Source organism: Rosa chinensis, chromosome 2, assembly GCF_002994745.2.
Source record: "Rosa chinensis cultivar Old Blush chromosome 2, RchiOBHm-V2, whole genome shotgun sequence".
NCBI lineage: Eukaryota > Viridiplantae > Streptophyta > Magnoliopsida > Rosales > Rosaceae > Rosa > Rosa chinensis.
Genome location: NC_037089.1, coordinates 4,962,011 through 5,031,741, shown reverse-complemented (window position 1 = coordinate 5,031,741; position 69,731 = coordinate 4,962,011). Strand labels below are relative to the sequence as shown.

At 37.8% G+C, this 69,731-nt stretch overlaps 10 protein-coding genes across 14 annotated transcripts; 5 read left to right on the top strand and 5 right to left on the bottom strand.

The window, feature by feature from the left end:
• The first annotated feature begins 2,646 nt into the window (after positions 1 to 2,646).
• LOC112183529 lies at positions 2,647 to 3,918 on the top strand. The gene has a single exon (XM_024321913.1). The coding sequence runs from the start codon at positions 2,647 to 2,649 to the stop codon at positions 3,916 to 3,918; it is 1,272 nt and encodes a 423-aa protein (XP_024177681.1).
• Positions 3,919 to 3,990: 72 nt separating this feature from the next.
• On the top strand, positions 3,991 to 4,665 carry LOC112183528. Its single transcript, XM_024321912.1, has one exon. It carries the CDS (start codon positions 3,991 to 3,993, stop codon positions 4,663 to 4,665), a length of 675 nt encoding a protein of 224 aa, XP_024177680.1.
• A 2,432-nt stretch (positions 4,666 to 7,097) lies between these two features.
• Positions 7,098 to 10,232, top strand: LOC112183527. Its single transcript, XM_024321911.2, has 3 exons — positions 7,098 to 7,178; positions 8,668 to 9,123; positions 9,216 to 10,232. The coding sequence occupies exons 2-3, from the start codon at positions 8,753 to 8,755 to the stop codon at positions 9,223 to 9,225; spliced, it is 381 nt and encodes a 126-aa protein (XP_024177679.2). The 5' UTR covers positions 7,098 to 7,178; positions 8,668 to 8,752; the 3' UTR covers positions 9,226 to 10,232.
• Positions 10,233 to 22,118: 11,886 nt separating this feature from the next.
• LOC112188396 (probable RNA methyltransferase At5g51130) lies at positions 22,119 to 25,965 on the top strand. Its single transcript, XM_024327503.2, has 8 exons — positions 22,119 to 22,326; positions 22,813 to 22,927; positions 23,211 to 23,258; positions 23,957 to 24,227; positions 24,829 to 24,916; positions 25,088 to 25,153; positions 25,316 to 25,384; positions 25,489 to 25,965. The coding sequence occupies exons 1-8, from the start codon at positions 22,192 to 22,194 to the stop codon at positions 25,576 to 25,578; spliced, it is 882 nt and encodes a 293-aa protein (XP_024183271.1). The 5' UTR covers positions 22,119 to 22,191; the 3' UTR covers positions 25,579 to 25,965.
• Positions 25,966 to 27,277: 1,312 nt separating this feature from the next.
• On the bottom strand, positions 27,278 to 31,008 carry LOC112189003 (casein kinase 1-like protein 3). 2 transcript variants are annotated; one of them, XM_024328256.2, is made up of 15 exons: positions 30,723 to 31,008; positions 30,583 to 30,623; positions 30,367 to 30,436; positions 30,096 to 30,244; positions 29,848 to 29,943; positions 29,680 to 29,750; positions 29,455 to 29,516; positions 29,318 to 29,381; positions 29,031 to 29,115; positions 28,825 to 28,951; positions 28,654 to 28,736; positions 28,477 to 28,534; positions 28,109 to 28,245; positions 27,762 to 27,946; positions 27,278 to 27,672 (listed from the first exon to the last, which is right to left on the bottom strand). In XM_024328256.2, exons 1-14 carry the CDS (start codon positions 30,796 to 30,798, stop codon positions 27,770 to 27,772), a joined length of 1,296 nt encoding a protein of 431 aa, XP_024184024.1. In that variant the 5' UTR covers positions 30,799 to 31,008; the 3' UTR covers positions 27,278 to 27,672; positions 27,762 to 27,769. The 2 variants fall into 2 exon arrangements, with proteins under 2 accessions (XP_024184024.1, XP_024184023.1); XM_024328255.2 differs by having other exon boundaries at positions 27,278 to 27,666; positions 30,723 to 31,007.
• Positions 31,009 to 32,465: 1,457 nt separating this feature from the next.
• Positions 32,466 to 34,019, bottom strand: LOC112183525 (zinc finger CCCH domain-containing protein 19). Its single transcript, XM_024321909.1, has one exon. It carries the CDS (start codon positions 34,017 to 34,019, stop codon positions 32,466 to 32,468), a length of 1,554 nt encoding a protein of 517 aa, XP_024177677.1.
• A 262-nt stretch (positions 34,020 to 34,281) lies between these two features.
• LOC112188967 (transmembrane protein 234 homolog) lies at positions 34,282 to 34,792 on the top strand. The gene has a single exon (XM_024328207.2). It carries the CDS (start codon positions 34,347 to 34,349, stop codon positions 34,728 to 34,730), a length of 384 nt encoding a protein of 127 aa, XP_024183975.1. The 5' UTR covers positions 34,282 to 34,346; the 3' UTR covers positions 34,731 to 34,792.
• A 91-nt stretch (positions 34,793 to 34,883) lies between these two features.
• On the bottom strand, positions 34,884 to 36,567 carry LOC112188966 (probable xyloglucan endotransglucosylase/hydrolase protein 26). The gene is made up of 4 exons (XM_024328206.2): positions 36,402 to 36,567; positions 36,024 to 36,124; positions 35,641 to 35,834; positions 34,884 to 35,422 (listed from the first exon to the last, which is right to left on the bottom strand). Exons 1-4 carry the CDS (start codon positions 36,565 to 36,567, stop codon positions 35,014 to 35,016), a joined length of 870 nt encoding a protein of 289 aa, XP_024183974.1. The 3' UTR covers positions 34,884 to 35,013.
• A 1,751-nt stretch (positions 36,568 to 38,318) lies between these two features.
• Positions 38,319 to 40,815, bottom strand: LOC112183523 (aldehyde oxidase GLOX1). The gene is made up of 3 exons (XM_024321908.2): positions 40,164 to 40,815; positions 39,826 to 39,992; positions 38,319 to 39,740 (listed from the first exon to the last, which is right to left on the bottom strand). The coding sequence occupies exons 1-3, from the start codon at positions 40,749 to 40,751 to the stop codon at positions 38,561 to 38,563; spliced, it is 1,935 nt and encodes a 644-aa protein (XP_024177676.1). The 5' UTR covers positions 40,752 to 40,815; the 3' UTR covers positions 38,319 to 38,560.
• Positions 40,816 to 56,590: 15,775 nt separating this feature from the next.
• LOC112189606 (protein SPEAR1) lies at positions 56,591 to 58,645 on the bottom strand. Of its 4 annotated transcripts, none has more exons than XM_024328945.2 (5): positions 58,141 to 58,645; positions 57,931 to 58,041; positions 57,391 to 57,467; positions 57,140 to 57,242; positions 56,591 to 56,949 (listed from the first exon to the last, which is right to left on the bottom strand). In XM_024328945.2, exons 1-5 carry the CDS (start codon positions 58,348 to 58,350, stop codon positions 56,833 to 56,835), a joined length of 618 nt encoding a protein of 205 aa, XP_024184713.1. In that variant the 5' UTR covers positions 58,351 to 58,645; the 3' UTR covers positions 56,591 to 56,832. The 4 variants fall into 4 exon arrangements, with proteins under 4 accessions (XP_024184713.1, XP_024184714.1, XP_024184716.1 ...); XM_024328946.2 differs by having other exon boundaries at positions 57,140 to 57,239; XM_024328948.2 differs by having other exon boundaries at positions 57,931 to 58,038.
• Between the last annotated feature and the right edge of the window lie 11,086 nt (positions 58,646 to 69,731).

The following is a 69,731-nucleotide window of genomic DNA, read 5'->3' as shown; positions in this document are numbered from 1 at the left end:
CGAGCCTTCCATCTTTGACAGGCTGGGGGGCAAAGATAATCGGTTCGCAATTGGGAAGAAAGTTCAAAGCTTGGTGGTCGCTCTCCCAGAGGAAGTGCTAGCGGCAAAACAAATTTTTGAATCACTGAACCAGGTTTCCATGGTACAGGAGCACGAACAAGCCAAGGTGGTGATCCCCGCAGAGGAATCATTGGTTGCTTTCATGGTTAAATGGTTCAACGCCGATATCCCAGCAGATGAACCCAAGCTTAATCTTGATGATGACATGGACGAAACAGAAATGGTGGATACCTCTTGCAATATGGTTTATGTGCTCCCTGCTAAGTATGCCTTACCAGTCGCTGGGCAGGAATGTGTCGAAACTGACGCGATTGGAGAACAGCAGTTGCAGATCACTTCAGCCGCAACAACGCAGGTGAAAGAAGCAGTGTTCCTTGAGACTAAATATGCTAACAATAAGGGTTTCTTCATGAGCTTCACAAGACCCACACCCGCCATGGTGCAACACATGCGACCTTTGTATATCACAGCAGAAATGAATGGGACTAAGGTCAGCAAGATAATGGTTGATACCGGCGCGGCTGTGAATGTCATTACTACCAGAACCATGCATCTACTAGGGATCAAGAAAGAGAAGATCCAATCCACTTCCCTTACGCTAAAGAACTTCGCGGGGACTGTGACCAAAACATTGGGTTTGATTTTCCTACGAGTCAAGGTGGGTCCAGCAGAAGGGGTTTACGCTTTCTTTGTTACAGATTGCTATGCGGCATATAGCGCAATTATGGGCCGCGACTGGATCCACAGGAGTTATTGTGTCCCATCCACCCTTCATCAGGAGCTGATCATATGGGACAGAGTCGCGGATAAGGCAGAAATTGTTAAAGCAGACCCGCGACCTTTTTCGGTGTCCGCCAACTACTTGGACGCAAGGTATTACCTAGAACCAATCTCTCCTTTACAAGTCGTTGGTATTGATGATAAGGGCCACCCCACAGGGGTGACGACCTCTGAATTGGCACAATGGGGGCTCACGGTCGCAAAAAACGACCTCGAAAGGCCTGGATATGCGGTGCCATCTCCAAGTGCTAATTAATGGATCACGAACTCATGGAGGAAGAGGTAGAGGCCTTCCATTCTTTGTATGAGAGGCTATCCTCATACTTGGTGGAAACAGAGGCCTATGATCGAGTCGCGACCTTAGACATTGTTAATGAAGAGTTCACGGATCAAGAAGAGGAGGAAGAAGAGATTCAGCTTGCTCCAGCGGCATTGGATGACACACCTCTGAAGGTTAGGGACCCTACTGAAAAGGTCAATCTGGGAACAACTGATGAGCCTATAGAAGTGGCTATCAGCACTTACTTAGAGCCTAGCGAGAAACAGAGGCTCGTTGAATTATTGCTGGAATTCAAGGACTGCTTCGCGGAAAAATACGAGGACATGCCAGGCCTATCACCAGACTTGGTATGCCACCAACTACCAACGCTGCCTGATAAGAGGCCTGTGAAGCAAGAGTTGCGAAGAATGAACTCGGAGACCCAAGTTCTGGTCAAAGAGGAAGTCGAAAAGATGTACAAGTCGGGCATTATTAGGGTAGCCAAGTACAATAAGTGGCTGTCTAATATAGTGCCTGTTCGCAAGAAGAATGGCAAAATGAGGATCTGCGTAGATTACAGAGACCTTAATTTGGCTACACCTAAAGATGTCTACCCCATGCCTGTTGCGGACATGTTGGTAGATGCAGTTGCAGGGCACGAACTGTTGTCTTTCATGGATGGTACAGCGGGATATCACCAGATTCCTGTCACGAAAGAAGATAGACACAAGACTGCATTCCGCTGCCCTGGGTTTGCAGGAGTTTTTGAATATGTGGTCATGCCTTTTGGACTGAAGAATGCGGGAGCAACATATCAGAGAGCCATGAACCTGATCTTCCACGACATACTTGGGAAGATCTTAGAGGTTTACATTGATGACGTAGTCGTGAAGTCTAAGAAGAGTGGAGATCACTTCACGGATCTCAGAAAAGTTTTCGAGCGCATGCAGCTACATAAGCTCAAGATGAATCCCGCCAAGTGCGTTTTTGGAGTTCAGGCAGGAGATTTCCTGGGATTCATTGTCCATCAAAGAGGCATTGAGGTCCCTGAAGATAAAGCAAACGCGGTCATCAATGCATCTTCCCCGCGAACGAAGAAAGAGTTACAGCGACTACTGGGTAGGATCAACTTTTTGCGACGATTCATTTCTAACTCTTCAGGCAAAATCCATCCGTTTTCCCCACTGTTGAAGTTGCAAGGACAGAATGAGTTTGTTTGGGAACCTAAACATCAAGAGGCTTTTGACAAAATCAAGGCCTATCTGGCGAGCCCGCCAGTTCTTGTTCCTCCTTAAGCGGGATTTCCATTAAAGTTGTATGTTTCAGTAGCTGAGGCTTCCATTGGCAGCCTCCTCGCTCAGGATGATGCAAATGGTGTTGAACATGCCATCTTTTACCTCAGTAGGACACTCACAGATTGTGAAACAAGGTACACTCCAATGGAAAAGCTGTGTCTTACATTATACTTCTCAGCATGCAAGTTGCGGCATTACATGTTATCCTTTACTACTTGCATCATTGCTCAAACCGATCTAGTCAAATATATGATGTCGCGACCTATCTTGAGAGGCCGTATTGGCAAATGGGTGCTCGCATTATCAGAATTCTCGCTACAGTATGTGCCACAGAAAGCAGTAAAGGGGCAAGCCATAGCAGGATTTCTGGCACATCACCCTATGCTGGATGTCCCCGCGGTTAGAGATTTAGAGGTCGCTGCCACAACTTTAGATCGCCCGGATTTAGCATGCTTGCCAGAGTACGCCACGCTTTATCAAGCCACAGTCTCACTCCAGCCTTGGGTGTTATATTTTGACGGGTCAAGAACAGATACGCTAGCAGGAGCAGGGATTGTCTTGGAAAACCCGGCCGGCGATCGATTTTCCTACTCTTTCCAGTTGGAGTTCCAGTGTACCAATAACCAAGCAGAGTATGAGGCCCTCATTATAGGCCTAGAAGTATTACTGGAAATGGGAATCGGAGATGTACAAATACTTGGCGATTCTCTTTTGGTTATCAATCAGTTGTCCAACGAGTTCAGATGCAATAGCTTCATGTTAGTTCCTTATTGGAACAGGGCATTAGACCTGTTGGACCAGTTTGATAACATACATCTAGAGTACATTCCTCGCGAGCAAAATTTTGCAGCGAACGAGTTGGCCCAACTGGCAACAGGGGTAACATTGAGATATGGCGTGCGGGAGAGAATCCTTAAAGTCGAGCGTCGCACGCTTCCTTCATGGATGGCGAGAAGAGATCCTCCAGATAATACCTCAGTCGCGACCCTGGAACCTATTGACGTGGATTGGCGCATCCCTTTGATCGCTTATCTCAAGCAGCCAGATCCCACTGCCGACAGGAAGATTCGTTTTCTTGCACTAAATTACTTTCTTAGAGCTGACGAGCTGCGACGACGCGGCGAAGATGGCGTAGACTTCAGATGTGTTTATGGCTGCGAAGCGAAACAACTCATGCGTGAAGTTCATTCCGGCATTTGTGGTGCTCACCAAGCAGGTCCAAAGATGCGATGGTTGCTCAGACGACATGGATATTTTTGGCCCAGTATCTTGAAGGATTGCATCGCATTCGCTAAAGGTTGTTTGGACTGCCAAGCTCATGGGCCGGTCCAGCATGTCCCTAATGTTCCAATGCAACCCATTATTAAGCCTTGGCCCGCAAGAGGATGGGCGCTAGATTTAATTGGGATGATTCACCCACATTCATCACTTCAGCACAAGTTCATTATCGTCGCAACCGATTTCTTTACAAAATGGGTCGAAGCAGAACCTTTGAAAGAAGCATCTGGTGGTACGTTGCAATAATTCCTATTTAGGAACATCATATGCAGATTTGGTATCCCAGAAGTTTTTGTTTCGGACCGGGGGGCAGCTGTCATGGGTGGTGAAGTTGATAAACTGGCAAAGGAATGGGGAATACAGTTCGTCCATTCTAGTCCTTATTATGCTCAGTCTAACGGTCAAGCGGAGGCCAGCAACAAAATCATCATCACTTTGCTGAAGAAAATGTTGGAAGCTAATCCGCGACAATGGCATGAGACCCTTTATGAGACTCTTTGGGCCTACCGCACATCGAAGCGAAATCCCACCGCGACTACACCTTATGCTTTGATGTTTGGCCATGACGCAGTCCTACCTTTGGAAGTCAACGTCCAATCATTACGAGTCCAAGAGCAACATCATCTCATTGGAGAAGACTACGTTCAAGCTATGTGGCAGGAACATGAAGACCTTAGCGAAAAGCGCTTGGAAGCTTTAGATAGTTTGGTCATGGAAAAGCAACGAGTTGCTCGAGCCTATGACAAGCGAACAAGGGGAAGGAGTTACAGCGAAGGAGAGTTGGTTTGGAAAGCAGTTCTCCCGCTTGGCGAAAAAATAGATGGTCGCGGCAAATGGACTCCAAGATGGGAAGGCCCGTACATCATTTATAAAATCTTAGGGAAAGGAGCTTTTCATCTCAAGGACCTGGATGGAGATGTCCATCATAACCCTATCAATGGGAGATACTTGAAGAAATACTTTCTCAATGTTTGGGACTCAGAGGAGTCGTAGACAGTTTATTCGCATAAGACATGGGGGACAATTCTAGTGTTCCTACTCTTGCAAAGCTCATTCATGAAGGCCTGTTTTTGAGGCCCATAATCATTTCTTCGCTATGCCTAGCAACACTAGGGGGGCAACACTATACAATACTAAGCCCATTTAGCCTAAAAAAAAAAAAAAAAGTAGGAACACTTTTATATTCATATTTCGGTTTTTGGTTTATCTTTGTTCTTTATTTCGTTGGTTGTTTGTTTATTATTAGAATGCAAATTTCTTCATGTCAAAAAAAAAAAAAAAAAAAAAAAAAAAAAGGACTGGTAGCATGTGAGGAGCGGTTTTTGAGGAGTTAGCTATTAAAAGAAGGGATTATTGGCATTTGAGGAGACCGACCGGTTTATGAGGGGGCCTACAAAGATTGGCCTGCAAAGCTCAATTTCAAACAAAGTTCCTCCACGTGGCGTTTCGCCTCAATAGCACCAGCTTCGGCCTGAGTGGCCCGATCTCTGATATGGGCCAGGTTGCGGCCCATTTCTTCAGAAGCAGCCAAAGGTTCATCGAGTTGGGTTTCTTCTGCAACAATCGCATTCTGAACAGACAGTCAGCGAACAAGGCAGATACTGGTTGCTATACACATGGCGAAACTACCACCAAGGAAGAGAAGGATCCTCATTCGCAATCAAAAGCAGTCTCCTTCGCATGGGGGGCACGCTAAAGTTCTGATCCTCATTCATGGCAAAGGCAATTCAGATTGTGGCTTTATGGCCTATTTAGAGGCCTATATGGAATCAGTCAAGCCAAAACAAGTGGCTTTTGAGAAACAATATTATAAGAGTAGTGCTGATTCAAGACCTCTTCAGTCAAGATGAAGACCTTTGACTTCGAGGTCTGGGGGGCAATGTTAGGACCCAAAATGAATATTTTGGTCTGACAAGGCACGTGTTGGAGAAATTGAACCAATGCCAGTGGCTCAAGCTATATATTGTCGACAAGTTCGAAATATATTATTTAGAGGCTAAATAAAGCCTACTATGGAGAATTATTCGAGCTGTAAGAAAAGGAAATGATGGAAGCATGGAAATGGAAGTCAACTTTAGCACATTTTCTTACTTCGGCTAGGAGAAACCGAGCTAAACAAGGAAAGAGGGGCGGCAGACTAACCAAATGAAATCAAAATGAGCTGAAACTTTCCAGAATAATACTAGACATCCCAAGGATCATTTCTTATGAAGAGTGCCAGAGTTAGTTTTAAGTGGAAAGCCTTCAAACAATCAGCCCAATTTTCTACAGAAGCAAAACTGGAAAACTGGACCTGTAAGAGGTCCAGCAGCATTTCCGGCCCAACCACGTGGAAATAAATTCTGAAATTTTACCACAGTAATCTACACTCATGGTGGATAATTTCATATGAAGAAGTCGAAGGCTTATACTGAAGTCTTGTTGGAGAAATAATTGAAGGAATAAAGGGGCAGAAACTGACCTAAAACCAGCTCAATATTCACATGTTCATGTTTCCTACCCACATGAAGAAAGCTAGATGCTTTTCTCTTTTTCCTTGGATATATTTTCTTCTACAATCTCTTTAATAGATCATCATCACTTCCATGTTTCTCCACCTTCATGCTTTGCTTTCATTTCATCATTTCTCTATCTTTTCCATATTTTACAAATCACTTTCATACTCCACTTTCATTATTTTTCTTCCACTCATCATTTCACTCTTCTTTTTCTTCCCTATATAAACACCTTCTCCTCTCATTCTAAGACACACATTCACAACATCAAAACATCTCTAAGATGATCTAAGTTCTCTCTAGAGCAACCTCTCTAAGAGCAACTCCTCTCATTCTCTTTCTCTTAGCGGTGATCACACTCCTAGTCCTAGTCTTCTCAGAAGCCGACTTTCAGTGCCACCAAACCCTCTGTCAACGTACTTCGGTCCTAGTCTCCTCGGGAGCCGACGGTAGTGCCGCGACCACAACGGTTACGGAACCAGCCAAGCAAGGGTAACGCCCTAGCAACCCAGCCAAGCTAAAGTCACGCTTTAGCAAGTTCTCCTCACTTCCCGGTGGTTCTCGCTCTGCTCGATCTACAACATCGAGTATCGATTTGGTGATTTTCAAGAAGCTCAGCAAAAGTCCTCGCCACGAGGCACAAAGAATCCCACGACGAGGTTGGTGCTCTCCTCGTCCACAATCGCTTGATAGAAGTCAGGTCAAGGGACATCCCCGACAACCGCACCCGAACAGTGCTGGCACGCCCGCGCAGAAAAGAGACTGTTGACCAGCTGCAGCAAAATTGGAGCCAAACAGGCATGATTTGCCAATTGGATCCTTAGACCTTGCCCATTTAAGGGTTGAAGATAATGCCCTGGTTATTCCTGCGGTTGGCTCTAGTCCCGGTCCCGAGGATTTGGATTACGCTGGCAGAACTAGAAGCTTTGTTGTTCGAGTCTTTGGGGGAACGGGGTCCTGGAAGGATTTGGATGACTTCCTGTCCAGATTAACCATCCCAGGGCTCAGAAGGTGAGGATTATTTTCTTGGTCAATAACTGACCAGGTGAACATTTTCGTTCACAGTGGTGTTCACCTGGTCAGCTGCTGACCAAAAAATTTAAACTCAACAACCTTTAGATTTACATCCAAGGGTGGAAAATAAAACACCTTAACTTAATAATAATTCTATCTGCCCTTGGATTTACATCCAAGGGTGGTTGAGCATTATTTTCTTGGTCAATAACTGACCAGGTGAACATTTTCGTTCACAGTGGTGTTCACCTGGTCAGCTGCTGACCAAAAAATTTAAACTCAACAATCTTTAGATTTACATCCAAGGGTGGAAAATAAAACACCTTAACTTAATAATAATTCTATTTGCCCTTGGATTTACATCCAAGGGTGGTTGAGCATTATTCTATCTACCCATTTCGATTTGCCGGGATTTCAGCAATGACGAATGGCAAGTGGAAGCTCAGCAAAGCTACCGGTCCCGTGGCGGTGGCAAAGCGTCAAAGGTTGCCGAATCGTTCGACGGTGGATGCGTACCTCCGATACCGTGGAGGGGTCGTCAAATGTAGTGTCTTCAGCTTCTTCGATAAGAAGAAAGTCTTGGACTGGATTCCTGAGGAAATCTTTCAACATCTAGTTTAACGTACATATGAAGCGTCCTGTTTTGCAAGTATTAGTTTAGAAAAGGAAATATAAATCTAATTTGAATGTTAAATCTTGTTGGTGGAATAGAAAAGTTACTTTCCGTGTTCCCTCCATGTCTTCATTTCTTTTACTCCTTGTTCTTCATTGCTACATTTGAGACGACCCATAATTTGAAAAAGTAGGCAGAAGATGGTGGTAAAGTGTGATATGGCAAAAGCCTATGATAAAGTTGAATGAGATTTTGTAAGGTGTATGATGGAGGTAATGGGTTTTCCCTGTAGTTTTGTGGAGTGGACAGTGAGATGTAGACAATGAGATTTTGCTTCAGGGTTAGGGATTAAGAAGAGCCTTGTAGTTTAACATGTTTTTTTTTCTCAGGAGTGATAATCATATGCATGTCCTACATGTGGAATTTTAGTTCTTACCATTGAATGCATTTGCATTAGAATTTTGGTGGTTTAAGAGTTTACATTGTATTCCGGAATTTATTGTTATTATTATTTATTTTATTTTTTTCTTGAGATGCAGAGATTTGATAAACAGGGTAGATTATCGTTGGGGGCATGATTTGCCAATTGGATCCTTAGACCCTGCCCATTTAAGGGTTGAAGATAATGCCCTGGTTCTTCCTGCGGTTGGCTCTGGTCCCGGTCCCGAGGATAGGGATTACGCTGGCAGAACTAGAAGCTTTGTTGTTCGAGTCTTTGGGGGAACGGGGTCCTGGAAGGATTTGGATGACTTCTTGTCCAGATTAACCATCCCCGGGCTCAGAAGGTGAGGATCAATAACAAAAGACCAATTTCAATGATTTATCCAGATTTGTGTTTTAAAATAACTTTCATCTGTTCTGGGTATTGAGCAGGGAACAGTTCACTGCTTTGTACTTCCACAGGCTGTTGCAGAACAAAGATCAGCGGGCAGTGGTGCCTGTTGAATTTGTAGATAAGATGCGCAACCGTTTAGTGACTTATAATGGAACTGTACAGCGCTGGGAAGCAGCTCACAATGATTGGGAGAAAACAGTCTATCCGGAGAAAATAGATTTAGAACAGGCTTGCAGTAAAGATCCCTGGGCTTTAAAAGTTTTCAAACATACGACAACATATAATAATACTCCAGCTAGCCGAGTGAAGCTTGCCCGCAACATAATCATACATTTGAACGACCATCGGATTGGCAAGAAGCAATCTATTTACACTTCATACGAGCTTGGCGCTCTGGTGGATGAGCTATTCCCCAACCTCAGCTCTAGATTGTTCGAGTTTCTATGGAAGCAACGCATCAACCTGGACTTCAAGAGGTCCAGGAACACTTTCAAGTAAGTCTTCCATCGCTTTTCCCTTCTCCTCCTCACTTATATATTTCCCTGTTACTTTTTTTGACATGTCTAACCTTAACCTTTTTTTACAGATCCATATGACTTAATTAATTATTGTGATCACTGAACTGTGTTCAGTGGTCACTATTTAAAAACACAAAACAAAAAGAAGCTGAATTGGAGACATGGAACTGATGGAAGGGTATGCAGCAGTAGTGTGATTAAACTTACTTCATCTGGGTTTGCAGAAGATCAACTAGATTGGGTCAAGCTACCTGCAAAGTAAGCTAAACTCTCCCTCCCTCCCTCGAGTGTACTGCACTGCAAAGGCATACTTGTTGTTGGCTTTCTAAGAATCTTTCCTATCTGTTGCCTTGGATAAGTGTAGGCTACTTTCTTAATGTTGAGTCTGATTTTCCAAATCTAATTTCGCAGAGACTAGTTGGTTTTGTATGTTTGTTCACTTATTCATCTGCTGTTCTATAATTTAGAAATTCTGTTATTCAGCTTCTTCTCTGTTTGTTTCTCTATTAGGGTCTGAAAGATTGTAAAGCTCTGCTATTTATTGATTAATATTTTTTTTGTTTCCGATAATAATTGATTAACATGTTAGCTGAACGTGAATCCCCAAATACTTACTCTATAATGAAATCTTACTTGATGCGTGCTACAGAAGGATCAGCTGTCTATGTATATAGTGTCTGGCAAGTGTAGTATCTAAAAGACTAAGATGGTAATATAGTTGCCTAGCGATTTGGATGATCGAAGTCCATGTGTCATTTGTGAGCTACAGTGTCATTAATGTTATATTTAGTCTGCACAACAACTACCTCTACTATGGTATGTGGTTTAATTATCTGTAGTTCATAGCTGAACTTGAGTAATTGACCATCCGCTTGCCACTATCTGCCCAATTTCTTGTGTATGTATGTGGAGTTTTGGTCACAAATTTTTGAAGTGCATGGATTGTTTGGTCACTCCCGATCTTGTTTATTCTGGGCATTTAATATGTATTGTTTGTTCTGATTTGTATTGATTGTTTGTTCTGATTTGTATTTCCTTTAGATTGTATGGATTGTTTGCTCAGGTTTCGAAATTATACTGATGGAGTTTAGGTGTATGGGTTTCGGCTATGAAATCATGGATTGTTGGGTTGTATGGATGGTTGTTTCGGCATTGAAGAACAAGGAGTAAAAGAAATGAAGACATGGAGGGAACACGGAAAGTAACTTTTCTATTCCACCAACAAGATTTAACATTCAAATTAGATTTATATTTCCTTTTCTAAACTAATACTTGCAAAACAGGACGCTTCACATGTACGTTAAACTAGATGTTAAACTAGATGTTGAAAGATTTCCTCAGGAATCCAGTCCAAGACTTTCTTCTTATCGAAGAAGCTGAAGACACTACGTTTGACGACCCCTCCACGGTATCGGAGGTACGCATCCACCGTCGAACGATTCGGCAACCTCTGACGCTTTGCCACCGCCACGGGACCGGTAGCTTTGCTGGGCTTCCACTTGCCATTCGTCATTGCTGAAATCCCGGCAAATCGAAATATGCTAGGGTTTGGGAATTGGGGGTTTCTCTGGTTCTAGAACAAGAGAGACCGCACCGTTGAGCCTTTTGAAAACGCCGACCTCCAGAATTGCCAAGTATAAGTAGTGCCTTATTGGGCTTGTTATTATTGCGCTGGCCTGTATCCTCCTAGTCCTATTCAACTTTCACTATTTTAAAAAGAAAATTTAATACTTAGTCACTCCAACTTTTGTTAGTTCACTTGGAATCGGAAAAATAAGACGACATGATGTTTATCGAACAAATTCTATGATCATTTTATGGAAGAGAAATATGTCAGTATATTATTATTATTATTATTTTTTGTTGCAATTTGCAAATGCGTCACTATATTATGTTACTAAAATTGCCCTCAGAAGTTTACAAAAACACTCGAATGAATTACATGGTTTTACGGTGCGTAAAAATGTCTTATCTGTACTACATTTAATTATCTTTTCAAAAATTTAACCATTTTAAGAGGAATTGGCTTAATATAATAGAATAGCCTCTTGGCACGCACTACATGCGTGTTATTTGATTTTATATAATTTTTATTTTTTTAGAAAATTATGAAAAAATAAATAAAAACTGAAAAATAAAAATTGATGGTAATGATTTCAAGTTTTATTGCTAATATCAGTTTTACCCTTCTCTCAATTTTTTTTTTTACATATTAAAAAATCATGGGTTAATAGGTAGTTCAAAAATTTAACTATATTTCTAGATGGGTATAATAGGTAGTTCATCAATAAACTGTCGTTACAAATTAATAAGTTGTGATAAATAAAGGACAAATCATAACTGAAAAAAATATAAGAACTCATAAACCTTAGATATTGCTCCAACTGGACCCACTGAACATAAGCATCTATACTGGCTCAAACTCCAATACTTGCTGTGTGCTTTTGGAATGCTGCAATTGATAAAGCTTTGGTGAAAGGATCTGCAAGCTATGAATCCGTGTCAATGCTCAAAACAGTTATCTCACCATCGTTTACTCTTTCTTTCTCTGACACTGTAATACTTTAAGTCGATATGCTTGGAATTATTTGATTTTTTATTGTTCTTGCTGAAAAAAATAGCAGCTTTATTATCACAATAAATTTCAAGTGTGTCAATCACAATGTGGCTTAATATCTTGGTCTGCATTAGAAAATTTCTGATATAATGCCCTTCACACACTTTCAAACACTGTAATAAATTTAGCTTGCATAGTGGAGGTTAAAACCAGAGTTGCTTCATGGTTTTCCAAGCAGCTGCACCTCCTACAAGCATGAGTACATAACTACAAGTTCATTTCTTGGAGTCTGGATAATTGCCTGCAAAATCAGAATTTGAAAAACCAACAAGTTTCAAATCTTTCACTTGTCTATACACAAGCATGTGATTTTTAACTCTCTGCAGGTACCTCAATACTTTCTTTCTAGGACCTGGATTGGATTAGAATCTTGATAAAATTCCAACTGCAAAAGACAAGTCTAGCCTAGTGCAGACTTCTATATACATAAGACTTCCAACAAGTCTTGCATAAGGCTTTCACTCCATATTTTCTTTCTCAACATTATTCTTAAGGCTATGCTTCTTGGTTAGCTTATCACCCTTAGACATGGGAACTTCTCCAGTTGCACACTTTTCCATACCAAATCTCTTCAAAATTTTGGAAACACAATTCTGCTAAGACAAGCCAGGCAGTCTCTGTGCCCCATCTCTTTTAATTTCAATACCTAGTACACAGGATGCTTCTCCTAAATCTTTCATGTCAAAATTCTTTGACAGAAAGTTCTTGGTGTCTTTAAGCAGTTTAAAGTTACTACTAGCCAAGAGTATATCATCCACATACAACACTAATAAAATAAAATTGTTCCCAACTGTTTTCAAATAGACATACTCATCCACAAGATTTTCTGTAAATCTAAAGGTAGAAATTACACAGTCAAATTTCTTGTACCACTGCCTAGAAGCTTGTTTCAAGCCATAAATTGATTTTCTTAATTTGCAGACTAAGTTTTCTCTTCCAGCTTGTATGAACCCTTCTGGCTGCCTCATGTAAATCACTTCATCTAATTCACCATTCAAGAATGCAGTTTTAACATCCATCTGATGCATCTCTATATCAAAATGAGCCTCTAAAGCCATGATTATCCTGAATGAGTTTTTTGTAGAAACTGGAGAAAAAGTCTCAGTAAAGTCCATGCCCTCTTTTTGTATAAATCCTTTGGCAACTAGCCTTATCTTATGTCTTTCTACATTGCTATTTGCATCTCTTTTTGTTTTGAAAACCCATTTACAACCCGTAGGTTTCTCTCTGGGGTCAGGTTCAACTAGCTCCCACACTGCATTTTGGCTCATGGAATCAATCCTAGCCCTCTATTGCCAGCTGGCACTCTTTTGATTCACTACTCTCAATGACTTGATTAAAAGTACTTGGATCATATATTGTCTTCTACACAATCCATTTCAACTTCTGCTTCTTGAGATAAATTTTTTTTTTTTTTTTGCATTCTTGAGATAAACAATGTAATGACTCTCTCATGTAAATCACTTCATCTAATTCACCATTCAAGAATGCAGTTTTAACATCCATCTGATGCATCTCTATATCAAAATGAGCCTCTAAAGCCACGATTATCTTGAATGAGTGTTTTTGTAGAAACTGGAGAAAAAGTCTCAGTAAAGTCCATGCCCTCTTTTTGTATAAATCCTTTGGCAACTAGCCTTACCTTATGTCTTTCTACATTGCTATTTGCATCTCTTGTTGTTTTGAAAACCTATTTACAACCTGTAGGTTTCTCTCTAGGGTCAGGTTCAACTAGCTCCCACACTGCATTTGGCTCATGGAATCAATCCTAGCCTCTATTGCCAGCTGGCACTCTTTTGATTCACTACTCTCAATGACTTGATTAAAAGTACTTGGATCATATATTGTCTTCTACACAATCCATTTCAACTTCTGCTTCTTGAGATAAACAATGTAATGACTCTCTTCCCCCCCCCCCCCCCCAACCAACACCCGACAAATAAGTTGGTTTTCTTGCTCTCTGTGATCTTCTAGGCTGAGAATTTTCAGGATTGGGTTGAGCTACTTGAAGACTTTGTGGTTCTACATCAGGAACTGGTTCAGGTAAATCACCATTAAAATGCATTTCCTGATCAACCACTTGATCTTGTGCATTTTCATTTTTTGTAACATTTTTAGCTGCTAATGGTTCCTTTTCTAAAGGCAATGCTACATTTACATTCTCATCTGACACAATTTCTTCAAAATCTAAAAACAAATCCTCAAAGTTTGTTTTGTGAACTTTTTTACTCATAAATTTCTCTTGATGAGTTTCAAAAATTCTAGGTGAATGATGTACGTGAAGAGTATAGTTTATATAGCCTTTAGATTTATCTGGATAGCCAATAAAATAACAGCTAATAGTCTCTCAGCAAGACTGGGTACCAAACCACTTTCAAAAAAGACAAATATTAACAACTTTGATTGAGGAAGAATATGAGGAGATTACATCAATTCAAAACATTTTACTGGGAGGGAGTAAAGTTTATTGGGGGGGGGGGGGGGGGGGGAATGGATTAATCTCTCAAAAATTAGACAAGTAAAACTTTGGTTGAGGATGAAGATGAGGAGATTACATCAAGTCAAAACATTTTATTGTGGAGCAATAAAAGTTTATTGGAAGGAATGGGGACTAATCCCCCTTCAATCAGACAAATAAAACTTTTATTGAATAAGAAGATGAGGAGATTACATCAATTCAAAACGTGGGAAGCAATAAAGTTTATTGGGGAGAAATGGATTAATGTCTCTAAAATTAGACAGATAAACTTTAATTGAGGACGAAGGTGAGGAGATTATGTGAAGTCAAAATCTTTTATTGTGGGGAAATAAAAGTTTATTGGAAGGAAGGGAACTAATCTCCCTAAAATTAGATAAATAAAACCTTGATTGAGGAAAAAAATGATGAGATTACATCAATTCAAAATCTTCTATTGGGGGCAATAAAAGTTTAGTTGGTTTTATTAGGGGTAATAAAAAGCTTTATCGGCCTTTCCCGTGACTTATGAGATATTCGACGATCTCTTTTGAAACCTCCGATATGCTTTTGGAAAAATACGGCGACCTGTGACAGGAGTTCGACGAAATCTCTGATGATTTCTATCTCTATCTCTAAGTGACATAGAGCGAGAGAGCGCAAAATAGTCTCAAAAATAAATTAAAAAAAACAATATAATAATTTGATATGAGGGGAAAAAATGAATAATCTCATCAGTAATGGGGTAAGCTTATAATTTGTTTGGGTAAGTGGGGTAAGTATAGCTCAAATTTAAGTAAATAATACTAAACATAATAGATAAATTGGTGATTCAGAACCAGTTAGGGTTTTTAAGACTAAATTCAATATCTAGGCTTGGCCCATTTTCTAGGCCTGGGATCGGTTTGGCTCGGCTCGGGATTGAGGCTATACCGAGACCGATACCGACTTTATAGTCGGCTCAGATCGGTTCGGGATGCCGGAATTTTATCGATGATACCGATTGGTTCCGAAACCGATTGATTCGGTACAGTTTCGGTCCAAATCGGTTTCCACATTTTCATTTTCACGATCTGGATCTTCCACATTTTTATCGTTGAACTCACTTCGTGAACTGGGTTCCTGGTTTGGTGGTGCAGGGTGGATTGGAAGAAGGTGGGTCTGTTGTAGGTGCAGAGGTGGGTTGGGACAAAGAGATGTGGGTTGGAGCAAGGAAGAAGGTGGGTCTGCTGTAGGTGCAGACGTGGATTGGGACAGAGATGTGGGAATTAATAATTATTAGTTGAACAATAAGAAGAAGATGAAGAAGAAGGAGCAGCAGAAGAAGAAGAAGAATCAACCCATGGGCCTCAATAATTGGTCTCAGACCAATCATGGCAGCTCCACCATGTCCACGCGCACGACACCACCACCCCTGCCGTCTCCGTCAAACCGTACCCATGGCTCACCACGAATCCCAGCGACTCAATCCCAGACAGAACCGCCACGGGCAGCGGAGCTCCGGAGGTCATGATCTGCTTTCGACTCGGCTTGGACAATTTGGTATGTATTACACCCATACCGGTGCCGACCCGTTTACATAGTTTTCGGTACGGTTCGGATCGGGATGCCGGAGAACTGCCTTTCAATACCGAGCCGATCGGTTTCGGCGCGGGTCGGACGGGATCGGTATCGGTTTCTCGGCTTTGAATTCCCAGGCCTACCATTTTCTATCTTCATTGATAGAAATTAAGTAACAATTAGAACCTTTCAAAAGTAACAATTGCTGGGGTTGGCGGGTGAATATTGGCGCACCACGACATATGCTGTTTACATTTAGAGAATCAATAATGGGTTGCAAAATATGAAAATAGGCCCATAAGCAGTGCATTGATGTACGTCGTGGGCTCAGATTCGTAAAACTAAGGCCTTTAGTCCGGAGACACATCCTAGCTACTGGATCGGCCCACAACCACCCCAACCAGCAGATTCGAGTTTGAATTCAGACTCGGAAAACAATGAGAATTAGCTTTGCATCCAATACGCATCGGATGGGCCCGAACCGACGAAAGTAAGCTTCCCCGGTGGTGTATCATTTGTGGGTAACAGGGCCCATATCCAACCGTATTGTCTTATCTCAATGGATTGTCACCCAAAAGGCCAACATGTAGTCCACCCTAGAATTAGAGAAACCAAACTACAGTCGATTTCAAGAGACGAATGAATTAGAGGATGTGCAGGTGATCACTATTTATAATGGTAAGGTCAGTTTCTATTAATCCCTTTGCTATTTGGATTTCCTTTTCCTATAGAAATACCGCTATACCGGATACGACATTTGGTGGTTTTGTTTGTTTCTATTTTTCTTCTTCTTACTGTGATTTCTCTCCTCTCTTTGAAAGGAAACTTGTTAGAAAATTAAAATAATAAAGTTTTCAAGATAGGAAATGAAACCCGCCAGTTGGGAGACTAATCGTAACCTCTCCATTAGTATATATGTATATTCATCCCCCTCAAAAATATACTAAAAACATTGTTTCCAATTTCCTTGACCAAAAAAAAAAAGTATTTAATCGTTAAAAGTTTCAATGAAGTTTTTTTTAAAAAAGAAGAAGAAGATATGTATTTACTGGTAACTATAACGAATCATAGATACATATGCCTTAATTTCATTTTATGAGATGTTAATGTTAGAAACCGGAGTCTCTTATTAACGTAAAAGAAAGAGAGAGAGAGAATGAGACACAAAAAGTATAGTGGTTCGTTTCCCGCCTTAGCGAGAAACTACGTCCACTTGAAAGCTTAACTAGTGTGTTGGGCCTTGCGGCCCAAGAGGATTACATGAGATGTAATGGGATGGAGTTTAAGTGGGAGGAGGGGTCCCTTTTACAGGTAAAGGAACCCCTCTCATTTACATTTTCTTAGATGTGGGATACAAAATCACTATTCTAGTCTTAGAAAGGCCTATTATGGAGGCAACTTGGCAATGCCGCTTCCCGGCGGGGTCTTGATCGCTTCCAACTACCACGGGATAGGTTGTCTGTCTCGGTTGGGCCCCACCATGGCTTGTGGGCCCCCCTAAGAGGGTGTTACTTATGCTTGGTGATGATAGCAAACTAGCTTAATGTCATTATTGTAATTGATATTTATGTTGTAATTATCTCCCTATATAAAGAGACTATGAAATGAAATGAGTAGACCAATTTTAATTCTCAATTTTACTTTTTCAATTAGATATTTATTGAAACTCCGTAGTAGGGTGTCATCATGGGCTGGGCCTACCGTAAATTTTAAGGCTTATTTTCAGTTAGGCTGGGACTAGTCAAAGTTAAGGAAATTTAAGGTCAGGCCAGGCTGGGCTTGGTCAAGGTTCACATATGTTAGCCTTTACCCTTTACCTACCCATTAGTGTTGGACAGCAAGGGTCGAAAATGCCAGGGTGGGCCGGGCCCTCAAATAGGGCTCAAAAGGGCTTAAAAAGGCCTTACTTTGTTTAATAAAAACAAAAAAACAAAAAAACATTGTCAAAATGTGGCTCAATTTTTTTTTTTTTGAACAAACCCAAATAGGGTGACTATCATTCATCGAAAGCCAGAAATGGCCATTACATATCCTCCCTCTACCATCAAGGGGTAGATAAAGAGTTTGTGGTAGTAGCACAGTGATACATAGATTAGGTCCAATCATTTGACGGTTCCACGCTCCGAAAAGAAGCCTATATGTAACGTCCCGAACCTAAATTTACCAGTTTACAAGTCTTTCGATCGGTAAACGACATTTACATTTACTTTTTAGCTCCTTTTCGACATTTTAGGGGGCCCTAAAAGTTGACTTTTTGTTCGGGTCAAAATTTGAGAAAATTTCCTTCATGAAAGTTGTAGTGGACGTTAAACTGAGCGCGTGCATATGTGGTACGTAAAAATCGGAGCTCATATGCGAAAGTTCTACGCGAAAATGTGAAATTTACTATTTACGGTAGGTAGTATATATTTGAATTTCTACTGTTGGCCGGTAACTTTTCTTTTCTCTTTCTCTCTCCTCCTCCCCCTCGTTTTTCTCTCTTCCTTCGGCGATCTGCAACTTCAGTGTTCTCTCTCTTCCGGTCACCTGACAGCGCAAGACCGGTGGCTACGGACTCGTCTCGACCTCCTCGTGGCGCCTACGGTGGTATCTCACGATAACTTGGCCGGAAAACGACGAACCAAGTCGTGGGAGTTTACTGTAGCAATTGATCGTTGACCTCAATTCCGGTCACCTCCGGCGACAAAGCCAGGCTTTTTAGAAGCGCCTTGAGGCGTACTTGAAGCTCCCCAAATACCTTGAGGCGATTTGCAGCGTGGAGGGAGAAAGCATAATTAGAAAATTTTACTCTACTTCGGTTTGCTTAATTGTTCGGCCACTTAGAGGTATTTTCTGACTTGGCCACAGTTATGAAAGACGCTTGGAATGTTGAGTTGTTGATGCTAGTAAAATTTGGTAGCCAGATATGGTGGTTGACCGGCGGCGCGTGGGGTCCAGGCGCAGCTGCCTGTGGCGGCGCGTGAGGGCACGTCCGGCTGTTCCTGGTGAGTTGTTTTGGTTTATTGGATAGTATATATTGTTACGAATTTATGGATAGGTGTTTGGTGGAAATTGGAGGAGGTTTGGATATTAATCGGAATTTCCGAAGTTCAATAGTTTGGTTATTGATTTATGAGAATTCCACTATCGGATTTCTCTCAGCTTTGCCCTAGAAACCTTCAATTAAAGAATAGATGCAAATGATGAAGTTTTGGTCTAATCAGAGAAGAAATAGAAATGTTGATTTATGAGAATAGGACATTGGAATCGTATTTTATTCCGGATTGTTATTCACGAATTATAATTGTGTACAGGGCGATATACCGAGTTATTGCTCGACGAAATAACTTGTATGTATGATCACCTCAATAGTACAGTGAGTGGACATTTATTTTAAATTAAATGTGCATGCAGTATATTATTAATTTCCGATTGAGGTTTAATTTATTATTTGAATTATTGAGTATTATGAGTTTATGAGCTTGATTTCGTGAGATTTATTATGCTCTATGAGTCACGAGATTTTTAGTGGATTTCCTTCCCGAGGGTTTTCAATAGATTTTCAAGCTAATTATTTATGAATTATTGAGTTGGGAAATGATTTTCAGGAAGTGACTGATTCAGAAAATATTATGAGAATTATTGATTTCGAATATCAGTTTTTATGAAGATATACGAGTACGAAGGATTTAGCAAATATTTGAGCATGATTGAATTATCGAGATTTATTGAGCTTTGAGCTCCGCACTTATCAGCCTTGAAGTTAGATTAAGTTTTCTTTCTGAAAGCATTTATTGATTTACAGGGTATTTGATTTATACTTTCGAGGATGCTTTCGAGGATTTATTGAGATATTGAGGTTTGATTTAGCGAGATAATCCTGAGTTATGCTTTCGGTGAATTTTTAATGTTTTATTGAAGTAATAGCGAGTTTCTTTCCGAAAGCAAGTAATTGAAAGAAGTTGTTTCCAGTTTATTGAGGAGGCTATCAGTCAGGGCATGCATGCATTACCTAATTGGCAGTCCCTTCTAGGTAATAGTCTGGTTGGCAGTCCCTTCCAGACTATAGTCCGGTTGGCAGTCCCTTCCAGACTACAGCCCGGTTGGCAGTCCCATCCGATGCGTCATCTGATTGGCAGTCCCTTCCAGATGACATGAGATAGTTAGTTGGCAGTCCTTTCTAACTACTTGTTGTTAGTTGGCAGTCCCTTCTATCCACCGCCTCCTGTTTCGGTTGGCAGTCCCTTCCGATGCGTCTTCTGGGTGGCAGTCCCTCCCAGATGGCATGAGATGACTAGACAACAGTCCTTTCTAGTCATCAAACAAACCTCTTGAAAATGATGTTTTAAAAAGGATTGAGGATGAGATTTTAAGAGATTGCAGTAAAGATGATGATTAAAAATATTTTCCAAGATTGTTACTGCATGCGAGATTTTAGAGAATAACTTGGGAAAGCATTAAGTTTTACTTATACATTCGAAAGTACTTATTTTTCGTCCACTCACTCTAACGGTTTTTAAATGTTTTTTTTCCTAGGCCCTCGGTTTTAAATGCCCAGTTGCAGGTCAGTTTAGCTTGAGGTCGAGCGTACTTGGGGTTGAGGCATAGCTGTCATAGCTTCCGCATTATAAAAGTATTGGTCGTTTATCTTGTATTCTACCTTCTTGTACGCCTAAGAAATAGATTGCTCTGATAACTCTTGAGATTAATATTCTTAAGTATCAGAATTGTTTGTGAAATGGGAGATGTTGTGATATAGGGAGCAGTGTGGCTCCAGGAGAATGAGGATGAATGATTTAGAAGTGTAAATGCTTTTCTACAGGTTTTGGGTTGTCCATTTTTAGGGGAAGTTCTGTCAAATTTTTGGTAGAATTTCTTCTAAGGTGGGCCCCGCAAGGCCTCTTCGGATTTCAGGGTGAAATCCGGGGCAGGTCCTGTCACTATAGATGTGGCTCGATGGTTGTATAGGTGGATAACCTAAGACTCATTTCTCATTTTATATATATATATATATATATATATAGTTTTTTTTTAAAACATTTATTTACTATAAATGGAGGCTCTCTTTTGGTGTCAAAGGGATTTACTAAATTTTGAATTGCTCATAATACCCTTACATAACATATATCAATTTAGGCCAATAAAATATAAATAGTCAAAAATGTAAAATTGAAAATGTAACCAAACCACCCCTACTCTATATACCATTTGGACCATTTTTCATTAAGTTCACAATATCACCTGCGAGAAACGCGGGCACGTTGTTAGTAAATGTTAGTTAAGGTGGTTATATTCAATTAATTATTTCTCCAAATCTCCTAAAATTAAGTGTTGTTTAACTAGTAAATTTTAGTTAAGGTGGTTATACTCAATTAATCAAAAATATCTTTTAGAAAGCTTTATCTCTCTCAGCCCTTGTGCCGCAAGAGAGAACCTAAACCATCAAACGTCATCCTGTCCGGCGGCGGCCACCGGTAGCACCAGCTTCGCTGCTTGGCGTTGTTCATGTGCTGGCTGCCGGACGGGTACTTCTATGCCTTGGGATGTGGTCTAGAGAAACGATGTTGGGCTCGTGGTTTTTGGTAGGATGATTGGCGGCGATCTGGGCGGCATCTCTAGGTGTTGTTTCTGTGTAGATCCGGCGAGGGAGTTTTGGTGCCTCTTGGCGTGTCGGAGGCTTCCGGGATCGGCGCGGGGCGTTGAGGTCTGGGCGCTTTGGACCATGGGACGCTGCATAGCTGCTTGCTTCAAGGCGGTGCGGGTGGTGGCTGCTTTGGTCGAGGCGATGTGGGCCGCGGAGGCTTGGGTCGTGGTGGCATGGGTCGCTGAGGCTGTGGCAGCAGGTCGTGGTGGCGGCAGTGCACCAAAACTGTTTCATGGAGCTACAGGGAATGGAGATGCTGAATTGGGCCAGTCCGGCTGGGCCTTGAGACTTTTCTTTTTGGGCTACTCTTTAGGGTTTGCCAATTTGGGCTGGGTTTTTCTCCTCCAGTCTCCAGTATTTTCAATAACCCTTGCTAGGGACTATGCTTGTTAGTTTTTCTTTCGGGCGCTAATGAGTAAAGTTTACTCGGCCTATTACTATGTCCTAGGTTATAATAGTATTAAGCTTGCTTTTAAAGTGGGCACTGTTTGTTTAATGAGTGGTCTAGTCCCTATGTACCATGTGGTACTCTCACAACCTCTTGTCTATCTGAGAATGGTAGCGGAGGGGTATGTAATGGTCATTATGGCCTGAGATTTATAATGACAATCATTTATCGATTGATTAAAAAAAAAAGAAAGTGTTGTTTAACAAAGAAAATAAAGTATACTAATATAATAAGGGTAATTTTCTATAAACCCAAAGCCAAAACCAGACAAAAGCATTTAACGAAGTGTTCATCTTAAACCCTAGAGCAAAAGCACTCAAAGCTTCTGAGCTCCTGTGAACATGGCTGCCTCAGAGAATGAGAAAGAGAAGAAGATCGAACAACATGATCATCATCAAGATGAGCAGCAGCACAGAAATAAAAAACGCAAGCAAGTTTTCCCTTACGGCAACTACAGAGCCTACTACGGCTATCGTGTAATCCCCTACTCCACCACTTTTTTTTTTTTCCTTTAATTTCAGTTATAGTGTCTTGCTGCTCATAGAGGTTAGGCGATTCGATGAAAAGCTAAAAATCTAATATCTATTTGGGCAATTTGTTTTTGTTTAGTTATTTCTTGAGTATAGTGAACTGTGCTTAGTGTTTGGTGGAGTTATGGGGTTCCCCATTATGCTGGATTGAGATTAGGGCATCAAATTCGAAGTTTATTGGTTAGGTATTTTTGAATTTCAGTAGTTTCTGTTTGCTGGATTGAAGTTTATGGATGGATGGTATTCGAGTTATTGTTTTTGAATGATAGTGTGAGATTCATTATGACCTTCTCTGAAGTATTTGAGAGAATCGACTTGTGAAAGTAACAGGATTCTGTTTGATTCCTGATTTTTTTTTCTTTCTTTCACCCTTCCGCATACAGTCTCTCTCTATGAAAATGTAATCTTACTTCGTATTGTCTGGTGTTATAGCTTGGTCAAGACACAGAGGAAGATCCTAGATTGAAGGTTTTCAAGAAGGAGTGGTTTGAAGGCAAGGACTGTCTTGACATTGGCTGCAATGCTGGGATCATCACTATACAAATCGGTAGTTATCCTTACTTATAATGATCGTCATTGTGTGTTATGAGTTTATTAGCTATGGTTTATTGTACTTTTCCTCTTTTTCTAATCAAACGGAAGTAGTAATGCTTACATGGATACATGCTGATAGTCTGAGTCAGGGGAGGAAATGTAGTGAATTTCTTGATTTTATTCGGTTAAGACTTTTTTAGTAAATTGGAGGATATCTTTTTTGTTTTGTATATGGTTCTAGTGTGTTTGTTGTTCTTTTTTTCCTACAGTGATTTAACAGTTGTACGTATCTACAGCCAAAAAGTTTTGCTGCCGGAGCATCCTTGGAGTTGACATTGATCCTGGTGAGTTTGTAATTCTGATGTTGATATTTGTCTGTGAAATTTAAAAGAGTTTGAAACTTTGCACTTCATTCTCTGTTAAATATAGTCAGCATCTTGGTCCAAATGTACACTGTTTGCTAAGCTCTTTCCTGCATGAGATTTAGGATGCACTGATGTAGCATTTGTTGTTTGTATTTCCTATGCACATATCTATGCACTTGTGCAGGCACGAAGGCAAGCATGTACTAACACAACTATGGTTATTATTCAGTATCTATCCTAGTTTGCTAGTGGAGGACACAGTTCAGTTGACATGCATAGATAATGTGTCTCTGCAAGTAATAGCTGCTCGCTTTGGCCTTATAGATATTAGGTCAATATGCATTTTCCGACTGAAAATGTAAGTGGTTGGGACGCAGTTCTTGCACTCTGCATAAGTGCCAGACTCAGCTCCCCTACTTCTCTAACAAATTAGCCCAAATCCTGATGGACCTTTTTTTTCCAGTTCATTTAAGGTCAACTTAATTGGGTCAAATAGAACTCTGTGATATAGTTCCCCCAAGCAGAAAATAGGTAGAGTGCTGATGTGTTGGAGGCTTAATATGTATATTGGGCCTCGAGGTTCTTGTGTTGTTGACTTGTTGTAGATGACATAATATGTATGACCAAAAAAAAAAAAAAGATGACAGAATATGAGATGTATTTGTTTTATGTTTCAGATCGTGTTCAGGATGCATACTGGCACCTCCAAAAACTTATGAGAGTGAAGAAAGCTAAAAAGATACCAGGAAATGCTTCCAAGTTGAAGGTTGGTGAGAGTGCAAATGGGTCAGATTGCAGCATTGAAGGTTCATCAAATGAAGAGACAAAGGATAGCCCAAGGAATTGCTCTTCGGAAGAGACAGATCTATTTGACATAGTCTCTTTCCGGAATGAAGATTTTGTTAATAGTCGAGATCCCCCGAATAAGCATTATGACACCATTCTATGGTAAACTCCTGATTTTTGCTAATCTTTTCTAAGATCTCATTCCTATGAAGAAAGACCATTTTAATGTTGGAACTTTACCATATGTATAGCCATATATATAAGAAATGGTGTGATGGTTCTCTTACTCCATATTTTATTAAAAGTTACAACTATTTCCCCAGCCAATCTTTTTACCAGATCTCTCTAATAACTGAACAGGATTACCAAATAAGAAGACTGTAAACTATAGATAACATGGCTCTTAGGGAACACAGCTTCAAATATTTAGGTATCAGAACACCATTCAATTTTGAAATATCAATTTTTCTACAATATCAGTTGTAACCAGTTATATGTATCCATAGATCCTCCAAGTGTAGCAGTCTTAAGAGAAGGAGCCTATTGTGACCTATGGTGTAATCCATACTGGCTTTACAAACCTTTATCAAGAGCCAGTTTTATTATACTAGTGGATTGTGAGTTGATCTAATCTTGTAGCTGAGAATAGCAATCGTGTAATGTCATATCTTATTATTCATTTACAAACTATAATTTGCTAGTTCAATGTTTCTTAGCCTTATTGTGTTTCTTCGTTTGCTAATATTTGTCTCCTGACTCTCAGTTTGAGTGTGACAAAATGGATTCATCTGAATTGGGGTGATGATGGCTTGCTTACACTATTTTCAAAGATATGGAGACTACTTCGTCCGGTAATTGTTATGTCTATTCTTTAACATGCATCTTTTTCCTTTTTCTTTTATTTTTTTATCTGCTGTAAAATAACGATGCAATTTTAGCCAAATGTGATCTTGATTTCTAGCATTGTGCAGTCACATGCTGACCTTGGGAAAAAGTTGAGTAATTCTTTTCCTTCTGAGCAGGGTGGCATTCTTGTGCTGGAACCTCAACCCTGGAAGTCTTATGATAAGAATCATAAAGTTTCTGAGGTATTCTTTCCCTCCTTTAATTAATAATTCTGCGTTTTCAAGAAGCAACTTTGTACCAAGCTCTTATGGCTCTTAAAGCCTGTCAGGTCTCAACTCTTCCCCCCTCCCCTTCATTTTTGTCTACTGTATTTGGGCCAAAGCATTTTTTGTCTCACTTTGCAGGCAACAAGAACCAATTATCAAAATATTATATTCCATCCGCAGCTGTTTCAGGATATACTTCTGGATAAGGTATGTTGCTTACATTGTTACTATAATTCAAATTTGGAATGGTTCACCAAAATGGGGATATTTCTTCCAACTATTGGAATATCTGATATTTGACATGATTGCAGATTGGATTTAGAACAGTGGAAGACATCACTTCCAGATTGTCGGGCAGCAAATCTGGATTCAACAGACCAATTTTAGTGTTCCAAAAATGACCCGCCTGGTGATGCTGTCATTGGAGTAGGGATACTTTGCATGCTCATGAGCTTTACTGAGACAACGTAGCTTCAGAGATGCACTTTTGGTGAGCGAGCAAAGAGACCAGCAAAACCTTGGAAAGAATTGACGGGATGGGAATGCTTGACACTGCATTCATTTTGGTAACCATTATATTCATGGGTTTGTTGTGCTGCACAGTTTTGAGGTTGGGCTTTTGTAATATTATACGGGCAAAGAAATGGAATGTCATGTCCCGATCTTCTATTTGCTCCGTACTGTACATGTCAGTTATAGTGCAATAGTCCTAATCATTAAACGAAAATGTTACCGTGCATGTGATGTATTTATGTTACATGGATGTTGGTGTCATTCTAAAGCTCTAATTGGAAAACTAGCTATTTTTCCCAAGGTGAAAAAGAAAAATCAAAGGACCTGCTTCAACAAACTTATATTCAATCTCTTGTATATCGTCAGGGGTTAAACACTTAAACCTACTCAAGTTTCTTGTGGTAAAAGGACCTGCTTTTGGATGAAGTGGTTAGTTATCCTTAGTGATGCTAGGTTATGCAGTCAAACAACAAAACCAGAATGTCATTGAGTAAATTACCAACCCAAGCGTTTGGGCATGACTGTTGTATTAGGAAACGTGCATTTCCCGAGTAGATAAATGAAACCTTCATTTCAAGTAACAAGCACAATAGAGGCCCTATAGATGGTTCACCTCAGAAACTCAATTGCTGCAAAATATCAAGTACTTAAAATTGAAGCATTAGCTTTCATCAATCACCTTCAAAACCTCAACTCAAAGTCCAAGCAAAAACCTTATTATGCTAAACTGATGGAAAAGCTACAATCTGATAAATTATCTCCCAGCTTAATCAGAATATCAGATGACTTCGGAAAATAGATGGCAAACAACAGTGCATGCAGATCACGTAGATAAATCTGTGCAGCAACCATCCATCCGATGTACTACTCATTTCATCAATCCTAAGGCTTCAATTCAACCACACCATAAAAAAACAATTTGGCCACCCTGAAGCTTACATTGAGAATGCTTGGCTTGAATTTCCTATTGAACATTCTCTATGCAGTAATAGTTGCCATATCTTACAGCGGAACGAAGTTCAAGGGGAGCCACTCATTTGATAACATAGAAATGTGTGTGTGTGTGTGTGGCTTTGTCTGTGATTGGGTGTGTCTGTTATTTTACTTCTGCAGCAGCTGTTAGATCAAATATGAACAGTTAAGATGGCACAGGTGAAATGCTTCTCCATGGTCTCAACCATCCATATATCATCTATCGCTCATTCCCGCTTAAAGCAAAGTCTTGAAGGACCTAATTAGAATCTGTGTATAAGAGTCTGTTTAAACTGGGATAGATAACTTGATTAGCTGACAGAGAGAGAGAGATGCATACCTGATGATGGAGATCTATGAGCGGAATAGGAATAGGAATTGGAATGAACTTGTCTTCATAACAGCCAAACGCTTTTTTTATAGCACAAGACGTCTTGCTTGATTCTGTGTTTTTTTCAACTTCTCAGATAAGTTTTAAATGCAGCTGAAAACATATGAAAATTTAACAAAAGAAAACTTCCAGTTCCTACAAGTCAGATTTCAAACTAAATACTCCAAACATGATTTCAGATTTCTCACCACTTGTCCATTTCCCACAAATTAACAAACAACAAATTTAAGGAAGCCAATCAGGCCTGATACTTCATTCATGAGGTATATTTACGATTACAATCTACAACGGTGATTTTTAGGCATAAGCAAACAAAGAAACAGTCAACAGCCATCAAATGGCATGGAGACAACTTATTACCTAATAACAAGAATGGGGAAAAAATAGTATCACACATCATTCATGTTACAAGAAAAACTTGAATACAAGATTGCTTTGTCACTTATGGGATCTATGTACACCACAGAATCCAAGCTTTGGAAATTCTGTATTTTGTAACAGCCAACACATTTTTAGTCACCTTACGGAAAATAATGAGAGCTTCCACCAACCAAGGAACTGATTCAATGTCTCCACAGCTGCATCACCACAATCTTCCTAAATCACCACACACCTGCAGCTTCAAAGATGTACAGCTAGAATCTTTTAGAGCAGGTCTGTTGCTAATACACAGTGCAGAGTAAGTATGCATCCAACCAAATAAATTACCTTGTAATTCACTTGGCCGAAGACATGCGCTGCAGTGATTGAATCCAGCTACCTGAAGGACCTACTTTATTGCCATGTCCGTGACTAGTGTTTGCAGTTTCAGCAGGCAAAAGAGGTTTGGAGTGATTCCTTCTTGAGGTGCCAGAAAATGACGTAGACGGAGGTGTGTATGCTTCAGGTGCAATCTGTGAAAGGAAAATTTGCACAAAATTTATATGTTTGAAGTCTGACAGTTCAATGACAAAACAATGTACGAGAACAATGGAAACATGTAAAACGTTAGAAATTTTTTATTTATTATTATTATTATTTGTTATCCAAGTAGTTATTCAACAACACTGACTCACATTCTTTTCAAGAGGATTATCGTAATTTAAGTTCCTGCTTGTTGGTGGTTTAAATTGCATCCGGACCCCTGGACCAGTGGCATTGCTTGATTTAATTCGATCCGTCACCTCAGATGGATAAGTAGCACTAGCACCTCCTGCCATTAATTATATTAAAAAAATGTAATTTTTGTAAAGCAATTGCTTATCACTCATAAATTATTACTAGCTCTACAAGAAGACATCTGAGGTTAAACACCAACTATGATATGATTGTGACAATAATAGAAGTTCCTGCTGTTGTCTAATTATCACATCTCTTGTTAACATCTATCCTCAAACTTGAGAAATCAGTTATCTGAGGTGTTGGTTCATCAGCAAGATCTAACCTTGATGATTATCTACATTCATTGGCATTGCACGACTGTTGCTTCCTCCAGGACCCGGCTGAAACAAGTGGATATTCAAATCAGAGGCACAAGAATAATTCAGTCTTGAAACATGATCCATTACGAAAAAAGAAAGAAAAAAAATCTAATAAACTGACTGGGCAGAATGATACTTACGGGTAACTGAGACTGAGGTCTATTCTTTTGCGATTGTTGGTACTTTATGATGGTCCAATCAAATATGTAATCAAATTCATATCCTGCCATTTGCCGAAAAACATGAACTACAAGCCAAGAGGGAGAGGACATATGCAGTGTAACAAAATGTTAGAATTTGAATATCACTACCTTCACGAGTAAACAAGTCTCGGAATAGACGTTTCAAGAATCCATAATCAGGTCGCTGATCAAATGTCAGTGAGTGGCAGTAATGGAAGTATGATGCGAACTCCACTGGGTGAGATTTGCACAGAACCTTTAGAAAACAGTAGTCAGACTAGTTGACACCATATATAAGTTCCAAAGAGCCCATAACATGAATGGTTGAAGGATACCTCAATAGGGGTTGATAACTTCTTCTCACAAATTTTGTCATATTTTTGCTTTTTTGTGGCAGCTTTTAAACCCTGCCAAGGAAGGCTACAGGCAGAAAAAGAATCATTAGCATACAATAACGAAAACATCATAAGATGGAAAAAAAATTATTATCTTATTTCATATGAGTCTTCCAATGTATACTTGACAACTTTAAAAGTAGTTTAAACATCCTTTTATGACTACCAACCCCAGAGAAGAAAATTGTTGTCTTGAGCAGTTGAGCAAAGAACAAAAGAATTTATACCTTCCTCTCAGAAAATATAGAAGAACATATCCAAGAGACTCCAAATCATCCCTCCGGCTTTGCTCTGAGACAGACACCAACAAGGCAGATGAGTACTTATGTCTTCAAGTTTATAAGGTTCAACATCATTAACTTACCAATTCCAAGATGAGTGTTGCAGCTAGCATAACGAGCAGTTCCTGTCAAGTTTTTATTCTCCCTGCATGAGGCAAAGGTTAACAATGAGAATATATATCAATATAATACTAAAAGGTTGACGATTTGCACATGCTTCCTTAAACTTGTCAGCAAAGGAGACAACATATGAGAGAGAGACAGAGAGATGTACTTCGAATTTCAAACCAGTGAACTGGATATTTTACCTATAAGGAATGTGGCGATTGGTGGTGGAGTCGCGATATCTTTTTGCAAGGCCAAAATCAATTATGTAAACCTGACATGCAAACAGACAGGTCAAACCAAGAAAAAGGAAGGTTGAAAGAATTTCTCAAAAAAAAAAAAAGAGGAATAGAAAGCAGATGCATCATCACCTGATTTGCTTTTCTACCAAGACCCATAAGGAAGTTATCAGGTTTTATATCTCTATGCAGAAAACCTTTCGAGTGCACATATTCTATCCTCGTAATCTGGTCATAAAAAGAAATCAAAATGTTGTTAAGAGAAATGCACCGAAAACTAAACGATAGAACAAGAAACTAATGATATGGGAATTCATGAAACATATGAGCTGGAGGTAAGCTCCATTTAAAGACCATCGAAACACAACAACTGTCATTACCATTTGATCAGCTAACAGCAAGACACTCTTGAGCGAAAACTTTCTCCCGCAATACACAAACAAATCCTCAAGACTTGGTCCCAGCAGATCAAGAACCAGCACATTGTCCTCGCCGTCTATCCCCGACCATTTTATGCTCGGAATACCACCTAAACAAGTCATCAAACCAACTCAATACAACCCAATCTTCACAACCTATCCCCCAAAACATAAAACCTCAACATCATCATGTCTATATCTATTCACATCACACCATACAACTACTACATACTTCCTCCTTGAAGCGTATGGTACAGCTTGGCCTCATACAGCAACTGTGGATGCTTCGTCTTACTGTTCTCCTGCACTCACCACAAATCAGAATCAATTAAACTACCAAAAACACACTTCTTTGACCACGCCAGACTTCATCAAGCTCAACAACCAATACCAAAAGCTCAAAATTGATGATATATCAAGCTGAGGAATTTCAAGTTCGAAAACTTACGATCTTAACAGCGACGATCTCGAACGTGTCCACGTGAGTAGCTGCAAAAAATGAAATTGAAAACGGTCACAGAGACGATCAGTGACTTTTCTCCGATCAGAATTCGGAATTCAAATTTGAATTACGGCACACACACTCACCTAGAAAGATTTCACCGAACGATCCGCTGCCGATCTTGCGGCCGAGCTTGTACTTGCCGCCGACGATCCGCTCCATGCCCGAATTCAACCCGATCGGGTCTCTCAAATCATAGAATCGGAGCTCTGGTTCCCAACTTCCGATCCGAACTGAAATTCCGACCAATTCAGAAAAGAAAAGAAAAAAAAAAAGATTTCTTTTTTTTTCTTTCAATTACTTTATTTATTTATATTTTTCTTTTATTTCAAAGAGAAGAAAATATCTGAAGCCACACACAGGCGGAGGAGGGCTGGGCAAGACTGATAGTATCACAGGGGGAATAAAGAGGGAAACTATAGGGGTACTTTTGTAATTCTATGTCTGGAGGAGGCTATTGACTTGTTGACTGAGTAAGATTTGTGTCGTTTGTCGTAACGGATAACGGGGTTTTAGCGGAACTGTGTCAGGGCTACTTTGGTCATTTAGACCTGTTGTGGCGCGCGCGGGACTTGTTTGCCTACGGCCACGGTACAGCGTTTTGTTTTTTGCATTGTGCCGGTCAGGGTTTTCTTTTAGTGGACAGAATTACAAGGTACTCATAAATTTTATTCAAAGTAATGTTATTGATTTACGCTCTTTAATGATTCTGATATTAAACTGTAAATTTTTAATGATTCATTTTAAATCTTATTCTCTCAACTTTTCAAGTATATTCATTGAAAAAGAAATATGATGATAGCAGACATCTTAGCTAACTATAATTTGGACAATAATTTAAGAGTTTGCAGACCAGACACAAACCCATTCTTTGTTCATCAAGTTTTGATAGACGATATTGATGATGATCTAATGAGGTCTAGAATTGTTGCAACTGCTTTGGCTGATTTAGCAGTAGTTTTTCTTTTCTTTTTCTGGGCTTTAATGCCCCTATGTAACCAAAAAACCAAAAACTACAAGGTACAAATACAACGAGTTAAAGAAAGAGTTTCAAATGGCACGTGAGGAAGGAACTACAGGACACCAGGTGACCTTATCTCAGCTCCATCGCCGTTATGTTATAATTGTATAATTATGGTCCACGTCAAAATCGGCGCCCACAGCCTGCAATTATAGGGTGCGGAGGATTACAACGCTACCCTTGATAATAAGCTAAATGGCGCCTGAGCTTCAAAATGAAGTGGCGTGATACGATTGGTCTTGGAAATGTTTGGGAATATGGAAAAATCCATAGATTAGGGGATGTTGTCATCATATGGTGTCACGTACAAGGACAAAACTTCATATACCAAATGAGAACAATGTTAGTTGGAAGTCTTGGTCTAAACTTCTTCGAAAACGTTGGTCGAATTTTCTTGTTTCACATTCTTACCGTTAATGTGATTGTTTTTGTTACTTCATACACCAGATTAGATATTGAAAGTCTTATTCAAAACTCTTTTGAAAATGTTGTTCGAATTCTTTTGTTGCGCATCCATATTATTATGATTGTTTTCCATGCTTTTTTTCTTTCTTTCCTTTTTTGTCATTTTCTCATTACTGTGGATTTGTCATTTTGATTTTTTATGAGGGATTTGAGGATTATATTGCTGAGAAGAACTATTTCAATTTCATACACTGGAATCTCGAGTCTTAACTAAAAAGTAAAAACAATTGGTAATTTCTTATGGGCTATTAACACTGAGAATAACCATTTTATACAAAATTTAAGCTTCATGAATTAAACAATTGTTTTCTATACATGATTTTGATCAAAATGATGACACATATTAAACAAGCCATAAGTCGCTCAAGTCCAAGACCTCTGCAATGACTTGTGGCTCCTTTTGCAAGAGTCTTTCCTGTTCTGATATTTGCTTTAGCATCTCTTTAAGCTCCAAATACTTGGATAACTTCGTGCTGTACCATCCACTCTGATTTGTCCCTCGAGGAAAGCAATTCATTAACCGGATGAATTCTCTCTCAATCCAATCCTTTGTTAGATCCTCGCGCAGCTCTCTTGCTTTATGTTCAATCTCAACAACAGTAGGTCTCCTTACCAGGTAATTCTCCACTCTGTCTCGCAAATCCCCACATTCTTCCTCGGTAAAATCGCAATCCGATAGCAAGGAAATGGGAACATCTCTTGTGAGCAGTTGTAGGAGAATTTCTTCACCGTCGTGCTTCCTAGTTATGCCTTTCACTTGTGTAAGTTGGTGACAGGAATTTCCCCGGAAATAGTCTTTGGGGTCATTTTCCACTCTTACATAGCTTCCCACTACCTTTCTCTCCCATTTATCAGGCGGCTTTGACATCAACTCCTCCACCAAGCTCCTTCGTAAGTAGACAAGCTTCATATTACTAGCAACTACAGACGCAAAACAACTTTCTTCGGCGTTCCTAGTGGGATTAGGATCCATCACTTCCTCCTTTTCCTCAAACTTTTTGTCAAAATTAAGTGATGTAACATCAGAAGAGATCACCAGTTTTGGCTTCTTGTGTAATCTGCACGTGGCGTGATCTATCAGTGTAATTTCATCTTCATCATCCTCACTAATCCCATTCTCTAAATGTGGCTCCTTTTCCTCAGAATCAGATGATGTCTCAGAATCTGAGATCACTAATTTTCGCTTCTTCTGTTTGTGCAACGAAAAATTTTTCAATGTAGTTTCATCATCCTCATCCTCGCTCATCCCATTTTCTTCGGTATTCCTAGGAGAAATAGGACTAACCACTTTCTTAGGCTTTTCCTCAGAATCAAATGATGCCACATGATCTGATTTTCGGTTGTTGTGTTTCCGCAGGAGAAGTTCTTTCAATGTCATTTCCTCTTCATCTATCATCCCTCTTCTTTCTTCAGATATATCATCCAAACTCAAGCCCTCCTTTTCCTTGAGGATCTCCCAACACTCTATAAATCCGGTTTCGAATGTCTCCTGATCCTCAAAGTCCAACCTATCTCCATCTCCATCATACTCCGCATTCTCCTCCGCAAGCCTAACAAGCTCTAAACAATCCTCACAGAGGCCTAATTTCTCCTTCCCTCTCACCACCGCAAACTCAGAGTCATGGCTACTCTTGCGGCAATTCTCACAAACCGAAAATGTGCAAAGAAGGCAAGAGAAGCCGATTTTGATCCCGGAGCAACACACTGAACAAGAGTGGTGATCACAAATCCATCGCCTCTCGCTTTTGAGAAAAGTATTCTTCCTTCCCACACATTTGGGGTGATAGACTTTGGTGCAGCCCTGGTAGTCACACAGCCTCAAGGCTCCACCATCTTTGCAGACGAAGCACCAGTCCTCTGCTTCATCCAGCTCTATGTTTATTCCCTGTTTCTTCATTTTTTCCTTTTGATGTAGACCGAGTGTTTCAGAGAAAATTGGTTTCGCTCTCAAATCTAAAGGAATGAATGAACTGTTATTGCTTTGCTATATGCCCATTTTATACAAGAGGGTCGGTCCTGGACTTTATCCGAACAGGAATAGGACTACGGAGTCCCTTTCCCATAAGGAAATAGTAAGCAAATATACTCCCTTTACAATCAGGAGACACGACGTCGTTTTGAGTCCTTGTTGTGATTGCTCAAACGGTGTCGTCTTCGTTTCATTCACTGCTACTTCAGAGACGGAGACTGAGAAAGAGAGAGAGATCGGATCTTGAAACCCCAAATGGTCGGAGACATAGAGAAGATGATCGCGGTGGGCCTAGTCTGGGGCGCCACCAACGCGCTAATGCGACGTGGCGCTCTCCTATGGGACGAAGCCCTCAAGTCCTCCCAGCCACAGCCGATCACTTCCCTCAAGAAATGGCTGAAGCTCCTCTCAATCTGGCAGTACACCATTCCCTTCTCCGTCAACCTCTCCGCCTCCGCCACTTTCTTCGCCATTCTCAGCCACACCCCGATCTCGCTCGCCGTCCCCGTCACCAATGCGACGACGTTTGCTGCCACCGCCGTTTTCGGAATTCTGTTGGGAGAACAGACCCACCTGGGCCTGGCCTTGTTCGGTACGGGTTTGATTGTTCTGGGCATTTGGCTTTGTATAACACAGTAGGGTTTTGAATCATCATCATATTATGTAATAAAATTCATAGCTGCCTGCTAGTTTGGCTCTAAGAAATGTAGGGAAATTCAAGAGCAATTTTTTTGTTTTTTCCTAATTAAACTGAAAATACACGAATTAGAGAAAATGGGAATGAATGAAAAAATTGAAAGGTTGAAACTTGAAACATATGAAACCACAAGAACATTTATTTCTCAGTTGTGAACTGGCAGTTGAGAAAACTGTGCAGGATCTTTAGCTTTTGTTGAAATAGCATTCGATAGCTAGCTTGAGGTTAGAACTGTTGCTTGGAGCATTCAGTAGGCATCTTTCCATTGAATCGTTTAGTGTCTTTGCAGTAGTCGTAGATCATGTAGTTATCTCTGACCGACTTAAGCTGGCCCAATTTAGCACTGCTTAGCTGTTTGTGCGTGGGGGATGTCCACCAGTTTGCAGGGGTAGTGGCGGCGCATTGAGTGGTGCTGCTTGGTCCATCCCACTTGCAGGCCCTTGCCCTGAAGTTGCGCAATCTAGCTATGAATGGGGCACTGGTCCAGTCGATTTTGACTAGTCCGCCTCTGGTTGCCCAGTTATCTGCATTCCATAAGCTGGAGTAAACCCTCATTCCTTGCTTGCTGGGGTAAGCAATCCCCTCGTTTTCGTAGTTTCTGAAAACACGAATTGGCAGTCCATTGATGTACCACCTAAAATCGTACAAGTGAACATTGGGTTAAGAATCAGTTGGTTAATGACTTTTGGCATTAGTGGAAATATACTGTGAAATGAGATGGAATGGTTGTGGTAGTGAGACCATAGTGTTTTTATAGGTTGTGGTAGCAGAGCATGTAAGCATGTCTATGTGTCTCTAGTACAACAGTGAAAGATGATGTTTACTTAAACAAGGTCCTCATAAGATTCTTACACAACTGTGGTTGGGTTCCAATGTATGGTGTAGTTGTGGAAATCAGCTGTTGGGTCAAACCAGAGGTAAAACTGCTGCTCTTTGCTTCCATTTCCTTGTCTATAGATGTTTGTGTGTATAATGTAAGGTTGTCCAGAAACGTTCCCTAAGAATTCAAAATCTATCTCGTCATGTGTGCTTCCTGTTGATGATAGCTGTAAAAAGTACGGGAAATTAGCACATGTCATTCTGTTGGTCCCTAGGGGACTTAATTTGACTTTTAATCATCATTGAAGGAAAGGGAGTTTGCATCAATTTCTATAGTTTGTGTAAGTTAACGATGAATCTGAGACAGAAACATGGTGTTTTATGATGAACTTTGCATCATGCTCAAGTTAACTTACATAGAAAGCTGTTACTGTGCCTGCGGAATTATTAGGTACCAACTTAATGAGCATCTCAATGCTTCCGAATAGGAAAGCTCTCTTTGATTGAACAGCAGATCCTGCATAAAAACAGCCGATAGTGTAGTCTGATTAGAGGCAAAGTCTGGCCTTTGCATGACCGTTTATATTTTCAGTAGGCATTTAATTCATGGGTTACAAATTTAGTGCATTACATGACGAATGCCATGTCATGGATGAACTAATTTCTAAACAAAGTATTTACATGCAGCATCGAAGCCCTGTTAAAATGCCTACACTCTGTTTGCTTTAGTCAGTAAAGTAATGCCCTTAAGCACCTGGAGCACACTGTAAATCAAAATAGTAAGTAGTTCTAACCAGAACTTTGATCGAGCACGAGTTGGACATCTTCGCCATTGCCTTGAATTGCAGCATGTTGCTGACCCCAGGTGATGTACATGCTCTTCGAAAACTTTGCATCAACTAAACTTTGACGAAAAGCAATGATGCATAAACCTATCAAGAAAGCTCGCAGAATCGCCATCTTACTCTGTGTTATTACTCAATCTATGTTGTTGACAATTTGAAACTTAGAATGGGATGTCCTGTCTTAGATTCGTGATGCCCTTAAATAGCTTGACGCACCCTTCAAATATGCGCTCCTACGATATTGTCATAGTTTTTGACCTCCCCAATTTAATACATGTTTCGAAAGAGAGCAAGTACGTAGCTCCTTACAAATATTTGAAAGTTGAAAATTAAGAACTAATTGATTAATGAGTTGAACTCTGTTTAGTGGAGTGGTGTAACTATCATATGTTGCAAAAAAACATAGAGAAATTGGGGAATGGGTATTAAGGTGTGATTGTAGCTTAGCTGGGACGCGGCAAGGAAGTAGCTAAGGAGAAAGTCGTGCTTAGGACTACTAATGTAACTATGAAAGTAGCCAACTAGGGCAGGGCAGCTATGAACTTCCTTGGCAGGACGTGCAGCCCTTGAGAGAGAGAGGTAGGTATTAATCCTACTATTTCTATGGGTTTAAGTTTCATTAGTTCAATCAAATGTAGTCCCTATTGGCTAAATCAAAATCAAAAGTAGTCCTCATTAGTCTAACGGAGTCAGATCTATGCTACAATTAGTCGTGTTTGTGTGTATAAATGATGTTTAGCCATATTTAGAGACGAAACGATTAGCTTTTCTCTCTAAAAGTCGGATACTCGTTTAATTATCTATATTATTTTATTTTTTTTGGGTTTTTAAAATTTTTTTTTTTCTATACTATTATTTAGAGAACTCAATTTGTCAATCAAAGTAGGTGTGAAATAAATAGCAAAATAATAAATAAAATAAAATAAATAATAACCTTTGTTTTTTTTTTTTTTTGAATCAATCCCAAAAAATAAAACATGTTTGGTAACTTCCCAACCCACTTATATCCATAGAATCTTCCTCATCTCATCCCATTTTTACTTTTCTTTTTTATTTTTTCTCCAAAAAAAAATATATAAATACAGATAGAAACTATTACACACATGCATCGCATGTGTCGATAAAGAGTACTGTATTATCACTCTCTTTATGCCTTTAAATACGTTTTTACGCTTAAATAATACATAAGATGTGAAATATTGACTTTACTATAAATTCGGCTAGGAAAAAGCCGGGCATTATGTTCACCCTCATGAGTTTAAAATCTCCAGTTATTAATGGTTGGAAATCGCTTTTAAGTACTCAATGATCGCTGAAACCTCTCACCTAATCGACATTATCGTTTTCCGTCAAGTTATAGGAAACATTTCACAAGCATATAAAAATGTTGAAGGGACTATACCAGTACCCTATATATGATGCCACTAATTAAGGAGAATGAAATCCACACTCCTACTTTTTTTATATTATGGATAACAATGTAACTCACCACCCCACCCCATCCCTAATGTCAGTGAAATTTGAACCCATAACCTCCACGATGTTGGTTAAGCTATCTAACCAACATGCCATGACTCGCCAACAAAACACTCCCTACTTTACAAAAAACAAAAATTAAGTTACTAAAAATAGAAATAAGGAGTATGGGTTGTAAAGGGACTGTGAATTTCACTCATCCTAATTAAATATCTATTAATAATTATATATATATATATATATATATTTTTTTTTTCCGTCATTTCTTCAAATACTCGGATGTGGACGTACGAAAGATTGAAAGCCACCAGCTCATTACATTTTTCTTTGAAGAAGAAAACTTCACACAAGAATCAAAAAATACTACACAAATAGTTAGAAAAATGGAAGTATATAAGTATTAACATAATATTGATCTTGGATGGACGTAGAGATCGAACAAGTATGAGCAATCATAGCTACGTGCATCGATCATAGTTGAAGAGAAAAATGTTATAACAAAAATGCATATATGCATACAAGGATTGAAGAAGACGATTAATAATTAAGAAAAATATTCCTCTTTTTAATTTTTCAGGGACCAAATATATCAGGCTTAGAGCCTTGGAGTTAGCTTTTCATGTATCACAGTTTTACTGGTTAATCGTCACCCACATTCCCGTGCTCGGCACTCCGCGGTGAACCACATTCAGCAGGTAGGACCCTGGTGGCGCCACCGCTCCGGTTGGTGGGGCCAACGCCGTGACACGATATAAACCAGCTCCCTCTGCCTTGAGCTCAGTGTTCGCCAAAACAACAAGCCTCTGGTTCATGGAGTAGCCATGTGTTGTGAAAGGAACAGCGTACACGGTGACCTTGATGTCAGCCTTTGTAGGCTTGTCTTGCTCGTTCAGCTTGAACTGGACACCGAACGGTGCGCCGTACTTAAGCTTGTTGTCGGAGGCCTGGGCGTTGATTTCCGGCCTGTGGATGTCCAAAGCCTTATCCATGTAAGGTGGGGTGAAGGTCTCCACCCGTACCTCAGTTGGGTACTTGGCCTTGAAGTCGTAGCCCGGGTTAGTATTACTGCCTGCCACGAGGATTTTACCGTTAGGGAGCACTGCCGAGGTGGAGTGGTACATTCTTGCAATAGTTGTCGGTGCCATCTTGACGAACCGTTGTCCATTGGGCAATTTGGGGTTGTACATCACAGGGGTAAAGTTGGGTTCTTCAGCTTGCCACCAAGCTGAGGCTCCAGCCATCGCACCGTTTATCATCAAGAGCTCACCTGTGGGAAGGTTTAGCATGTCTCCCATGACACGTCTTGAGGGCATGACCTCCTTTTCCCAGACCGGATTAGGGTCGGTGATCCGGAGGCGTCCGCAGTCGTCCAAGGCAGGGATGAAGACTGGTGGTTTCTGTGCGGACATTTTGAAAGCGTCGCGCTTATTACCACCGCAGACGAGGACGTCGACAGGGATGACCGGGGGGTTCTGCTCATTGAGCTCGATGGGGAGCAGTGCCGACATGCCGGAGGCCGGGTAGTTTCGGGATCCGCCGTCGAGTTTGGGGAACTCCTTGATGACTTTGTTGGTTTTGGGATTGAGGAGGACGGAGCGGTCGTTGGCAAAGATGAAGACGTTGCCATCGGTAGATTGGTGGACGAACGGGTAGAGATTGTTCTCGTCCATGTCGGTGGTCTCGTCAAGGAAAGGCAGGAAGATGGATTGCTTGTTTTCTTGTCCCTCTGGTGGCACGTACTCGATGCTGTATGCTTTCCGGCCACCAACCACAATCACCCTACCGTCTGCTAGCGTTATCTGAGTTGCATACCTAATAATAACAAGTTAATCAACAAATGAATTCTAACAAAATGTCCCGTTGCTCTTTAGCATTGATATGATTTTGAAATATATACCATCTATTTTCTGCAAATGCGTTTTGGTACTCTTTGAAGTCGCATTTGCCGTCGTTGCATGCGGTTATATATCTAGCGCTTCTATATCCGTTCACCCAACCACCGGTGCTGATGAACCTACCATCGGGCAAAATCCCTCCCGATGAGCACCATGCATCAAACTGAGTCTGTTTGCAGATATCACGAGATTAGCTTTTTGTTGCATTAGAAAACATCGAGCTTTTGATGAATATATTAATTTGAAAAAGAAAAAAAATCATTATGTACAACGTTGAGGTGCAAGTCTATGTACGTGATCTAGTGCATGAAAGTAATGTGAGATCAATCGATAAACAAACCTTGAGTGGTCTAACTGTGTTTTTGTCAAGATCATATTCAACTGCATGAGCAAAACAATCGTTTCCTGCATCGCCCTTATTATTTTTCCAGGGAAGGCATTCATTGTTGGGCAATTTGATGTTCGATATATGGAAATCCGAGGCATCGTACATTATGGCCTTGTTGTTGGGAAGCACATTTAGATGCATGGCAGACACACCGGCGTCATTGGAAACAAGCGCCCACGCCCCCGGGTTATCGCCAATAGGGAAGTTCGGCTGTGGTTGTGCGTTGGGAACAGCATTAACATCTTCGGCTTTAATGACCGCTCGTTTGGGTATACCCCCGACGTTGGGTTTACCCCCTGCGTCGGGTTGGGGTTCACCCCCGGCGTTGGGTTTAGGTTTATCGCCGGCTGCTTTGAAAGTGACGGGCTCGGGGTCAAAGAACTGAAATTGGCCCCCGTTGCTGGGGTCAAGATTAAAACCCAATCCGTGGTGTGAAACTAGCGGATTGGGGATAAAAGGAAGCCCTCGCCATTGTGCATTGATGCCAAGGGCGAAGAGGAGAGGAAGGATGCAAAAAAGCTTGATGTGTAAGGCTGCCATTGAAGAGTTGAGTGTCTCCAATGGCTTATGTTTTATGAGCTCTTTAGCTCTTTTGCAACCTGCTTTTCCTCCCCATCTCTCTTTATAATTTAAAGAAGCCTAAAGGTAGTTTGAAATTTGTTAAAAATAGATTGTGGCGAGTTGTTAATCCTTGTTTGCAGGGAACCTAGTTTTGTGCTATTTTGGGGTGAGAATAAATTCACATGCATGCAGAGAACTAACCCCAAAGTAGCTGGTAACTAAAGAAAGTATACAATTCTTTACCAAAAATAACCCAAGAAATTAAAGAATATAATAACATCTGGTTGCCAATGTTCATTCATTTGGCATCTTTAAAAAAGAAAAGAAAAAAGCAAAAGAAAAGCCGAAAATTCTCTTTGCGCCGGATCATTTCACGGAAGCAAATGGCTGTATTAATTTCTAGCAATGAAACTAATAGAAAAGAAAAGAAAAGGAAGACGAAAATTAAGCTAAGACTAGACACTCAAAATGACTAATTCAGGAAAAAAAAAAAAAGGGACGGAAAAATTCTCAATCATAATGAAGAATATTTTGTTTTTCGATCATCTATATATGTTTATGATAATTGTGTAAAACCATTCATAAACACTAAGATGGCTGACGAAAAAATAGATGGTCCAGTAATTATTCATCGAACAATTCTCAGGTTCACCCTTTAGGTGAATTAGCATATTCACCATCTTTTGTGGTTAACGCATAATAACTTTATAATTTTCTAATCCAACCATTCATGTTGTATAATGTAATACAGAGATTAGCTCTGTAAAAAATCAATCAAATTAAAGACCTTTTAGTTATTCATTTCTATGAAATACATGGACGGTTTATCATAACAACGGTAAGTGTTGTTAAAACCGTCCATTTGTTTGATTCAATTAGATAATTAAATGATTTCCGATTCGATTGATTTTTTACAAAGATGATCTTTAAAAGCTAATTTAAGATATATATAGACCGTTAGATTATAAATTTGTTAAGTAAAATTAAATTAATTGACAATGAGGTGAACATGTTTGTTCACCAGTGAACCTAAGAATTATTCTTATTCTTATTCATCATGTAGACCATGGCACGTGAAGAATTCAATGAAGGCAATTGTTTGGCCCGTGTTTGTAGCCCCTCCTCTTATAAGCAAATAAGCAATTATTGACTATGGAAGGCAAATTGATAGTACAAATTTTTCTCATAAGACCAACTCTACATCGAATGTTGCTGTTCTTTGATTGCAACCAAGTAGATAACTTAATTTGTAAGTTGACCTGTTGGACAAGATCGATCCCCACACATATTCATCCTAGCCTCTAGCCCTTTGATCCAAAGGTAGGGGGTAGCAACAATATTCTTTCAAAAATTATTCGAACAACTATTCGAACCGATCAATAATAGAATGTAGCTAGCTGAGGTTTTGTTGTTTTATTTTATTCTATTTTAGTTTAAATAGAGTTTGGCATCCTCATCTCTGTGCGCAGGCTAGCTAAGATTTTGTTAATTGGATAACACTGTGTATCTTTGTAATGTTAATACTGAAAGATTACTATGAAAAAACAGAGAAATAGAAACGAAGCTGGAAAATGAATTGGAATCCAAGGCTTCAGTTTTATTGATAGATTTTTCAAGTACAGGCATTTATACTACAGCTTTACAATTGAGTTGGAAAGTTACAGTTTTACCCTTTAACATCCTCCCTCAAGCTGATGGGAGAGAAGCTACCATCAGATTGCATTAGAAAAGAGCTAAAGACTTTAGCAAACCTGTAATATTGGTTTCAACCAAGATCAATGAGCAGTAGTGATTGGCATAGCTGAAGAAGCAAAATCAGCAGATTAAAGAGCTAAAGGATGGCAGCAAATAAGCTTGTTTCAACCAGGAGGAATAGTGGAAGTGATGACCATAGCTGCATTGGCTGACAATATTTCCTACACTTCATCAGATTTTTGCTCAATAGCTTCATAGTTTCCCGACCATAATCCAATTGAGGTTGTGCCTGGGCTTGCTCAGTTCTAGTAGCCACACGATTAGAGATGTTTTCAGCTACTCTTGGTGAATCAGACTTTTGCTTCTTGGAGCCACCTTTACCAATTGTGCTTGAAGAAAGTTCAACCCTTGAAAGCACCTCCAATTTACTGCCTCTGTCATTTTGAATTTCAGAGAATCTATTTCTTGTTGCAGCATTTGTCTTAGGTTGCAAAGATGACTCTAGCACGGTGGACTGACTAGGCTCATGACCATCTCGAGACAACCCCATAGGGTCCTTATGATCTGAGCCTTCTTGTGCGTAAAGGATATCATCTTTCGAAGGGACGATGGCAATTTGGCTACCAACATCATGCACAGGATCCTTTCCACTTTCATCTCCAATTGTGAAAGACTCCCCAGAGCTTTCTAGTTTAATTTCCATTTTGGATGTTGGAAATCTTTGAGCATCAATTGGTGCAACAGAACCAAGATGAGATGAGCTCGAGTGTAATAATGTAACCTCAAAGTTATTGATGCTATTATGAGCAACCATAGCTGTTGGACCAATCTTAGAGTTGTTGTTTGAAGCTTGAGAAAAAGAGCCATGTTGTTGTGAAAGCTGCTGTGACGCATTATTCTGAGAGGAACTTTGCTGAGAGTAGTTAGTTTGAGAAGCACGAGTGTGACCACCATTCTGAGCCATGAATCCCCTATTTTGAGTTACAAAGGTTCCATTTTGGAGCATGAAACCATCAGTTTGAGGTGCATAGCCATAAGAAAGTGTAGGTGCAGAAAAGTAGCTTCCATTGCCAACATTGTTATTCAACATGTATCCAAAATTAGGCATTGTCTGAGAGGCACCAAAATTGGTAGAAAGCGGAATCATGTCTTGACAACTCGAGGTAGCATTAGGCACATTAATAGCAGCACTTGAGGCGATTGGTGTGTTGTAGTGATTGAAAGTAGGCATACCAGAAATGACACTAGAATTGATAACAGTAGGCATTCCATTCTGCATAGTCTTTGTAGATTGATCCATAGTAGACTCCTCATCAAGTAAAAGAGAACGCAATTTGTTCATTGACATAGTTGTGATCAGAGCTTTTACCATAATTTTGATAGTCATGTACTCAGAGGGAAGGCCATTAACAGCAATGATAACAATCTCTTCATCGGGAATATGAATGCCAACAGAAGCTAATTGATCAGTAATGTTCTTGATACGCTGAAAATACTTGTCTATAGTATCATTGCCTTTTTGAATTGTGTACAAGTTTGTTTGAAGTTGCATAGCGGCAGTTCTGGAAGAGACACCATATCTCATCCTCAAATTTTTCCAAACTTCACATGAATTATTGCTTCCAACCACAAATGATAATGCTTCACTAGATAAAGTGGCAGTGATAAGAGTCATCAATGCTTTATCATTCTTTTCCCATTCTTGAAATTCCCTTGTAACTCCAGCATTTATGCTACCATCAGTCACCAAGAATTGAGGCGGAGAAGAAGATGAACCATCAACGTATCCCTCTAACCCAAGGCTTTTGAGCATAATTTTCATTTGAAATAACCATGTAATGTAATTGCTATCATCCAGCTTCACAGGCAGTAAATTGTAAATGCTCGAAAGCATATAGATGAGTGGCTGGTTGTTGTTATCCATGACTATAAGATGACAGAATACCAATGCTTCCTCAGTGTTGTAAAGGTTAAGAGAATTCCAGAACCAAACCAAGACAATTCAACCAACTTGAATGAGCAGATTTCAGTTCCTAACAATAGCCAAAAACTAGAAATGCCCTGTTTCTTCTATATCTTTTCTATATGGGCAAGGCTGTGGCACAAAACTTCAACTCATGAACATTCTTCTATGAGATTTACCAATTCTTTGTGCAGATCCAATATACCAACACAAGTCAACTAAAAAGCTATTCAGATCCCTAGTTAAATTATGACAGTGAATTGTCAATTGGCACTCTTCACAACTTGATTTCAACAACTTCACTTCCAGCCGTATACTTCTTCACAAGACACAAAAAGATGCTCTTGAATTCAATATATATGCATCACACAGTAAGAAGAGCACATAGCACCCAAACTCACAAGAGAAGCATTAGGTAGAGCCATAGTGAAAATCTTCAACTAAAGGTAGATTCAAGTGAATTAGAGCAGAATCTGAGTGTGAACAAGTAGATTTGAGTATCAACACGTAGAGCTGAGAGCTTGAGAACTAGTAGTAGCTAGAAATGAGCCAGAATTGTATACCATTGATGAACAACTTCAAAGGAACATCAAATCGAATACAAGGAAATGATCTAAGAGCTTGAACAATATCTAAGTAAGAGTGATATCAATTTTCTCTTGCTAGAAAACGTAAACAAAGAATCTGAATCTTGAATTTCTCCAATGAAAAAGCTAGGGTTTCAATCTTCTTTTCCAACTTTCAATCAATCTTGGATCAGTAACTATGTGCTTTTCCGTTATGAATCTTCAACAAATCAACAACAATTTTCAACAAATCTTGACAAAAAAAAAATCGTAGAACTATAAGGCTGAGCTTATCTGAAAAGAGAAATCAAACTCTCTGAAAAAGATGATCAAGAACAGAATCGATCAAGAGCAGAATCCACCATGAACATAAGCTTTGGTTGAGTGGCTAGGCCTCCGATGAAGCTTCTGGTTCTCCGATGAAGATTTTCGGTCCCGATCACAACCTGGCTCTTGATGCCATGAAAGATTTCTATGAAAAAACAGAGAAATAGAAACGAAGCTGGAAAATGAATTGGAATCCAAGGCTTCAGTTGTACTGATAGATTTTTCAAGTACAGGTATTTATACTACAGCTTTACAGTTGAATTGAAAAGTTACAGTTTTACCCTTTAACAAATACCTATATCAATCAGCATATACATGAATATAATTAACTTTCACAACAACATATTTTGTCATATATAATCTATGAGATAAATGCTCTTTCGTCTGCTTTGGCTGTGTGATACCCTGGCCATTAGCTTATGCATGTACCAAAAGCTGACGAAGTCCAGTAAACCAATTACTTGCTGTAGAAGTCTTCACCCTCCCATGGAATTAATATGGTGGCAGTTTTTTTTTCTTATTTGATATAATTCATTTGTATTAAGCATAAAAGAATTTTTCAAGACAGCTCTTAGTCTCTTACTTAGTGTGCTGATCGATGTCTTTACGTAGCTTTCTTTTGAGACAAATTAAGCTGTTAGCTGTTCACTGTCTGTTTTAGTTTGCTTTCATAAAGTGAAAATATGTCCAAACATCGGTAGAGCTGTTTGTTTATTTGAAATTTCTCCATCGTACAGAACCTGTTAAAATGATCAAAATATATGCGCACGATCCAAAAGAAGAACAAGAAAGAATCAGCAGTACAGTAAAAGTAATAAATAAATAGAGATACACCTACTAACTTATTAAGAAAGAACTGTGGCAACACATCAAACAAGAAAATCTCTGATTTGATGTTCATGACTTTAGCAAGTAGAACCCTCATATTCAAAAAGCCACACTAACAAGAGCAAAGAACAAGACTCAATGAATAATTAAAATGATGAAGCTAGCCTTGTATTCAAATTTGATCTAACGTGCAATCTTGGATCGATGAAGTTGTCCGATCTGCGTTTTGGAGTTCGTAGAGTGGAACACGAAACACTCTAGAAGTCACTTCATAACTAGCTTAATTAAGTATTGCTCAAGATTAAAGTACATTGTTGGATCGGGGAATGACCACCAGGGCTGGTCATGTCCAGGTGATCATTAACACTACTAGTTTACCAAGCTTGACCATATATGTATAAGATCATGAAAGCAGTTACTATAAGAATAAGATCTTACCAGCTGGTACGTAATATATATATATATATATATATATATATATATATATATATATATATATATAGCCCTTCTTGGCTGCGAATATCCGCACCTAAGCAAAAGGTGCGGATTTCCAGTTTTTCCCCACTTTCTGATCATATTGTCACATCTTAACCGTTCAGTTTTTAGGTCCTAATGTATAGATCACTTCTGCAAATTTTCAGCCAATTTGGTGATCGTTAAGACATCCAAAACTGCAATTTACCATTATAAACACGAACGGTTCCTGTTCGACAGATTCGGTTCGTTCGTGTAAATTGCCGTTTTGGATGCCTTAACGATCATCAAATTGGCTGAAATTTTTGTAGAGATGATCTATACATTAGGATCTAAAAACTGAACGGTTAAGATGTGAAAATATGATCGGAAAGTGGATAAAAATGGGAAATCCGTATGTTTTGCTTAGGTGCGGATATCCGCACCTGAGTAAGGTTATATATATATATATATATATATATATATATATATGAGAAAATTAGATATAAACCCAAAAATTCAACCTTCTATTAGAAAAAACCCATACATATTTTTCTTTTAGTTTACACCCAAATCACATTGATAAACCTTCTATATAGAGTGATTCATAAAAATAAAAAGAAAACCTTCCATATAAACTATAGGCCTATATATAATCAATATTTTTCCTTATTTTCATGTATATCTAATTTGCCCTTTTACATTCTCTCAAATAATACATGTCTAATGTACCTACTAAATATGTATATGTAGGTAGGGCTTAAATAATAGAAACATTCAAGCTTAATAGAAATTGACACACAATGATATATACCACAATCATAGGTGTAACATTTTTGTTTATACAATCATAGGTATAATATAATAGAAAACCTAACAAAGAGGTATGATACAGAAAATAATGATAAATTCTAATACAAAGATGTTATACGAAACCCATTAACATTTAGGCTGTAATCGAATGTATAAACCAAAAACTAAGCCTCCTATATGTTAGATACATACTTGAAATCAAATTATCTAGGAAAAAAAAAAGTATTCTAATGATCAGGTACCTTTTTAGTACATACCTTACAAATAGAACAACTGTATAATATGTTATTAACCTATGTTTGCTTTCCATTCAAGTGTTTATATGAAAAATATAACATACCTTTTATATAGAAAAAATCAGATATAAACCTTGATCTAGGTATTGATTACCAAAGCTTCAATCAATAATCTAGTTCATCAAGTGTATTTGTTTAGAGCTTGTAGCATATTAAGAAATTTTTGACAAAAACATATTTTATTTTCTATGTCACTTAATGAGAATTTATTTATGTAATCAACTTAATTAACAGATTTGGGTATATATTAAAAAAAAGGAGAAATTACTGGTCACACCCTATAGTTTGGGTGGCTCGACAGTTCAGTCCCTCACATCTTAATTTTAACAAATAACTCCCTGAACATTCAAATTTCACACAATTTGGTCCAAAATGACCATTTTACCCCTCACTTCCTCTTTTTTCTTTTTTTCTTTTTTCTTTTTTTAATTCTTCTCTCTATTTTTTTTTTGTTATTTTTTCTGCTTCTCTCCCCCATCTTCTCAGCTCAGAAAGACGATGCCGTCTTTCCTCACTCTCTCTCTCTTCTCTCGCCAACTCGCCTGAGCCTCCCTCATCGTCCCGCTGCCAACTTGATGCCAGAAGATCACAGCGAAGCTGCCACCCGATCTTGCCACACCAACTCAAACCAATCACGGGGCCGTTTGTGACCCAGTCGAGCATAGGATGACTCCGATCTTGCTTGCCTGCTCTGTAGCCAGGCAGCCACCATTGCCCTTCATCGTCGGAATCTTCAAACAAATTAGAAAGCCTCGTCATTGCCCCGCATCCTCTTCTTCGACTAGACTCATTGTCGAACATTAGGTCTCTCTCTCTCTCTCTCTCTCTCTCTCTCTCTCTCTCTCTCTCTCTCTCTCTCTCTCTCTCTCTCTCTCTCTCTCTCTCTCTCTCTCTCTCTCGGCTCAGATTGACGACACTGGAAGATTCAGAGGTTGCGATTAGCCGATTAGCCAAGCAGGAGTCCCCGTGATCCGATTAGTAGCTGGCAAGCTCGATTTCGACACCCTTTCAGTCATGGAGCTTGAGAAAATGGCGGAAGAACAGGACGAAGCTCCCATACTTCGCTCTGATTCCACCACGCTGAAGCTTGCTGTTCATCTGGGCAAGTTTCTATAGAGTTAGAGAAAGAAAGTTTTGATCTTTATTTAGTATAGGTTATGTTAGGTTCATTATGGTGTGGGAATCAATAATGTTGGTTTGGGTTGTTGAAATTAATCTTGTTTTGCTTTCAATTTTGCAGGATTTTAGTGATTTGATTCCTATAGTTAGGAAGTGGGGTTCTTGATTGTGGAGGGAATAGGTGGAATTTGGGGCTATTGAGTAAGGATTCGATGATCAAGATGAAGACGCATGTTGAAGGGAGAGGAAATGGGAGACTCACTGTGCAACAGGTGGTTTTCGAGCTCAAGCAAAAGGTGGTTGTTGATTGGGATACTTCCCAAATAGGTGTCGAGGAGCTTGAGAAAATTGCGGAGTGCTTGAACCCATCCATTTCTGTCGTGTATTTTAGATACAGATTTGGAACAAAAGAGTGCTGTTCGAAAGGAATGCATTAGGTTGATGGGTACATTGGTGAGGTATCATGAGGGGCATGTCAGAATGCATTTTGGTAAGATGGTTGCCGAGAGAGAGACAGAGAGAGAGAGAGAGAGAAGCAGAAAAAATAACAAAAAAAAAAGAGAGAGAGAAGATTTTTTTTTTTAAAAAAAAAAGAGGAAGTGAGGGGTAAAATGGTCATTTTGGACTAAATTGTGTGAAATTTGAATGTTCAGGGAGATATTTGTTAAAATTATGATACGAGGGACTGAACTGTCGACGCCCCAAAAGTTGAGGGAGTGACCAGTAATTTCCCCTAAAAAAAATTATAGATGGGTTTAATCTAATAGGTGTAATCAAATTTGGGTGTAATATAAAATGCCCCTATATATATATATATATGTTATAAACTAGAGAAAAATATAGAGACAGAAGAGAGAAACAGAGTATGGAGGAGGTAGAAGTGTGTATTTCATTCTCATTAGACCCCTTTATATAGGAGTAATGTTTATATCATAAGGACATAACTAATGAGTATTTACAGTGGACAGCCACATATATATAATATTTATAACACTCCCTCTTGGATGTCCACCACTAAATGATATGGTGTTGGACGCGCTTAATGTTGCCTCGTCAAAAACCTTGCCAGGTAACAAAAACCCAGTGGGACAAAAACAACCCTGGTCGAAGGAGAAAAAGAGTACAAAGCGCATATGTCCTAGGTAGCATAATTTTGAATGCTCCCCTTGATGAGAATCTCTCACTAATTGTTGCAAGCTTTAATCATGTATGTAATAAAATACATGCACCATGTATATTAGATATGGTGTGTCGATCACATAGGTGAGACCATGTGTGCTTTGCATAAAGGGGACTCATCATGAATTGCAATTCCTGCAAAAGTTAGGGCATTACCAATAAAACTATGATATTCTTAATGAATCTTACCTGAGTAGAACCAATTTCATATGCTCAAATTATAGATAAAGATATTAGTTAAAGAATAACAATATAAAGGAACAACAATTGACACATTTACCTTTATCCGAGCATTGAAATTCAAGTATGGCATACTTAGCCATAAATATCAATAAGTGTAATTGATAATTTCATATAGGCTCAATATGAGCTCTAGATAAATTCATAACTTCACGAAAGTTAGAATATGTTGCAACATTATGAGTATGATTCGAATTCGATTTTCTTAGTCTTGTCATAGTACTCATTGAGGCAATAAGTCACTTTGACCATAATTGAATGAGTATGTATGAGCTTTAGACTTTTGATTCCATGAGTGAGCTTTAAGCTCATTCATTCATGGACTTGCCTTTGGCAATATGAATCTGTCAAGGATTTGATTAAGCAATATGCTTATAATGACACATAGGATTTGGGGATTTGCTTTTAGCAATTTTCCTTTAAGATCTTCATATTAGCCAAGAACAACATGCCATAAGTCTCTCGTCAATATAACACTGTACTTATAGAAAAGTTGTCGCTTGGAGAAGAATGATAAGCCCATGTCTCTATGAAGAGGCTTGTGTCATAGTGATTTTAATTCACTAGAATGAACACCCTCTTGTATTTTAGGGGTTATAAAGTCCAAATATTTCATCACGTTTCCAATAATCAAATTCATTGGAATTGTCTCTTTCCAATTTGGCCAATATTATAATTTATCGACACAATGAAATGTGGTATAGTAGACAGCCCTTGATGATATTTAGTAGCTACAATAGATGAGATATCATCAATGATCATCAATTAGAGATCTATCACACATTCAAAATATATGCATGCATTAGCTATAATAAGCTTATTCATATCAGGTACCCTTGCCTCTTTTAGGGCATTTGTTGTCTCTCAAGGACAAATTAATTAAAGAATGTGGATCTTTGTATAACCTCATGAAGAGTGTTACAGGGTTTGTATAATCTTACCTTATAGGGAGCTTAAAACATTAGACTTGGTGGCTATATTTCACATAAATTCACGCCGTTACAATAGCGTTTCCTCCCCCTAATGGCGGGAAGACCATCTAGTTTGACCATTCGCAAAATACGCGTGCAAAAAATTGGATTGAAAATCCATTGGTGGGTGGTGGACCCAAACCAAATTTTAGGTCAAAAAGATAATGAATTGAGATTTTTTCTCAAAATTAAAATGAGATATGGTAGATAAAATCTCACACCAATTCACATTTTTTATGAACGATATTTCTCCTCCTAATAGCGGGAGGATTGTCTCATTATAGTGACAACTCGCAACTATGCGATAAATTATAATGCCCTTATTAGGAAGGTATGCAACTGTTGTTGTATTATACAACAATGTAAAGTATGTATGTAGATGAGTCTACATGACATAGTAGATAAAATAATGACGCATTGGTCACGCCAAAATATTTTTATTTGGCTCAATGAAATTTTTAATTCATGATATAGTATACAGTAGTATACTCATAGTTGATTAATACAACATAAAGTCGGTGGAAATTTCATCACCAATATATGCAGTGATATTCCATATATGTAACATAATATGAGCTCAGTTGGAGTCGGCCATCAATCAAGATCTGCAGCTCTTGAGATGATTGTTGTTCTAGCTTTTTTAAGCATCAATTGTGAAAAACTATCAACAATTGCAATGGATCATGTCCATAGTTGCATTATATGCATGCAAGACAACTATGTTTGTCATTATATTTATCATGAATATTCATGGTTCAAATTGAATTTATTAATGAACAGGTGGTTCATATTATTGTTTGACACTGAAAAATGTCAAAATGATATACTCAAATTTTGAGTTTAGGACAGTAGTCCATATGGGTATAAGCATATACTCCAATAATAATAGATTTAGGGATCATAGCCCTCATACTCAAACCATTTAGTTTGAGTCTTCACAATTAGAAGCATGTTCTAAAAGTGGAGTGAACAGAGGTTCACATGTACTCATAAAGAGAAGTGACAAAGGTCCTGACATATTTGGAGATAAAGAAATAAGAGGTTTCGATCTATTTGATTGTATAACAATCAGTGGAGAAATTTTAAGTCCACATGTAATTGGATCAAGAAACATGTAGTTTCGATCTCATCATAAATTGAGAATTTTATATCAAATTATCAGATAAGATAATAAGAGGAAACCGAATTGAAGTCATCAAACTAACAAAAATACATACCTCGATTTTGTAGAAAATATAATTAATATTGTTGATACCAATTCAGGAGTACCATATAGCCAGATATTCATATAAAGTCAATAATTGATACATGCATTAATATAACATTATAACAAAATAATCAATAAATTTGTTGTAGTGTAGTTGGTTAGGATATTTGGTTCTCACCAAAAAAGACCTGGGTTCAAGTCCCAGCGATGGAAATATAATTTTGTTATTTTTTCACACACGACATAATCATATGAGGTAGATATGACAAAAATAATCATAAATAATAAATGTTCATTATGATCACATAAAATAAATAACTATGGTAAGTATCAAATAATGGTAATAGGATGAGTTACTTAACAATAATTACCGGAGAATGGTAGAATGGTAATCAAATTGATAATAAAATGAGTTATTAATAACAATAACTACCAGATAATGGTAATTGAAAACATTATCATGATAATTGTAGCTCTTGTAACAAATACTCATGACAAATTAAGTTATGAAAGAATTGTAATAAAGGTAATTTAAACGTAATAAATATGATTAAACAGATAAAGAGAATGAAACATAATTATGTTTAATTGGTGCCAAAACATAGGCTTAAAATGACTAAACAAAACAAATAGAGACAAAGAAAAACGCCTAAACATAGGCTTAAAATTTATCGGTGTCAAGAAAACTGCCGCTAATCATGTAATCAATATGTTTTCCCTTGTTCACAAAAAAATCAGAGACTTTAAGCTTGTTATCTTCACTGACAGATTCTCCACATAATTTTAGTTGGGAGGTAATCATATGTATAGCGGAATTGAAAATCAGTGACAGATTTAAAGTTCTGAAGGTGCAAAATGCTTCCATTCATATTGTGCTATAGATAGAACAATGGTTTTCTGGTGAGCAAATTGATCAACATTGGCTTGTCAAATCTCAAGTGGATCTTTCACCGTAAGGTAATCATCTTTTAGGATTTTATCAAGATGATAATGCAAGAAAATCATACGCTTGGCAGGATCTTGCACAGATGACTTATTGTCAACTTTGATGACATTTCCAAGGTTTTTAGTCATAAGGTGAATTTCAGCATCAAATAGTTCTTGCCAGAATTTTTAAGGGATCAAAGTCCAATTTTGTTAGATACGTCATCTTTCTACAAAAAGAAAAGATGAAATATATCAAGATCCATAATTATTAGAACAGTATGTTCTATGAAAAATTCATATACGAAACAAAGGTTTTGAAAAGTTCATAAATATGAACAATGGATCTCATAGGGAACACACAAGAAAAACATTCGTGTGATGTCTAAAGAAGAACCATAGGTTCTAAGACTACTCAGTCAGAGCACTCGAGTCTTAAGCAATGGAATATGTAGTTCTCATTGTCGTATATGAAATATAAATTTTCAACAATTATATTATATAAAAGATACATATAAATATATGTAAATGATCGCATAAAAAAAATTGATATTCATCTAGGAAAGAAAGAAGAAAAACTCATAGATCATTAGCCTTAATCATAAGTAATTATGTTGCACTATAAGGCTTGTGGATCATCATGGAGTTCAAAGAAGAAGAAGAAGAAAAATAAGAGCAAATTCGTGCTGATAACGTGTTATAAACTAGAGAATATGAGAGAGATAGAATCGAGAAACAAAATGTAGGAGGAGGTAGAAGTGTGTATTTCATTCTCATTAGACCCCTTTATATAGGAGTAATGTTTATATCATAAGGACATAACTAATGAGTATTTACAGTGGACAGCCACATATATATAATATTTATAACAATATATATATATATATATATATATATATATATATATATTATAAATGGTCCCCGTGGTTTGGGGTCATATTATGTTTGCCCCCATGGTTTAAAAATATTTTATTGGGTGAGGCTATTACCACCCTATAATTTTATTTGTTCACCCTACTTGCTCATTACACCCTACATTTTAATTTCAATTATTAGATTTACTTATCTAATCCATTTCTCTTTCCAGGAATATCCTCCATTATATAACATATCAAATTAAAAGAGAAATTTTGTTTAACGAAAATTTATCATTTAATTTATATCAATTAAAAAGACGTTCTAAAATATATTAAAGTTTCCTAATAAAATCATAATTTGATTTACTTCCATTTTTTTATTTTTTCCATTCAGTTTCAATGTTCATTTATTTCAATCCATATTAAAAAAATTAGTAAGTGCTACTATAAGCAATGAAAAAAAAATTGATTTTTTTTTTCGTTTTTTAATTTTTTTAGTTTCGGTGTTTATAAAGGTAATATAAAGATTTATTCAAAAAAAAAAGTATTATAAATATTTTGATGAAGTTAACACTAATGGTTTTGTGAAATGAATAACGAATTAACAATGAGGATGCAACAAAAAGATATAAAAGAAAATTGTAATAAATTGAAATTTGGATGGAGAAGATGAAGATTAATGTTATCAAAACAGAAATTAAGTAGTTTTGTATTTAATTAGTTACGTATTTAGTTTGCCTTAAAGATTTAAATTTTAGAAAATTAATGTACTTATTAGTCATTTTGCATTTAGGTAATATAGTCTTTCAATAATTCAAATATTTGTAGAGTGAACAAAGAAAATGGTAGAGTGGAAATAGCCGCACCCTATTTTATTTTGATTATGGAGTTTCATTAATCAACTAATTTTGGTCCAACTATAACATTCCGTCTAACACCATTAATAAGGCTCTTACATGCGTGTCACATATCGGGTTATTTTTTTCTTTTACATTTAAACCTCAATTACCCACTCCTTGTTTATAACTCCCACGTGTCAATTGTCTATCTTCTTAAAACTGCTTTTAGGAATACCAAAAGATCAATCAAATTCTACTGCGTATCTTCTTCGTCAGATGACCATCTCCTCTATGAAACTAGACAGAGCGCCTCCTAACCTAGGTTAGAATATCCTAATCTTTCTCTGAGCTATTTTTCCTAGAAAACGGTTAGCCAAAAAGTTATATTTTGAGATCTTGAATTCTAAGTTAGCTATCATTCTTTATACAAAGGCCATGTAGTAAATTTTAAGTGCATGCATGATTTGTATAGTACTGTTGGGTGATTAGATGAAATAGCAAATACAATAATTAATGTTTGTCAGCAAAGGATAAACACGTTAGCCAAAGTTTGTTTATATATTATTAAACAATAATGAACTTGTATGAACAAACCTAAGACACATGTTGATATGGTCAAGGAATGAGGAGCCCTAATTTTTCAATTCTTGTTGGTGTTCTTGAGCCCTACTAACGGTGTTAGACGGACTGTTAAAGTTAGACCAAGATTAGTTGATTAATGAAACCTCAGGACCAAAATTATATATTTTTAAACCACGAAGGCGAACATAGCCATGGTCCCAAACCACGGGATCATTTACAATAAATATATATATATATATATATATATATATATATATATATGTATGGATGATAGCGGCAATCAGTTAATTGGTGGAATACATTAGAAATTAAATCAAGTACCGTAATTAGGTTGCTGTACAAAGCGATGCAGTTTTAGAGTTCAGAATCAAAGAAATGCTTATATTGAAGACTATAGGAGCTTGAATTAAAGAATGAAATTTCAATATAAGCACGATATCGGTCGATGAGATATAAGACAAAGATTTCATCTAAAAAATTAGGAAAACAAAAAGAAAACATCTCTTGGAGTACATAGAAGGATACATACAGTATGTTTTAAGGACAATGCACATTCATCTTTATAGGGTGTTAAGAGTTATCAAAACACACACATATTTTGTATATATTTGTTCAATCTCACATCTATATCAAGAATATTACTAGAATATTACTATGTATGGAAAAGACGAATGATTCCATCCAATATGTTAAAGTTGTCTCTTACTTTTACCCAACAGAATATAAACTCCACTCAGTTAATGTTCAGGGACTATTCGAACATATGGACTTAAGAAATAAGAACAGAACCCCCTCCCCGAAAGATGTACTGTATATATAGGATAATAGGACTCGGAAAATAGAAACAATCCTATAGGTAGCTCAAATCAATATAAATTCGCTAAGATTTAGTGAAAATTAATGCTAGCTCTTCGTGCAATATATCTTTATAGAAATAAGAACCTGGTATATATGATGACTTTTGTCATTTCTTTGGCAAATAATGATCGATCAAAAAGAAAATTTCCATCACTGTCTTATGCAGAAAAAGTCAATCTCATCTGAGCCTTTACATTTTGCATTACATGAGCAGGTGAGCTCTTCCACATGAAAATGAAAATGAACTTGATGTTTTTGTTCCCTTGCTCAACTTCAAGCTAGCGCCATTTTCAGTTTGAATTTGCAGATCTTGAGTGGCAGGAAATGATTGAACTTACACTAATTAAAGTGAGAGTCTGAGTTCCAAATCTACTTCTTGAGAGTCACTTGATTCAGAATTCTGACTGCTTGAGCCCATTGAATTACTTCTATGTGTTTTGCTCTTCTTGTGATGAAACTCCTATATGTAAGCATGAACAACAAGAGAAAATTAGTTAGGTTACGTTCTCACAGGATTTGCTTCAATCACACACACATATACTGATATAATGATATATATAGAGGTATAGCAATGTAAATTGAATAGAAGATCATATGTAATTTGCTTTATGTTTGATATGAAAGGCATATGTATAGTAACAATCAAGTACCTCTAGTACTTCTGCAGGTGGATTTAGGAGGTGTCTAGTAGTGATGCCTGGTTGCACAAACTGTTGGGTCGGCTCTAACATGGCATTGCTGGGTTCCCATCTGCTGGTTTTAGCAAACTTTAGATCATGTACGGTGATTTAGATGCACAGTTCTATCAGATTGAATAAATGATACTTGCTGGAAATTGAAGTTTCACAAACCTCCTAGATTGAGTGAAGCATGGGAGATATATACGAGTAAAAATACAAACCTTGGTGTTGTACTGTTTAGTTGGGAAGGATCACCATAGATGATGCTTGCTCTTTGATCATATTCACCGAGCCCCATCTAAATTAATACCACCATAGATAATAGATCAGTTAGAAACACCTCAAGATTGAACAAAAATTACTACTTGAGTGCCTCTCAATTTCTAGCTAGGGTTTGGAACCATTTAATGAATTACTACCGATATTTGTAAAGTAGCTAATGAAAACCTCAAGATAAATCTCCTTATCTAAAAGATTATTTCCAATTATATACAGAACGGTTAGAACTATATATGTGAATTGAACGCATTGATGACTGATGAATGATGATCGGAAACAAATATGCAGAAAATAATAATTTAAAAAAAATGGATAAGTTTGCAGATAGATATGCAAGGTGAGTCATGAACAACAAATTAGAGACGAAATTGGAAATTAAGATAAAAAAAAAAATTAATTTAAAAAAAAAAAAAAACTACTTTCCATGTGTGTATATGGAAGTAATTGATGAAAATTCAAAATTTGAATACACAGTTACATACCATGATGTTAGGGTGGAAGCCATAAGAGACTGAGGGAGATGAAGAGGACTGCGAAGAAGCGAAAGACGATGAATAAGCTGCTGCTTGCACTCTGTTATCCTCCACCTGCTGCTGCACGTACAATAATTCATCACCAAATTAAACACCTATATATTCTAGTCAAAGGAGAGAGAGAGAAACAGATTGATAGATAGAGAGAAGTTAACATACGTTATTGATGAAATTATTAGTAGGGTAAGGATTGATGAATCCCATTTGGCCATGTAATCTGATCTTCTCTAATTGAGCAACTCCAAGCCCTCTCTGCGGTTGCTTCGGCTTGTCCGAATTACTCTTCTTCCCTTTCCTTGAAGAACTAGAAGACGATCCGCCTCCTCTTTCGTTTCCCATGTTTGGCTCCCCAAAATAACTGCTCCCCATCTTCTTCTTAATTAACCTTTCAGAAGAGAGAGAATACACACAGAGATCGACACTGAGAAATATGAGATCGAGCTCTGAGAGTTTTTTTAGTATGAGCAAATCCCAAACTTTGTGGAAAATATTGCAGAGGTTAGCTACCACAGCTAGAGAGATCGAAAGAGCTGAGAATTGAAATGAGCGATCTCCAAATGGGGTTTTTAAACCTGTTGGGGAAGCCCCAGTAATAATTGCATCGCTGGATCAGATTGTGTGTAGATTCTAATGTTTTATATGCTTAGATTTTATGCTCTTTTTCTCTTCCTTCTCTTTTGCCTTAATTTTAGAACTTCCATATTCAAATATTGCTTCATTATTTTAATAATGATGGTGATAATTGTTATAGATTATTCTACCATATAAACAATTTCATTTTCTCGCTTTAGATGTGGACTTTAGAGACTACCACTTGAAAGCGATTGTCTATGATTTGAAGTGTTAAAATATTTGGATTAATATAACAACAAACAAGAACTACCCCACGCGCTGTAGATGTCACTAACTCATACGGCTTTGTCTGCAAATTTTATTTCTTATCAAACATTTTCTTCCTCAATAATCTCATGAAAAATATATATGCAAATTCCCACATTCTTTTTTCTCAACATTTTTCCTTCAAAATAATAAGACCTGATTTCCATTTTCATAATTCATGAATTACACAATGTATTCATGCAAGTGGATATTTTAGGATAGACATCTGGGTGGTATATATATTTGGCCGTAGAACTAAGAGATATATAGAAACCTATCCCTAATTTTATTTGATCAAATAAACAGATTGATACTGATTAATAGTGCTAGGCTTAAGCCTCAGGTGGGTTCCACATTGCATGTGATTTCCAGTACTTTCATGATCAATTTTAATTTGTCTCTGAGCCTACACAGTGTGCCCTAAAAGCCCCAGCTGTAACATTCTTTAAGCAACTTATTAAGAAAGGAAAAAACTAATAAAATAGTATATTTATATGCACATTATGAAGTTGGACCAAATCACCATTTAAATTATAGATTCTAGAAATCTTTTTGCAGCTTCATAGGGATTGTAATTGTCTACTGGGAATTAAATGGAATATATAATTACATGTTTGCATCTCAAGCAGGTACCCTATCTAGCTGTGGATCTTTCTTTACAAGAGAGTGATTAAATAGGGAAAAATCTTGCTCAATTCAAATTTTAAATCATCAAATTCAAATAGTTTCCTAAAAGAGATGAGTGGTAAAACTTATCAAGTTAATTACGGAGGATTTGGCCAAATTGGCCAAAAGATTGTAATAAATTCGATTAGATATCGATCCGGCCTTCTGTTGTGAATAGCGAAGGAACAAATCTAATTGAGCTGTTCCACGCATGATCTGTGGGTCATATTTTATGAGTTGTTGTGTGGTGGAAAGTGAGAATGCTCCAATTCTTAAACAGACATGTGAACTCATGCAATTACCATTTAAACCCTCTTATTTTTCTCAAAACCATGTCATTAATCATAATTTGGATAGCCCCTTTCAAAAAAAAAAAAAATCATAATTTGGATAGCTTGTTGGGTAATAAGCAGCAAGTGAATAATAAATATGAATTGGCTTAGTATACCGGTTTGAATTGTTTTGAGCACAGTACATCTAATAGATGTTTGGATTTATTAGCATACCCTAGTTAACTTGCCCTTCTAATTCGTCTAATGAAATGAGTTTCAAATTTATGACACATTTATTTATCTTAATCGAGAGACATTTTTATTAGAAAATAAACTCTCCGCTTTTACTAATTGAAAAAAAAAAATTAGTGTAATTTTCCTTTTTTAGAGTTTGTGACATGTTTACTTATTTAGAATGAAATCTATAATTTTTCTTTGAAACTACGAAATTTTGAGTACCTAACCATATTTATATCTTTTCCATTGTAAGTAAACATGCGTATCTTAATCGGGAGAGATTCCAATTAAAAATTAAAGTCTCCGCTTTGAACTAAATGAAAAAAAAAAGATTAATTTCAGTTTATCCTCCTGAGGTTTGAGGGTGAAATCATTTCACCCCCTAAACTTTCAATTTTGAATTTTTACCCCCTAAACTTTTCAATTTCAATCAGCCGTGTCCAATTTTTACTGTTCCGTCCAAATTGGACGTTAAGTTTGACTTTTGAGGGTTAAAATGGTCATTTCAATATAAAAAAATTATAAAAAAATTTTAAAAAAAATTCTGTTTTTTTTTTTTTTTTTTTTTCTGCTTTTTAGTTTTTTTTTTTTTTTAATAATTTTGTCTCCAACCCATACACCACAAGTTATAATAGGTTTATAAAACAAAAAAAAATACTCTAGGTAGTTGAAAGCCGCTCGCTGGTCTACGATATTTGTGACATATCTCCGATAAAGTGAAGAATTTAGGATATATCCCAAATAAAGTGAAGAAATATTTGTAAAAAATAATTTTACACTTTATCTGTAAATAAATATCTGTATATTCCCAATAAAGTGAAGAAATATCTGTGTAAAATCATTTTTGGTCTGCGATATTTGTGATATATATCCAATATTTATCTGTAAATAAATATCTGTAAAAAATGATTTTACACAGATATTTCTTCACTTTATTGGGGATATACAGATATTTACAGATAAAGTGTAAAATCATTTTTTACAGATATTTCTTCACTTTATTGGGGATATATCCTAAAATTTTTCAATTTATTGGACATATATCACAAATATCGTAGACCAGCGAGTGGCTTTCAACTACCTATAGTATTTTTTTTGTTTTTATAAACCTATTATAACTTGTGGTGTATAGGTTGGAGACAAAATTATAAAAAAAAAATATATATATATATATATATAATTAAAATTAAAAAAAAAAACAGAATTTATTTTTTTATTTTTTATGTTGAAATGACCATTTTAACCCTCAAAAGTCAAACTTAACGTCCAATTTGGACGGAACAGTAAAAATTGGACACGGCTGATTGAAATTGAAAAGTTTAGGGGGTAAAAATTCAAAATTGAAAGTTTAGGGGGTGAAATCATTTCACCCCCAAACCTCAGGGGGGTAAACTGAAATTAATCCAAAAAAAAATACAAATTTTTTTTTTGAAAAGCAAAAAATTTTCAATCTTCGTCTTTAGAGTTTTTGATATGTTTACTTATTTATAATGAAATCTTTGTTTTTTCTTTGAAAGTGCCGATCGAATATCGATTACCTAACCCCATTTACATCTTTTCCATTCTAAGTAATATGTTATTATTAAATTAAATCTGTTTTATAGAAGTAATGCTAGTGATCACTATAACTGTAATCTCTTACCAACTTACAATATTATAGCTCAATTCGGCTCAGTTACAATTAATGTTCAAATTGTTATTTTTAGTGTAGTGGGAACCCTAATTTAGTAACCAACTCGCTGCTTGGTTTCTCAACAAACTGACAACTTGTCTTGGCAAATGTCAGTGCCGCAGAGGCGTATCACTAGCTCAATATATACATGTAAAAGGTTGTCTCCTTTCCAGTGTTAGAATTGCAAACCAAAGTCAAGCTTAGCTCCTATGGCAAAGAACCTAATTATATCTTCTTCTTTTTTGTCAAAGAACCCTAATAATATCTAGGGTTACACAATGTAGTAAAGAACTAAAAATATTGCAAAGAGAACACGTGGTACGGTTCAAATCCAACACTTCATTGCTCATTAATCGATCTGTTTATATTCTTGTACGCAACGATTTCAACTAGACTAATTAATTTGATAGTCGACAACAACCCATGCTTGAAGCTACTTGTGAAAAATGCCCTACTTCGTAATGTCGATCATATTGTACAATACAATATACAATAATAGCATTACTAAGTAGACTACGTTTAGTTTACATTGGACCATTCAACTGCATTAGTAAATTATAAAATCCATGTCGTGAATCGTATGATTCAGAACAATTATATATACAATATGAGAAGCTAGCATAATTAAATTGGTTTGGTATGTGGTTTCCGGGGTGACCACCATATTCATACTATGCCATGTGTATCGTAGTCAGGCACTGACGTATGTACCATTACTATAACTCTTCCTTCATGATAATCTTACAATCAATTCTTAGTAAAACACATAAAAGAAAGCAATGCTTTTCATTGAGAAAACACATAAAAGAAAGCAATGCTTTTCATTGAGAATGACAATAAATTATATAATTACTTATGACAGCAAAAGGAAATAAAACCCAAAATTTTGATTGCGTGCAATACAAACTAAATTGGTAAAAGTTAAGAACCGTGACCACTTATAATAATAGATAATTTCACAAGTTATTGTACTTTTTTTTTTTTTTGATGAAAAGAGGTCAGCCCATTATATAGATTTAGCAAGCAGTACATAAACGAAACACCCTTATGGAGTCGATAGAAAGAATCGTTCCTTAGGGAACCCTAAAACCTATTCTGCAACAAGAATAAGACCCAGGAAACCCCTAGTACACACACCTTTTAGGAAATCCACGCACCATTATTCCAAACAAATATCAGAATCCTCCTAAGTAAATAAGTAAAATGACCCTCAGAGAATTTGATCTTTGCGACCTAAAAACAAAATTAAATAACATTTGGAAGAGGAGGTGAATTCTCCCCTTCCATGCCTTCTTCCTTTTCCAATCCGTCCACCTCAGCAATTAGACTCAAGGCCCAAATCCAGAACAACCAAACTAGCAGCAAAACAGGCCTAAGGCCCAAACCTAATTTGCCGCAAGCCACCAATAGCACCACAGCGTCGCCGACAAAATCTCCGTTAATGGCTACCGCTGCCAACAGGGACACCGCCCTCACTATCGAAACCTCCCATAAGAGACACGTCGATGCCAGTGAAACTAGAAACACCGGCAGCTGTCCTACCATATCTCCACCCCTCGCCGGAAACTAAGTAACAACGTGTCTTGATGATCTGACTCAACCCAGACTGCCAATCCTCTACCCCAGTAGATGGGCTACCGTACGCAACCACCACCATAAAGCCTCCACCAACCTGATGGAACGGCAAAGCCGTACCAACTCGCCAAAACTGGCAATCAAAATCACTAGTAGCAACCACCACCGAACAGGAGACCAAAGCCATAACAAGTCTGCAGACAAGCATGACCAGAAAAAGAAGTATAAACCAGAGTCCGACAGATTCAGAAGCACGTTGACGAAGAGGAACTCTGCCTCCATCCTTCCCAGGCTGACCGAAGAGAAGGGAGAAGCAATCTCCCCAGGCCAGAAACTTTGCACCGTCACAAGAAAACCCTAGCGGAGCCATTGAAAAAAAAATAGGTCTACACACTCGATATTTTTAGTTATTGTACTTCAATGATGACTCAAAGTTTTAACTTAATCTGCTATAAATTAACTTGATGAAAAAATGTTCAAGTTAATCTTTCATCTCAAATAATTAATGAAGTCCAAATGATGACATCTTGTTAGCATTGAAGTCACCCTTAAGTATAAGGACCAAGTTATAGTGTACTGGGGTTTTAGAGTAAAGGATATCGTACCCAAGGGATTGGTAAATCTCACTCTAGTTAGGGAAGACCTGGAGGAAAACTATAAAGAATATGCAAATATACAATCACAAACAAAGGCTCACAAATGAACCAAAGTTCATGGGTTTAGTGTTGGTGTGCAAGATGGTGTATAGTGATTTAATTTGATGTTAGGAATATATAGTTTCGATTCAAATTGAAACAACTAGAGCAAGTAAAGTAAATTAAGCTAAGCTAAATAAGTTGTTATCAAATGGATGGGAGTTGAGCTTAGGTTGTCCACCATAGCCTCCCTTGCATGAATTGATGCTCAAATTACAAGTGATGTAATCCCAAATACTCAATTACCCTAGCATCTTAGCATCTGGGTAAGAGTACTAAGGCCTAAACTCCTTTGAATTTATCCAACCAGGTAAGTCTAAAATTAATACCTAAGAACAAAACCTATTACCGGGTAATTAGTTTTAATTCATTGTTCCTAGATGTATAAAGATTAAAGTTTAGATAACCAAGCAAGCAAATCAATCCTAAGTCTAGGTGATTTTAACTCACTACCTTCACATGCACACATGGTGTGCTTTCATGCTCTTCATGTCCATAGGTGATTAATTCCTAATCATGAGATGACAAATGCATTCTACTTAAAGTAGTCAAACTCAAATATAAGCATTCACTTTTTGATTTAGCATGTGAAGTTGGTAATGGAAAATTGTATCAAACATAGTATTCACATCAATATCATACACGATTGACTGGGGCTTTCAACTCTAGCCCCAACAAATTCACTACTGACTCATAATTAGATAGACAAACTTCAACATTCTAATATATATAAAGAATAAAGAGTTAGGAAGTAAAGAGTGACTAATGGTGATGCCAAAAGTGGTGGTGGAGATGGGTCTCCAAGTTTATAAGGTGGTGGATCTCTCATTCTTCTTGCTCCAAGCTCTTGATGATGTGGGAATACTGAAAGTAAAAGTAGCTAGTAATGATTTTTGGTGATGGAGGGTTATGGAACTGGTGGGAAGATAAGTGTGGAGGTGGAAACGGTGGTTATAAAGGTGGAAAAGGTGTTGTGGATTTGTAAAGAGAAAGAGGGATGTCTTGGTGAGATGGAGATGATGGAATGGAGTCGAGAATGATGAAGATAAGGCCTTTGGCCTCTCTTTAATAAGTTATGTCCCTCTTGGTCCTAAGACGTGTAGGAGATGCTCTTACATCCTTGTTTCCAAAATGGTCCCAAATTTGCAAGGTGACAAAATGACAAGGTGTATGGAGATATTTGAATTTTAAATGGTATGAGATTCTCACAACTATGGTCCTCATTTGCTGGACAAAGGGTCTTTCATAAGTGGCGACTCATTGGGAAACATCGCCGGATTCCGCTGGAAAATCCGATTTGCATTTTCCGCCCAAATTCGATGTCTTTTCCTCCTAACTTTACTTCTTCACAATTCAAGCCTCATTTGATCATTGGGTGGAAGTTGGATCTCCAAATTTGATATTTGAACCTCCAACTATTTTCAATTATTAATATATTTTGTCAAGTCATATAGAAAGACAAATAAGGACAATGTGAGAAAAATGAAAAAAAAAAAATTACTCTTCTTACCTCCCCATATATAACATTCAATTGAATTGTTTTTTTCTTTTTCCGGAATTTCCTTATATTGCCATATAGTTTTATAATTTACCTAAAATAATTAAATGAAAATAATAATTACTATACATGACCTATCATTTAATACAAAAGTAAATTCAAACAATCTGATTTGGAATTTTCTTAAACTAATTAAATTAATTGAATATAGTTATTACTCAATCTTCCAATCCACAACCCTTGAAATCATTCTTTTAGCAAATTCAAAGTGATTCTGGCAACATATCAAGATCAAGAACCAATCCTCTAAGTAATTTAGGTGGAGGAGAGACATACTCATAAGAGAGCAATACCATGTGATTTTGATTTATTCTTCTTCTCGTGGTTGAAGATAGAGATAAAAAGTAGAGTAACAAATTATTGTATCTCATGTTCAAGGGTGTTTTGGTAAAAATAAGGAGGGTTACTTAGCTATTGGTAAGAATAGTGAAATTTGGGATCTCTAAGATGAGTTGTGGTGTTGAATGGTGGAGGAAATGAAGGTTATAGTGGTGGAAATGGAGGTTCTAGAGGTGGAGATGGTGGTTTTAGTGGTGGAAATGGTGGTGTCTTCTCTAGAGAGAAAAATGGATCTTGAATAGGATGAAGATGATTGAATGGAGTCAAGAATGCTGAATAATTGGTCTTTGGCCTCTTTTTGATCAGCTAGGTGTGTCATCTTTTGGTCCCCAAGTGTGCAAGAGATGCTCTTACACCATTGTCTCCCAAATGGTCCCAAATTGGTAAGGTGACAAAAGGACAAGGTGTAGGGAGATATTTGAATTTCAAGTGATGGGAGATTCTCACCACCATGGTCCTCCTTTGCTGGAGAAAAGACCCTTCATGAGTGGTGGCTCGCCTGAAAAGTTTGCCCGAAAAGTCGCCGGAAAAGTTTGACGGAAAAATCGCCGGAAAAGTCAATTTGCAATTTTCTTCTAATCTCCGTGTCTTCTTCCCCTAGCTTCAAATCTCCGCATTTCAAGCCTCAAATAGTCATTTTATTCTCAATGCAAGGTTTCCTACAAATAAAAGGAAATGGATTAAAAAGGGCAAAATAGCATGGAAGACAAATCAATTTTCATAATTATGGGGCACAATTGCATAAGTAATTTGTGACTCAACAACCACCCTTGATCATTTTCTTCTCAATGCATGGTTTCCTAGAAATAAAATGAAATAGATTAAAGAGGGTAAAATGAATGGAAGATAAATCAATTTATATAGTTTTGAGGCACATATGCATAAGTAGTTTGTGACTCAACACATCTATGATAGATAAAATACGTGTACAATGACCACAACATCTCGCACCTATACATCCATGGTACACATAGTCAACAACTAACTTCGAGTCTGCTACGACTTGACCTTCAAATAGTTAGCCTGGAAACTTGCTTAAGATATCCAAACTTTACAACTTGCCTCCATGCAATCAATGCCTGTGCTTGATAGACACTTTTATCTCAAAATACTAATATCAACGCTAAAATTGCTTTTTATGATGCTTTTTGTAAAATACTAAAATAAAAGCAATTTTAGCATTTTACAAAAAGCATTCTAAATTGGGTGATCCTGTCATCTTAGCCATGAGGGTCTCATTCTTTGAAGGATACAACACAACAAAAAACGTTTTGGCATGGGTAACTTTTTTACGAGTAAAAACTAAAAAGAAAGGGGTTTGAATAGTAATAAAGTACGTAATAGTGGAAAAAAGCGGGGGAATAAGATAATATGGAAATTATTCGATGAGTGACGGATGATAGTTAGTAGATAGAGTAATAGAATAATTAGTTAAGAGTTAAGACAAAGGAAAGTGGAGAGAGATTCAGGGAATATATGATATCTACCGTAGATTTAGGGCACATGCAAGCTTACAGAGTGGATTACTTCACACGATTTGCAAAGCAAAATCAAAAAGCTAGAAGAAAAAGAATTAAGAAACCCTAAAACCCTCTTGGAAAACGCTGTGTTTGTTTCTGAAGGGCCAAGGAAACTTGAAAAGAAAGCTTAGCTAGCTAGGCCATATTCTCCATCCACCATTTCCATATCATCCAAATCAGCCTCATGATCAAATCCCATATTATATGAGATTCCCAGATTAAATATGATTCATATACAGCACACGGGGTCTCGCACCAAACTTTGTAATTTTGTATGTATGGTTTAAGAGGCGTTAAGGTAATGAATTATAGGAGAGAGGGGTAACGGGTTGGTACGCGTGCGTGTGTGTGTGTGTGGGATTGATCGATTACTGACCTTTCCCGATGGAGTTAAAGAAATGTAAAGAATCGTCCAGGATTTCTTGAATAAAGTTTGATCCAATATCACACTACCTTGCTACCATGGTGCCATAATCTTTTTATAATTTATCCGTTGACCATCAAAAATTTAACTTTACAGCAAGAACTTATATGTTTCCTAGCTAGCTGTTGTGATTGATTTATGAAGAGTAATATTCTATTGTCATCATGGTTTTTCTCATTTTATCTTGTCAAAGATTTCAATCTCTATACATGTACTTGCAAAATAGATATAAATCAAAAGATTTTATAAAACATTATGAAATATATATCAACCGCCTATGAAATGATACAACTATACAGTCAACAATATACAACCATATATGATCAAAGTATTAATTGCATGTTCGGAAATGAAAGGATGTTCGAACGTGATATATATAACTATCATTGCAAGAAAATGACGTAATCATAGATATAATTTAAGAGTGATATAATTTGATAGATTTTGAGATGATAACCACGCCTATTAAGTATTTGAAAATGATGCAATGAGATAAAGTTATCCATACTCAAGAACAGTACAACCATACATACGTGAACGATGTTCGATATGCATGACTATACATGCTCGATTATAAATAACACAACTATGGTCGTAAAATGAGAGAACCATACATGATACATCTATCTGTGTTCAAAGGTGAAATGAGCATCGATCCTTGCTCATAACGAAATGAAACAACAATTTTGGTTTGAAAATGATGCAATCACCCTTGCCTGGAATGATACAATTCCGTGCATCATTTATAATCATCCGGTTGTGGATGTCCTTGCCATTTATTTTTCTCTTCCATCAGAGATGGTACAAGTGTATCGAAATCTTAAAAGGGAGATCTTTTTCCTTATCATTGTGTAACCCATCAACAATACTGCGTATGTGGATCGCAAAGCACTGATATTCAGGCAATTGAAAAGGCTTGCGGTCTCTGCTGGATTATGCATGAATTGTGCTTTATATGTACTAATGCTCTAGCTAGTGATATATATATGGGTGCGGCTATTGATACTCTATCATTTTCTTTGTTCACCCTACTTGCTCATTACACCCTACATTTTAATTTTAATTATTAAATTTACTTATTTAACCCATTTTTCTTTCTAAGAATATCCTTATATGACATATCCAATTAAAAAATAAATATTTTTAATGAAAATCTCTCATTTAATTTAAGGACAATGATAAAAGAGGTCATTTTAATATACTTTATGATAATCTAGACACCACAAATGTCCCCCTGATAATTAAGGTCACATATTAACAACCTATCACTAGCGTTAAACTTAATTACAAAAACTGCCACCACTGGAATATGTTATCCGTTCAGATTCAACCCTCTCTCTCTCTCCCTCCCTTCTGTTAATATGTTATCCGTTCAGATTCAACCCCCCCCTCTCTCTCTCTCTCTCTCTCTCTCTCTCTCTCCACAAATCCTTACCATCCCAACCTCCTTGACCGCGACTCCTTAAGACCTTCCTCGACTTCTCCGACTCGCCACCCTTCACCATCGATCTCTCATTCGAGTGGATCCTCGACTCCCGTGACTTCGACGCCGATCAGGTCAAGCTAATTGATGGCACCATGCAGTTGAGATTGGTGCTCCTCGAGGCCGATAAGAGCTCGGCGAGACTACGAGCCTCCAAGCACAACTCCATCTCCTGGGCTCTCCCTCTTGACCTCACCATCAAGGTTAGCCCATGTTTTATTGTTGAAGTAAAATTTGAACTGTAATTGTTGCCGGAAACTGGTTTGATCGTGTTAGTTTTTGGGCATTCCGATTCTTTCGTTTTGAAGTTGCAGTTTGCCGTTTTCAGTAGCAAACTTGCACAACTAATTTTCATGCTAATAGATATGATCTTATGGATCATTTCATGGTTTCAAAAGAGTTAGTTTTTTCGTTTTGAAAGGATGAAGTT

Coding starts and splice junctions, on each gene's coding strand:
- LOC112183528 (XM_024321912.1), top strand. CDS start 3,991: ATGGGTGGTGAAGTTGATAAACTGGCAAAGGAATGGGGAATACAGTTC.
- LOC112183525 (XM_024321909.1), bottom strand. CDS start 34,019: ATGAAGAAACAGGGAATAAACATAGAGCTGGATGAAGCAGAGGACTGG.
- LOC112189003 (XM_024328256.2), bottom strand. CDS start 30,798: ATGGAGCGGATCGTCGGCGGCAAGTACAAGCTCGGCCGCAAGATCGGC. Junction 30,245..30,366: donor CCATACGCTTCAAGGAGGAA/GTATGTAGTAGT, acceptor TGACTTGTTTAG/GTGGTATTCCGAGCATAAAA. Junction 28,246..28,476: donor GAATGTAGATAATCATCAAG/GTTAGATCTTGC, acceptor AATTAATGGCAG/GAGGTGCTAGTGCTACTTAT.
- LOC112183529 (XM_024321913.1), top strand. CDS start 2,647: ATGTCGCGACCTATCTTGAGAGGCCGTATTGGCAAATGGGTGCTCGCA.
- LOC112188967 (XM_024328207.2), top strand. CDS start 34,347: ATGGTCGGAGACATAGAGAAGATGATCGCGGTGGGCCTAGTCTGGGGC.
- LOC112183527 (XM_024321911.2), top strand. CDS start 8,753: ATGCGCAACCGTTTAGTGACTTATAATGGAACTGTACAGCGCTGGGAA.
- LOC112183523 (XM_024321908.2), bottom strand. CDS start 40,751: ATGGCAGCCTTACACATCAAGCTTTTTTGCATCCTTCCTCTCCTCTTC. Junction 39,993..40,163: donor ACACAGTTAGACCACTCAAG/GTTTGTTTATCG, acceptor ATCTGCAAACAG/ACTCAGTTTGATGCATGGTG. Junction 39,741..39,825: donor GCATTTGCAGAAAATAGATG/GTATATATTTCA, acceptor TGTTATTATTAG/GTATGCAACTCAGATAACGC.
- LOC112188966 (XM_024328206.2), bottom strand. CDS start 36,567: ATGGCGATTCTGCGAGCTTTCTTGATAGGTTTATGCATCATTGCTTTT. Junction 35,835..36,023: donor GCACAGTAACAGCTTTCTAT/GTAAGTTAACTT, acceptor TACTTTTTACAG/CTATCATCAACAGGAAGCAC. Junction 35,423..35,640: donor TGGAACCCAACCACAGTTGT/GTAAGAATCTTA, acceptor GTACGATTTTAG/GTGGTACATCAATGGACTGC.
- LOC112189606 (XM_024328945.2), bottom strand. CDS start 58,350: ATGGGGAGCAGTTATTTTGGGGAGCCAAACATGGGAAACGAAAGAGGA. Junction 58,042..58,140: donor CTAATAATTTCATCAATAAC/GTATGTTAACTT, acceptor TTGTACGTGCAG/CAGCAGGTGGAGGATAACAG. Junction 57,243..57,390: donor CTAAACAGTACAACACCAAG/GTTTGTATTTTT, acceptor TGCTAAAACCAG/CAGATGGGAACCCAGCAATG.
- LOC112188396 (XM_024327503.2), top strand. CDS start 22,192: ATGGCTGCCTCAGAGAATGAGAAAGAGAAGAAGATCGAACAACATGAT. Junction 24,228..24,828: donor CATTATGACACCATTCTATG/GTAAACTCCTGA, acceptor CCTGACTCTCAG/TTTGAGTGTGACAAAATGGA. Junction 24,917..25,087: donor TATGGAGACTACTTCGTCCG/GTAATTGTTATG, acceptor CCTTCTGAGCAG/GGTGGCATTCTTGTGCTGGA.